The following is a 72089-nucleotide window of genomic DNA, read 5'->3' as shown; positions in this document are numbered from 1 at the left end:
TATGTGGACGGTCCACATAATCCGCTCATACACTTACGATTATATATTCCAATTGAGATTACGTGTGTTACAGGGGGAAAAAAAGACGTTAATACTCCTATTATGAATATATTCAATACATTTAAATAATTGTTTCAATAATTTAAAACCCTAATTTTTGTTTATAGTCAATAAAAAATAATGAAATGTGTATAAGATTATGTGGACGGTCCACATAATCCGCTCGTACACTTACGATTATATATTCCAATTGAGATTACGTGTGTTACAGAAAAAAAGACGTTTATACTCCTATTATGAATATATTCAATACATTCAATACAAATGCTTTAAACAGATCTACGAGTTCGGTAAATACAGGATATAAAACAGACCCATATTTGGCGGGTTGATTCCTTACTGAATCTGTCAATATTTGGTGCGGGGTCCTTCCTTTGAACACAGTTATTTTGAAATAATGTAGTTGATAAATTTGTAACCCTAATTTTGGTTTATAATCAATAAACAATACAATGAAATGTGTATAAGATTATGTGGACGGTCCACATAATCCGCTCATACACTTTCGATTATATATTCCAATTGAGATTACGTGTGTTACAGAAAAAAAGATGTTAATACTACTGTATGAATATATTCAATACATTCAATACACATGATTTAAACAGATCTACGAGTTCGGTAAATACAGGATATAAAACAGACCCATATTTGACGGGTTGATTCCTTCCTGAATCTATCGATATTTGGCGCGGGGTCTTTCCTAAGAACATAGTTATTTTGAATTAATAGAGTTCATCAATTTTCAACCCTAATTTTGGTTTATAATCAATAAACAATACAATGAAATGTGTATAAGATTGTGTGGACGGTCCACATAATCCGCTCGTACACTTTCGATTATATATTCCAATTGAGATTACGTGTGTTACAGAAAAAAAAATGTTAATACTTCTATATGAATATATTAAATACATTCAATACACATGATTTAAACAGATCTACGAGTTCGGTAAATACAGGATATAAAACAGACCCATATTTGACGGGTTGATTCCTTCCTGAATCTGTCGATATTTGGCGCGGGGTCTTTCCTAAGAACATAGTTATTTTGAATTAATAGAGTTCATCAATTTTCAACCCTAATTTTGGTTTATAATCAATAAACAATACAATGAAATGTGTATAAGATTGTGTGGACGGTCCACATAATCCGCTCGTACACTAACGATTATATATTCCAATTGAGATTACGTGTGTTACAGGAAAAAAAAATGTTAATACTTCTATATGAATATATTAAATACATTCAATACACATGATTCAAACAGATCTACGAGTTCGGTAAATACAGGATATAAAACAGACCCATATTTGACGGGTTGATTCCTTACTGAATCTGTCGATATTTGGCGCGGGGTTCTTCCTTAGAACACAGTTATTTTGAATTAATATAGTTGATTAATTTTCAACCCTAATTTTTGTTTATAGTCAATAAAAAATAATGAAATGTGTATAAGATTATGTGGACGGTCCACATAATCCGCTCGTACACTTACGATTATATATTCCAATTGAGATTACGTGTGTTACAGAAAAAAAGACGTTTATACTCCTATTATGAATATATTAAATACATTCAATACACATGATTCAAACAGATCTACGAGTTCTGTAAATACAGGATATAAAACAGACCCATATTTGACGGGTTGATTCCTTACTGAATCTGTCGAGATTTGAGGGTGTGTAGCCCTTATTCAGAAGACCGTTATTGTGAATTAATGTACTTGATTAATTTTTAATATTTTCAATTATACGGTTTTGGTTTAGAATCAATAAACAATACTACATCATACGTATAATATAATGTGGACGATCCACATAAACCGATTATACAATTACGATTATATATTTCAATTGAGATGACGTGGGTTATTAAACAAAAACGTCAATACTACTGTTGCATTCCGGGGGCCCATTAGCATAGCAGAGAATACTGTCAAAAGTTCCTTTATGGAAATGTCGTGGTTAGCTTGTGTATCAATTAATCGTAGTAAAAGAGACCGGGCCATATTACAATTACAAGAAAATAAAAAATCTCTGCGTACAAGAATTTAGTATATGTGAATGCAAGTTTACAATGTAGATTAATTTTCAAAACCTGTGCAAATGGTGACACTCTGGTACATATACTAAGCAATAAAACAATACAACATGTGACGTAAAATCTCTTTAACTATTTCATGAACAACAACAACATTATCCCCCTCAACATATGCAGATATGTCGTAGACATTAAACTCACTGGTAATACCGATTTACTTAACCCATAACTCTCTTAATTAGACTATAAAACACATCAATAAGCATTTAACCCTCCTAAATTACATACCACTTGACTATAAATATTCATGACATGGCTGGCTATGTAGTTCAATGCACAGCTTACTACGGATGAGTATGAAAACCATTCACGTTACACTACTATCCTAATACACACTATTGTCTTAACAGCTTCGTTTTAAACAATTAATATTTGAATGGTTATGAGTATTATCTTACAGGACAAGGGTAATAGTAAGTTTTATTTTCACTTTTCTTTTTAAGTCGGGGGTAAGGGTGCGGGGGGGGGGGGCACCAATGCCAATCATAACCCGTGCACCGGTGGTCATTGAGGTCAGTTTACAGGAGTGGTTCATTTCCAATGTTCCCAATTAAAGTTGAGATCAAGTTTCATTACAATGTAGGTAAGCCGACTTTCATTTAATATGATATGGCTATCTATTTTTAATTTCAATTTTTCTACGTTCAATGACACATGATATAGACAGACCTACAACTTCGGAAAATAAAGGATATAAACAGACCCTTGTTTGACGGAGTGATGATTAACTGAAATATTTCGAGATTTGAGGGTTTGGCCCTTGTTCAGAAGGCTGTCAGTGTTAATTAGATTAGCTGATCATTTCTGAATATATTCAAGAGGAGCTTTGCTTAAGAATCAATATGTTATACAATATCATGTGTCTCAGATTATGTGGACGGTCCACATAATACGCTCATATACTTACGATTATATATTCCAATTGAGATTACGTGTGTTACTCAAAAAAAAACGTTAATACTACTATCCAAATACATTCTATAGACCAAAAGAAAATATTTAGGTTGTGATCTTTCTTAACAAGCTGCTTTTAAGACAATTATTATGTGAACGGTCAACAGTATTATCATACTAATATTAAGGGTTAAGGATTAGGGTTATTCTTTCGGGTTTCCTATAATAATCCTAACCCATGTAACGAGGATTGTTGATGCTTGCTTACACTTTTTTCTTCCCAATGTTCCCAAATAAAGTTTTGTTAAGACTATATTAGCCTAAAGGTAAACCGTATGACATGCAAAAATATATGTTTATTTGATAAAGTTATCTGTTTTTAATATAAATCTTTATATGCTCATTGATACGTGATTTCGACAGATCTATGAGTTCAGTAATGAAAGGAAATAAAACAGACCCATATTTGACGGGTTGATTCCTTCCTGAATCTATCGATATTTGGCGCGGGGTCTTTCCTAAGAACATAGTTATTTTGAATTAATAGAGTTCATCAATTTTCAACCCTAATTTTGGTTTATAATCAATAAACAATACAATGAAATGTGTATAAGATTGTGTGGACGGTCCACATAATCCGCTCGTACACTTACGATTATATATTCCAATTGAGATTACGTGTGTTACAGAAAAAAAAAATGTTAATACTTCTATATGAATATATTAAATACATTCAATACACATGATTTAAACAGATCTACGAGTTCTGTAAATACAGGATATAAAACAGACCCATATTTGACGGGTTGATTCCTTCCTGAATCTGTCTATATTTGGCGCGGGGTCTTTCCTAAGAACATAGTTATTTTGAATTAATAGAGTTCATCAATTTTCAACCCTAATTTTGGTTTATTATTAATAAACAATACAATGAAATGTGTATAAGATTGTGTGGACGGTCCACATAATCCGCTCGTACACTAACGATTATATATTCCAATTGAGATTACGTGTGTTACAGGGAAAAAAAATGTTAATACTTCTATATGAATATATTAAATACATTCAATACACATGATTCAAACAGATCTACGAGTTCGGTAAATACAGGATATAAAACAGACCCATATTTGACGGGTTGATTCCTTACTGAATCTGTCGATATTTGGCGCGGGGTCCTTCCTTAGAACACAGTTATTTTGAATTAATATAGTTGATTAATTTAAAACCCTAATTTTTGTTTATAGTCAATAAAAAATAATGAAATGTGTATAAGATTATGTGGACGGTCCACATAATCCGCTCGTACACTTACGATTATATATTCCAATTGAGATTACGTGTGTTACAGAAAAAAAGACGTTTATACTCCTATTATGAATATATTAAATACATTCAATACACATGATTCAAACAAATCTACGAGTTCTGTAAATACAGGATATAAAACAGACCCATATTTGACGGGTTGATTCCTTACTGAATCTGTCGAGATTTGAGGGTGTGTAGCCCTTATTCAGAAGACCGTTATTGTGAATTAATGTACTTGATTAATTTTTAATATTTTCAATTATACGGTTTTGGTTTAGAATCAATAAACAATACTACATCATACGTATAATATAATGTGGACGATCCACATAAACCGATTATACAATTACGATTATATATTTCAATTGAGATGACGTGGGTTATTAAACAAAAACGTCAATACTACTGTTGCATTCCGGGGGCCCATTAGCATAGCAGAGAATACTGTCAAAAGTTCCTTTATGGAAATGTCGTGGTTAGCTTGTGTATCAATTAATCGTAGTAAAAAGAGACCAGGCCATATTACAATTACAAGAAAATAAAAAATCTCTGCGTACAAGAATTTAGTATATGTGAATGCAAGTTTACAATGTAGATTAGTTTTCAAAACCTGTGCAAATGGTGACACTCTGGTACATATACTAAGCAATAAAACAATACAACATGTGACGTAAAATCTCTTTAACTATTTCATGAACAACAACAACATTATCCCCCTCAACATATGCAGATATGTCGTAGACATTAAACTCACTGGTAATACCGATTTACTTAACCCATAACTCTCTTAATTAGACTATAAAACACATCAATAAGCATTTAACCCTCCTAAATTACATACCACTTGACTATAAATATTCATGACATGGCTGGCTATGTAGTTCAATGCACAGCTTACTACGGATGAGTATGAAAACCATTCACGTTACACTACTATCCTAATACACACTATTGTCTTAACAGCTTCGTTTTAAACAATTAATATTTGAATGGTTATGAGTATTATCTTACAGGATAAGGGTAATAGTAAGTTTTATTTTCACTTTTCTTTTTAAGTCGGGGGTAAGGGTGCGGGGGGGGGGGCACCAATGCCAATCATAACCCGTGCACCGGTGGTCATTGAGGTCAGTTTACAGGAGTGGTTCATTTCCAATGTTCCCAATTAAAGTTGAGATCAAGTTTCATTACAATGTAGGTAAGCCGACTTTCATTTAATATGATATGGCTATCTATTTTTAATTTCAATTTTTCTATGCTCAATGACACATGATATAGACAGACCTACAACTTCGGAAAATAAAGGATATAAACAGACCCTTGTTTGACGGAGTGATGATTAACTGAAATATTTCGATATTTGAGGGTTTGGCCCTTGTTCAGAAGGCTGTCAGTGTTAATTAGATTAGCTGATCATTTCTGAATATATTCAAGAGGAGCTTTGCTTAAGAATCAATATGTTATACAATATCATGTGTCTCAGATTATGTGGACGGTCCACATAATACGCTCATATACTTACGATTATATATTCAAATTGAGATTACGTGTGTTACAAAAAAAAAACGTTAATACTACTATCCAAATACATTCTATAGACCAAAAGAAAATATTTAGGTTGTGATCTTTCTTAACAAGCTGCTTTTAAGACAATTATTATGTGAACGGTCAACAGTATTATCATACTAATATTAAGGGTTAAGGATTAGGGTTATTCTTTCGGGTTTCCTATAATAATCCTAACCCATGTAACGAGGATTGTTGATGCTTGCTTACACTTTTTTCTTTCCAATGTTCCCAAATAAAGTTTTGTTAAGACTATATTAGCCTAAAGGTAAACCGTATGACATGCAAAAATATATGTTTATTTGATAAAGTTATCTGTTTTTAATATAAATCTTTATATGCTCAATGATACGTGATTTCAACAGATCTATGAGTTCAGTAATTAAAGGAAATAAAACAGACCCATATTTGACGGGTTGATTCCTTCCTGAATCTGTCGATATTTGGTGCGGGGTCTTTCCTAAGAACATAGTTATTTTGAATTAATAGAGTTCATCAATTTTCAACCCTAATTTTGGTTTATAATCAATAAACAATACAATGAAATGTGTATAAGATTGTGTGGACGGTCCACATAATACGCTCATATACTTACGATTATATATTCCAATTGAGATTACGTGTGTTACAGAAAAAAAAATGTTAATACTTCTATATGAATATATTAAATACATTCAATACACATGATTTAAACAGATCTACGAGTTCGGTAAATACAGGATATAAAACAGACCCATATTTGACGGGTTGATTCCTTCCTGAATCTGTCTATATTTGGCGCGGGGTCTTTCCTAAGAACATAGTTATTTTGAATTAATAGAGTTCATCAATTTTCAACCCTAATTTTGGTTTATAATCAATAAACAATACAATGAAATGTGTATAAGATTGTGTGGACGGTCCATATAATCCGCTCGTACACTAACGATTATATATTCCAATTGAGATTACGTGTGTTACAGGGAAAAAAACATGTTAATACTTCTATATGAATATATTAAATACATTCAATACACATGATTTAAACAGATCTACGAGTTCGGTAAATACAGGATATAAAACAGACCCATATTTGACGGGTTGATTCCTTACTGAATCTGTCGATATTTGGCGCGGGGTCCTTCCTTAGAACACAGTTATTTTGAATTAATATAGTTGATTAATTTAAAACCCTAATTTTTGTTTATAGTCAATAAAAAATAATGAAATGTGTATAAGATTATGTGGACGGTCCACATAATCCGCTCGTACACTTACGATTATATATTCCAATTGAGATTACGTGTGTTACAGAAAAAAAGACGTTTATACTCCTATTATGAATATATTAAATACATTCAATACACATGATTCAAACAGATCTACGAGTTCTGTAAATACAGGATATAAAACAGACCCATATTTGACGGGTTGATTCCTTACTGAATCTGTCGAGATTTGAGGGTGTGTGGCCCTTATTCAGAAGACCGTTATTGTGTATTAATGTACTTGATTAATTTTTAATATTTTCAATTATACGGTTTTGTTTTAGAATCAATAAACAATACAACATCATACGTATAATATAATGTGGACGATCCACATAAACCGATTATACAATTACGATTATATATTTCAATTGAGATGACGTGGGTTATTAAACAAAAACGTCAATACTACTGTTGCATTCCGGGGGCCCATTAGCATAGCAGAGAATACTGTCAAAAGTTCCTTTATGGAAATGTCGTGGTTAGCTTGTGTATCAATTAATCGTAGTAAAAAGAGACCGGGCCATATTACAATTACAAGAAAATAAAAAATCTATGCGTACAAGAATTTAGTATATGTGAATGCAAGTTTACAATGTAGATTAATTTTCAAAATTTTTGCAAATGGTGACACTCTGGTACATATACTAAGCAATAAAACAATACAACATGTGACGTAAAATCTCTTTAACTATTTCATGAACAACAACAACATTATCCCCCTCAACATATGCAGATATGTCGTAGACATTAAACTCACTGGTAATACCGATTTACTTAACCCATAACTCTCTTAATTAGACTATAAAACACATCAATAAGCATTTAACCCTCCTAAATTACATACCACTTGACTATAAATATTCATGACATGGCTGGCTATGTAGTTCAATGCACAGCTTACTACGGATGAGTATAAAAACCATTCACGTTACACTACTATCCTAATACACACTATTGTCTTAACAGCTTCGTTTTAAACAATTAATATTTGAATGGTTATGAGTATTATCTTACAGGATAAGGGTAATAGTAAGTTTTATTTTCACTGTTCTTTTTAAGTCGGGGGTAAGGGTGCGGGGGGGGGGGCACCAATGCCAATCATAACCCGTGCACCGGTGGTCATTGAGGTCAGTTTACAGGAGTGGTTCATTTCCAATGTTCCCAATTAAAGTTGAGATCAAGTTTCATTACAATGTAGGTAAGCCGACTTTCATTTAATATGATATGGCTATCTATTTTTAATTTCAATTTTTCTATGCTCAATGACACATGATATAGACAGACCTACAACTTCGGAAAATAAAGGATATAAACAGACCCTTGTTTGACGGAGTGATGATTAACTGAAATATTTCGATATTTGAGGGTTTGGCCCTTGTTCAGAAGGCTGTCAGTGTTAATTAGATTAGCTGATCATTTCTGAATATATTCAAGAGGAGCTTTGCTTAAGAATCAATATGTTATACAATATCATGTGTCTCAGATTATGTGGACGGTCCACATAATACGCTCATATACTTACGATTATATATTCAAATTGAGATTACGTGTGTTACAAAAAAAAACGTTAATACTACTATCCAAATACATTCTATAGACCAAAAGAAAATATTTAGGTTGTGATCTTTCTTAACAAGCTGCTTTTAAGACAATTATTATGTGAACGGTCAACAGTATTATCATACTAATATTAAGGGTTAAGGATTAGGGTTATTCTTTCGGGTTTCCTATAATAATCCTAACCCATGTAACGAGGATTGTTGATGCTTGCTTACACTTTTTTCTTTCCAATGTTCCCAAATAAAGTTTTGTTAAGACTATATTAGCCTAAAGGTAAACCGTATGACATGCAAAAATATATGTTTATTTGATAAAGTTATCTGTTTTTAATATAAATCTTTATATGCTCAATGATACGTGATTTCAACAGATCTATGAGTTCAGTAATTAAAGGAAATAAAACAGACCCATATTTGACGGGTTGATTCCTTCCTGAATCTGTCGATATTTGGTGCGGGGTCTTTCCTAAGAACATAGTTATTTTGAATTAATAGAGTTCATCAATTTTCAACCCTAATTTTGGTTTATAATCAATAAACAATACAATGAAATGTGTATAAGATTGTGTGGACGGTCCACATAATACGCTCATATACTTACGATTATATATTCCAATTGAGATTACGTGTGTTACAGAAAAAAAAATGTTAATACTTCTATATGAATATATTAAATACATTCAATACACATGATTTAAACAGATCTACGAGTTCGGTAAATACAGGATATAAAACAGACCCATATTTGACGGGTTGATTCCTTCCTGAATCTGTCTATATTTGGCGCGGGGTCTTTCCTAAGAACATAGTTATTTTGAATTAATAGAGTTCATCAATTTTCAACCCTAATTTTGGTTTATAATCAATAAACAATACAATGAAATGTGTATAAGATTGTGTGGACGGTCCATATAATCCGCTCGTACACTAACGATTATATATTCCAATTGAGATTACGTGTGTTACAGGGAAAAAAACATGTTAATACTTCTATATGAATATATTAAATACATTCAATACACATGATTTAAACAGATCTACGAGTTCGGTAAATACAGGATATAAAACAGACCCATATTTGACGGGTTGATTCCTTACTGAATCTGTCGATATTTGGCGCGGGGTCCTTCCTTAGAACACAGTTATTTTGAATTAATATAGTTGATTAATTTAAAACCCTAATTTTTGTTTATAGTCAATAAAAAATAATGAAATGTGTATAAGATTATGTGGACGGTCCACATAATCCGCTCGTACACTTACGATTATATATTCCAATTGAGATTACGTGTGTTACAGAAAAAAAGACGTTTATACTCCTATTATGAATATATTAAATACATTCAATACACATGATTCAAACAGATCTACGAGTTCTGTAAATACAGGATATAAAACAGACCCATATTTGACGGGTTGATTCCTTACTGAATCTGTCGAGATTTGAGGGTGTGTGGCCCTTATTCAGAAGACCGTTATTGTGTATTAATGTACTTGATTAATTTTTAATATTTTCAATTATACGGTTTTGTTTTAGAATCAATAAACAATACAACATCATACGTATAATATAATGTGGACGATCCACATAAACCGATTATACAATTACGATTATATATTTCAATTGAGATGACGTGGGTTATTAAACAAAAACGTCAATACTACTGTTGCATTCCGGGGGCCCATTAGCATAGCAGAGAATACTGTCAAAAGTTCCTTTATGGAAATGTCGTGGTTAGCTTGTGTATCAATTAATCGTAGTAAAAAGAGACCGGGCCATATTACAATTACAAGAAAATAAAAAATCTATGCGTACAAGAATTTAGTATATGTGAATGCAAGTTTACAATGTAGATTAATTTTCAAAACCTTTGCAAATGGTGACACTCTGGTACATATACTAAGCAATAAAACAATACAACATGTGACGTAAAATCTCTTTAACTATTTCATGAACAACAACAACATTATCCCCCTCAACATATGCAGATATGTTGTAGACATTAAACTCACTGGTAATACCGATTTACTTAACCCATAACTCTCTTAATTAGACTATAAAACACATCAATAAGCATTTAACCCTCCTAAATTACATACCACTTGACTATAAATATTCATGACATGGCTGGCTATGTAGTTCAATGCACAGCTTACTACGGATGAGTATAAAAACCATTCACGTTACACTACTATCCTAATACACACTATTGTCTTAACAGCTTCGTTTTAAACAATTAATATTTGAATGGTTATGAGTATTATCTTACAGGATAAGGGTAATAGTAAGTTTTATTTTCACTGTTCTTTTTAAGTCGGGGGTAAGGGTGCGGGGGGGGGGGGGGGGCACCAATGCCAATCATAACCCGTGCACCGGTGGTCATTGAGGTCAGTTTACAGGAGTGGTTCATTTCCAATGTTCCCAATTAAAGTTGAGATCAAGTTTCATTACAATGTAGGTAAGCCGACTTTCATTTAATATGATATGGCTATCTATTTTTAATTTCAATTTTTCTATGCTCAATGACACATGATATAGACAGACCTACAACTTCAGAAAATAAAGGATATAAACAGACCCTTGTTTGACGGAGTGATGATTAACTGAAATATTTCGAGATTTGAGGGTTTGGCCCTTGTTCAGAAGGCTGTCAGTGTTAATTAGATTAGCTGATCATTTCTGAATATATTCAAGAGGAGCTTTGCTTAAGAATCAATATGTTATACAATATCATGTGTCTCAGATTATGTGGACGGTCCACATAATACGCTCATATACTTACGATTATATATTCCGATTGAGATTACGTGTGTTACTAAAAAAAAAACGTTAATACTACTATCCAAATACATTCTATAGACCAAAAGAAAATATTTAGGTTGTGATCTTTCTTAACAAGCTGCTTTTAAGACAATTATTATGTGAACGGTCAACAGTATTATCATACTAATATTAAGGGTTAAGGATTAGGGTTATTCTTTCGGGTTTCATATAATAATCCTAACCCATGTAACGAGGATTGTTGATGCTTGCTTACACTTTTTTCTTCCCAATGTTCCCAAATAAAGTTTTATTAAGACTATATTAGCCTAAAGGTAAACCGTATGACATGCAAAAATATATGTTTATTTGATAAAGTTATCTGTTTTTAATATAAATCTTTATATGCTCAATGGTACGTGATTTCAACAGATCTACGAGTTCAGTAATTAAAGGAAATAAAACAGACCCATATTTGACGGGTTGATTCCTTCCTGGATCTGTCGATATTTGGTGCGGGGTCTTTCCTAAGAACATAGTTATTTTGAATTAATAGAGTTCATCAATTTTCAACCCTAATTTTGGTTTATAATCAATTAACAATACAATGAAATGTGTATAAGATTGTGTGGACGGTCCACATAATCCGCTCGTACACTAACGATTATATATTCCAATTGAGATTACGTGTGTTACAGGAAAAAAAATGTTAATACTTCTATATGAATATATTAAATACATTCAATACACATGATTTAAACAGATCTACGAGTTCGGTAAATACAGGATATAAAACAGACCCATATTTGACGGGTTGATTCCTTACTGAATCTGTCGATATTTGGCGCGGGGTCCTTCCTTAGAACACAGTTATTTTGAATTAATATAGTTGATAAATTTAAAACCCTAATTTTTGTTTATAGTCAATAAAAAATAATGAAATGTGTATAAGATTATGTGGACGGTCCACATAATCCGCTCGTACACTTACGATTATATATTCCAATTGAGATTACGTGTGTTACAGAAAAAAAGACGTTTATACTTCTATTATGAATATATTAAATACATTCAATACACATGATTTAAACAGATCTTCGAGTTCTGTAAATACAGGATATAAAACAGACCCATATTTGACGGGTTGATTCCTTACTGAATCTGTCGAGATTTGAGGGTGTGTAGCCCTTATTCAGAAGACCGTTATTGTGAATTAATGTACTTGATTAATTTTTAATATTTTCAATTATACGGTTTTGGTTTAGAATCAATAAACAATACAACATCGTACGTATAATATAATGTGGACGATCCACATAAACCGATTATACAATTACGATTATATATTTCAATTGAGATGACGTGGGTTATTAAACAAAAACGTCAATACTACTGTTGCATTCCGGGGGCCCATTAGCATAGCAGAGAATACTGTCAAAAGTTCCTTTATGGAAATGTCGTGGTTAGCTTGTGTATCAATTAATCGTAGTAAAAAGAGACCGGGCCATATTACAATTACAAGAAAATAAAAAATCTATGCGTACAAGAATTTAGTATATGTGAATGCAAGTTTACAATGTAGATTAATTTTCAAAACCGTTGCAAACGGTGACACTCTGGTACATATACTAAGCAATAAAACAATACAACATGTGACGTAAAATCTCTTTAACTATTTCATGAACAACAACAACATTACCCCCCTCAACATATGCAGATATGTCGTAGACATTAAACTCACCGGTAATACCGATTTACTTAACCCATAACTCTCTTAATTAGACTATAAAACACATCAATAAGCATTTAACCCTCCTAAATTACATACCACTTGACTATAAATATTCATGACATGGCTGGCTATGTAGTTCAATGCACAGCTTACTACGGATGAGTATAAAAACCATTCACGTTACACTACTATCCTAATACACACTATTGTCTTAACAGCTTCGTTTTAAACAATTAATATTTGAATGGTTATGAGTATTATCTTACAGGATAAGGGTAATAGTAAGTTTTATTTTCACTGTTCTTTTTAAGTCGGGGGTAAGGGTGCGGGGGGGGGGGGCACCAATGCCAATCATAACCCGTGCACCGGTGGTCATTGAGGTCAGTTTACAGGAGTGGTTCATTTCCAATGTTCCCAATTAAAGTTGAGATCAAGTTTCATTACAATGTAGGTAAGCCGACTTTCATTTAATATGATATGGCTATCTATTTTTAATTTCAATTTTTCTATGCTCAATGACACATGATATAGACAGACCTACAACTTCAGAAAATAAAGGATATAAACAGACCCTTGTTTGACGGAGTGATGATTAACTGAAATATTTCGAGATTTGAGGGTTTGGCCCTTGTTCAGAAGGCTGTCAGTGTTAATTAGATTAGCTGATCATTTCTGAATATATTCAAGAGGAGCTTTGCTTAAGAATCAATATGTTATACAATATCATGTGTCTCAGATTATGTGGACGGTCCACATAATACGCTCATATACTTACGATTATATATTCCAATTGAGATTACGTGTGTTACAAAAAAAAAAACGTTAATACTACTATCCAAATACATTCTATAGACCAAAAGAAAATATTTAGGTTGTGATCTTTCTTAACAAGCTGCTTTTAAGACAATTATTATGTGAACGGTCAACAGTATTATCATACTAATATTAAGGGTTAAGGATTAGGGTTATTCTTTCGGGTTTCCTATAATAATCCTAACCCATGTAACGAGGATTGTTGATGCTTGCTTACACTTTTTTCTTTCCAATGTTCCCAAATAAAGTTTTGTTAAGACTATATTAGCCTAAAGGTAAACCGTATGACATGCAAAAATATATGTTTATTTGATAAAGTTATCTGTTTTTAATATAAATCTTTATATGCTCAATGATACATGATTTCAACAGATCTATGAGTTCAGTAATTAAAGGATATAAACAGACCCATATTTGACGGGTTGATTCCTTCCTGAATCTGTCGATTATTTGGTGCGGGGTCTTTCCTATGAACGGTTATTTTGAATTAATAGAGTTCATCAATTTTCAACCCTAATTTTGGTTTATAATCAATAAACAATACAATGAAATGTGTATAAGATTGTGTGGACGGTCCACATAATCCGCTCGTACACTTACGATTATATATTCCAATTGAGATTACGTGTGTTACAGAAAAAAAAATGTTAATACTTCTATATGAATATATTAAATACATTCAATACACATGATTTAAACAGATCTACGAGTTCGGTAAATACAGGATATAAAACAGACCCATATTTGACGGGTTGATTCCTTCCTGAATCTATTGATATTTGGAGCGGGGTCTTTCCTAAGAACATAGTTATTTTGAATTAATAGAGTTCATCAATTTTCAACCCTAATTTTGGTTTATAATCAATAAACAATACAATGAAATGTGTATAAGATTGTGTGGACGGTCCACATAATCCGCTCGTACACTTACGATTATATATTCCAATTGAGATTACGTGTGTTACAGAAAAAAAAAATGTTAATACTTCTATATGAATATATTAAATACATACAATACACATGATTTAAACAGATCTACGAGTTCTGTAAATACAGGATATAAAACGGACCCATATTTGACGGGTTGATTCCTTACTGAATCTGTCGATATTTGGCGCGGGGTCTTTCCTAAGAACATAGTTATTTTGAATTAATAGAGTTCATCAATTTTCAACCCTAATTTTGGTTTATAATCAATAAACAATACAATGAAATGTGTATAAGATTGTGTGGACGGTCCACATAATCCGCTCGTACACTTACGATTATATATTCCAATTGAGATTACGTGTGTTACAGGAAAAAAAAATGTTAATACTTCTATATGAATATATTAAATACATTCAATACACATGATTTAAACAGATCTACGAGTTCGGTAAATACAGGATATAAAACAGACCCATATTTGACGGGTTGATTCCTTACTGAATCTGTCGATATTTGGCGCGGGGTCCTTCCTTAGAACACAGTTATTTTGAATTAATATAGTTGATAAATTTAAATCCCTAATTTTTGTTTATAGTCAATAAAAAATAATGAAATGTGTATAAGATTATGTGGACGGTCCACATAATCCGCTCGTACACTTACGATTATATATTCCAATTGAGATTACGTGTGTTACAGAAAAAAAGACGTTTATACTTCTATTATGAATATATTAAATACATTCAATACACATGATTTAAACAGATCACGAGTTCTGTAAATACAGGATATAAAACAGACCCATATTTGACGGGTTGATTCCTTACTGAATCTGTCGAGATTTGAGGGTGTGTAGCCCTTATTCAGAAGACCGTTATTGTGAATTAATGTACTTGATTAATTTTTAATATTTTCAATTATACGGTTTTGGTTTAGAATCAATAAACAATACAACATCATACGTATAATATAATGTGGACGATCCACATAAACCGATTATACAATTACGATTATATATTTCAATTGAGATGACGTGGGTTATTAAACAAAAACGTCAATACTACTGTTGCATTCCGGGGGCCCATTAGCATAGCAGAGAATACTGTCAAAAGTTCCTTTATGGAAATGTCGTGGTTAGCTTGTGTATCAATTAATCGTAGTAAAAAGAGACCGGGCCATATTACAATTACAAGAAAATAAAAAATCTATGCGTACAAGAATTTAGTATATGTGAATGCAAGTTTACAATGTAGATTAATTTTCAAAACCTGTGCAAATGGTGACACTCTGGTACATATACTAAGCAATAAAACAATACAACATGTGACGTAAAATCTCTTTAACTATTTCATGAACAACAACAACAACATTATCCCCCTCAACATATGCAGATATGTCGTAGACATTAAACTCACTGGTAATACCGATTTACTTAACCCATAACTCTCTTAATTAGACTATAAAACACATCAATAAGCATTTAACCCTCCTAAATTACATACCACTTGACTATAAATATTCATGACATGGCTGGCTATGTAGTTCAATGCACAGCTTACTACGGATGAGTATAAAAACCATTCACGTTACACTACTATCCTAATACACACTATTGTCTTAACAGCTTCGTTTTAAACAATTAATATTTGAATGGTTATGAGTATTATCTTACAGGATAAGGGTAATAGTAAGTTTTATTTTCACTGTTCTTTTTATGTCGGGGGTAAGGGTGCGGGGGGGGGGGGGGCACCAATGCCAATCATAACCCGTGCACCGGTGGTCATTGAGGTCAGTTTACAGGAGTGGTTCATTTCCAATGTTCCCAATTAAAGTTGAGATCAAGTTTCATTACAATGTAGGTAAGCCGACTTTCATTTAATATGATATGGCTATCTATTTTTAATTCCAATTTTTCTATGCTCAATGACACATGATATAGACAGACCTACAACTTCAGAAAATAAAGGATATAAACAGACCCTTGTTTGACGGAGTGATGATTAACTGAAATATTTCGAGATTTGAGGGTTTGGCCCTTGTTCAGAAGGCTGTCAGTGTTAATTAGATTAGCTGATCATTTCTGAATATATTCAAGAGGAGCTTTGCTTAAGAATCAATATGTTATACAATATCATGTGTCTCAGATTATGTGGACGGTCCACATAATACGCTCATATACTTACGATTATATATTCCAATTGAGATTACGTGTGTTACTAAAAAAAAAAACGTTAATACTACTATCCAAATACATTCTATAGACCAAAAGAAAATATTTAGGTTGTGATCTTTCTTAACAAGCTGCTTTTAAGACAATTATTATGTGAACGGTCAACAGTATTATCATACTAATATTAAGGGTTAAGGATAAGGGTTATTCTTTCGGGTTTCCTATAATAATCCTAACCCATGTAACGAGGATTGTTGATGCTTGCTTTCATTTTTTCTCCCCAATGTTCCTAAATAAAGTTTTGTTAAGAATATATTAACCTAAAGGTAAACCGTATGACATGCCAAAAAATATATATTTGATAAAGTTATCTGTTTTTAAAATTAATCTTTCTATGCTCAATGATACATGATTTAAACAGATCTACGAATTAGTAATCAGTAATTAAAGGATATAAAACAGAACTATATTTGACGGGTTGATTCCTTCCTGAATCTGCCGATATTTGGTGCGGGGTCCTTCCTTAGAACACAGTTTTTTTGAATTAATAGAGTTCATCAATTTTCAACCCTAATTTTGGTTTATAATCAATAAATAATACAATGAAATGTGTATAAGATTATGTGGACGGTCCACAGAATCCGCTCATACACTTACGATTATATATTCCAATTGAAATTACTGTGTTACAACAACAAAAAAGACGTTAATACGATGTGATTACTTTCAATGCATTCAATACACAGATCTACAACTTCGGAAAATAAAGGATATAAACAGACGCTGACCCTTGTTTAACGGAGTGATGATTAAGTGAAACATTTATATATCTATATTGAATTTGAGTTTTTCTACGCTCAATGACACATGATATAGACAGATCTACAACTTCGGAAAATAAACGATATAAACAGACCCTTGTTTGACGGAGTGATGATTCCATGAAATCAGGGACGTAGCTAAGGCCTGATCATTAGGCGGGGGGGGGGGGGGGAGTGGCTGAAATTCCAACTGGATAGGTTTTGGAGCCATAAAATTCCGGCTGTTGTTTGTTCTCCTACCCCCCCCCCCCCCCCTGCTCTACTCGCCAACATTCACATATTGAATACCACTGGCCCTCACTTCACAAACTTACATAAACACTCTGGTTAAGCAAAGCAGGTAAGCAACTAAGTAAAGTTATCTGCTTGAAGGCTTTATAGACTACTGACTACAAAAGGTATGTTAATGTAACAAAGGGGAAAACTTTTTATTTTCAACAAATTATATTCGATGACAAAGTGAGTTACCAAAAATACAGAGCTTTTATTGGCACGCTTAATATTTTTTCTTTGGGGGGGGGGGGTGGGTGGGGGAAATTTATTACTCACATGAAATGTTTTAATTGTTCACTTCATTCCAACTGATCATTCGGAATGAAGTGAACAATTAAACATTTTGCAGAAAAATGTTGAGTTGACGAGTTACGATAAGTTGGCAATTAAACACATTGAACATTTTGCAGAAAATGTTTCAATTGCTCAGATGGAATGAAGTGAACGATCGGAAATTTTGCAGAAAATTGTCAAACTGACGAGATAATGATAAGTTATCAATTAAACATTTTTCAGAAAATTGTTCAATTGATCAGTTAAAGCAACTGAGCAATCCAACATTTTCTGATTTTTGATAACATTTTATCTTGTTACTGAAAAATGTCAAATTATGGGCCAAAGTTTTTGTTATGTTGATGGCACTTTTAAGCTTCCGTAGATTAGCATCAGCGTTTTTTGTATACATAGAGACAATGTATATCTTGAACTTACTTGAAGCTAGCGAAGTGGGAGTATTCAAAATCATACGAAGTTTTGTATGGTGGAGTATAAAGATCGCGTGATAGAATTTCTCAATGTGACAAGGAAAACGTGGTAAAATTGACTGATTGAAGGTCAATCTTGACCGAAAATTTTAGTTCACTCACAAATTACAAGAATATGTGAAAATTAGAGTGCGACAGTCGGAAAAATGAGAGTGCGACAGTCGGAAATTCAGACTGTCGCACTCAAATTTTCCAAGTATCGTCAGTTTGACCAAGATTTGGGGGGGGGGGGGAGGGTTATCTATTTTTAATTTGAATCTATTTATGCTCAATGATACATGAATTAAACAGATCTACCAGTTCGGTTAATAAAGGATATTAACAGTCCCATATTTGACCGGTTTAAGTCTTCCTGTAGAATATCGAGATTTTATGGGTGGGCGTCCCTCCCAGATTCTTCTTGTTGTGAATTATAGTAGTTGATAAATGTGTAATATTTTCAATTACGGGTTTGGTTATCTGGAAATGGTATTTATAGTAAGCAGTATACTTTTCTGTATCCTACATTATATTGCGATGGGTATTTTTCGACTTTTAACGTGCGATTCATCGCTATACGTGCATGATATAGCCTGGGCCATTAGTATACTTTCTTCGAATATCACTTGACGGCTTCATCAAAGAAATCGGCAGTGCAAAAAACGGACTGTTTAAATCTATCTCTGACTAATCTATGAAAAAGGAAATGGACAATGGGAATCGTAAGAGAGAACATCTGAAGCGGGGAGGGGGGGGGGGCGGGGGGTTGTAGGTGGTTGGAAAAGGTTTTGCCCAAATTTAAGCAGTAAATATACTGAAAAGGTATCAATCCCCTCCCCCAGAAAGTGTTACTTCATTCTTTATTTTCGATGCGAACAATGAAGATTGAGTGTGCCTGTTATATAACTATATGAAGGTACAAACATAAGCTTTTAGAAAAAACACCAAGTAAACATCGATTTTCATGTTGACAACATCATTTGAATTTCAAGACATCTTTTATATCTACTCGAAATTCGAAGTATTGTTGATTGTTTGTTTATTTATATAGGCCTTTATGTTTAGATGGGGCAAGAAAAAAAAGAAGGTTAAAGGTATGCTTTACTTAGAATGTCTGAAAACAATTTGGAGAGTCCAGACCTCCAGGAATTAGTACTTTTTTGAAATCTTTACGAAACTTCCCTAACGATAGCGTGCTTTAAGGGGCCAATGCAGCAGACCTGCCACGAACACGTTAATGCACATGCATATTTGGTTGGTTGCAAACTTTCAGGCACATTTTGAAGCAATAAATACTAAAAAAGGTGTAACGAAAAAATATACAAACAATGATCACTGTATTTATCATCAACATTTAGGAAAACATTGCATGCATTCCATTTCTGTCATTTTGCAAGCTTATTATTGATCAAAGACTGTCAAAAAATAAAAAAAATTGTACATCATAAATTTCAAGATTGAACATTTGCAGTACTATATATACTTATATGCGGCTGTGCAATGTCGTTTGTGTTGGTTGTTAGCGATACTGCTGTCATGGTGGTTGAATAACTATCCTCTTCGACATTGTCACGTGTTATGTTTGCTACCTTTTTAAATATAGGAATAAGTTATGTTGTAACTCTCTAACAGCGTAGAGCAGGAAGCAGAGAACAATGTGAAATTTACAGAACCTTTATAAAAGACATTTTACATGGAATTTTTTTTTCGTGTCGATAGCAGCGCCATTTTGACTTCCTCCCTCGCATGATAAATTTCTGACACCTTCAAATAGTTTTGGTTAGGCTTATTTAATAATTCAAGATCACGTGTATAAGATTTGTGGACGGTCCACACAATGCTCTCGTATACTCACGATAATATATTCGAAGCGAATTGCTTAGCAAAGATGTTAATATAAAAGGAGTTGTATAAAGGTTTACGACACATAAACCATGTTTGTGCCTTCAAATTCTTCTTGAGCAAAGCAAAAGAAAAACCAAGAAAAAGATCATACACAACAAATATTTCAGGTTGCTTTACGTTGGTTTATCTCTTCCAAATAGTTTACAAAGGTTAAATAGAATGAAAGAAGTACAGTGTTACACATGAACACAGGACATTGGTCTTGTTTTAATTAACATTGAATAAAAAAAGGACTACCATTTCAAAATATCAAAATCTAAACTGATATGAACATCAAAACATTTAATGGAAAAAAGCACTACATCTCAAAATATAAACTGATATGAACATTAAAACATTTAATAACAAAAGCACATCTCAAATATAAACTGATATTGAACATTAAAACATTTAATAAAATAAAGTACTACATCTCAAAATATAAACTGATATGAACAACAACAAAGAATGGGCAAGACTACACCAATGGTGTTGTCATCTACAGCAAAATATATAGTGAAAACCTGCACTCAATTTAATCCCCTGCCTGTCCCCAAAGCCCCTCCCTGCTCACCTCAATACCCAATATTTACTAGTCTTACTAACACAGTTATAGCAATCAAACTTTCAGCTTTGCATTCATTCAACTGTATGATGTTGACTAAGCTCTGCCCACTAGTTTAATAATATGCATAATCCTACTGACATATAATTTGTTCAAAAGTTCCTTTGCACCACATAATACATGCTGTAGGAAAAGGACCATATACATTAGGCAAAAATATAACTATGTCATGTGACGATCTTTCAATATGTTATCATCGGACATTAATCACTCATTAATATGAATGACATATATATGCAAAAATGACAGGGGATAAAGGTTATGGTCCAATTGAAATATTTGTACCACAATGAGAGACATATGTCTATATAAAAAATATCAATTTTAAATTTTGGCACAAAACAACTTCATTTGCACCATCTTCCATAGTTTACTAATACCTCAGTTTATTAGTAATGCTATAGATTGAGAAATAATAAGCAGTTTTCCCCAATCCCTTCACCTTTAATTCATTAATTTATTCAGTCCTGAGAGACCTGCAATAGGTTATCGATATGCCACCATCTGCATCTCTTCTCTTCCAACATGAAGAGTCTCTTCCAATATCATCTGTATCAGTTTGTACAATAATGGGTCAAATATCTTTTCCAACAGATACATTGTCCTGATTCCCAATAAATTAATTGGGGGATTTTTTTTGGTTAGGACGGGATGAGCTATGAGTTTATATTGGACGGGGTAGATCTAATATGTGTGAGGTGAACTTAGTTTCCATAGAGTAAATTTATCTTTGATGAAGAAAATTTCTTTTTGAAGAGTACAGTAAGTTTTGATGTGATTTAGTAAATTTATATTTGATGGAGTAAATTTATTTTTGATATCCACGTAATTGTTTTTATGAAGAAATTTTCTTTTCTATGGAGAAAATTTCTGTAATGTGTAATGTAATGTAATTTACTTTTTGTTCTTGTTTTTGTGGTAATGGCCGTCCATAGCCACTCTCATCCAGCTCAAATAAATGACTTTGTAACTGTTCCAAGTAGTTATTTTTGCCCATATATGGTGGCTAAGTCATATGGATGATTTTCAGCTACACATGCCTACAATGCCTCATGCTTCTTTAAACCAGTCAAACAGCTTCCATGGAGCAAAATAAATTTCCATCTTTTTGGGAATGGCTTCCACCAGGGAGCTGCTTCCATTATTGAGCTCCAAGCAACAGATGACCAGCTCAATGTATTCAGTTGGAAGGTCTTTATTGCTGTTCAGTTCATTGTGTCCTGTACATAGATGGAGGATCAAAAGAAACAAAAGCAATGTATTTACACAACAAGTTTGGTATAGTAGATATAGTTATTACCTAAATTAATGCTCCTGAAACAGCAATCAAGTTTTATGATGAATGAATTAGCAGTTCAGAACAGTTTTTATCAAAATAGAAATAAAAATTATCATTGGGAGAGAAGGCTATTGGTTTGAACCCCAATTGTCATTGCGTCTTCACATTTCAGTAAAGAAATAATCCAGATATGGAGCATATTGTTTGATATTAAGACATGTGCAGGTACTTAAAAGTTAGGAATTTAAGCCAAGTCAGTATTAAGTGATATACTCCTATCAAAAGCAGATCTTACCTTTTTGTCTGGTAAGACTATTTACTGGGACACTATAGTGGCCATAGTAGCTATAGTGGCCAGCATGTGTGTTATGCAGATCTTACTTTTTGTCTGGAAAGACTATTTACTGGGACACTATAGTGGCCATAGTGGCTATAGTGGCCAGCATGTGCTTGCAAAAAAGCAAAAAGCAAAAAGCAAAAAGAGGGACACTGTAATGGTTAACATTGAAAATTGGGGTGTCTACAAAGACCTAAGACCTGCAAAAAAGGTGACATCCCTATGTTCCGACGTCTCTATGTTCCGAAGTCTCTATGTTCAGAGGAATACGTTCCGATAATTTTTTTGGACTAATTTTTTTTACCAACATTTTTTCGTACCCAATTTTTCGGACCCAATTTTTTGGGGGGACTTAATTTTTTGGGACTCAATTTTTTTGGGGTACTCATGTTTTTTGGGACCAACATTTTTTCTGACGTGACTTGTTAGGACCCACCAATTTTGTTTTCACCAAAAAAAAGGGCCCAAAGTTTGTTATGACCCAAATAGTGCTTGTCCGAAAAAAAATTTGGTCATGAAAAATTTTAGAGTGAAAAAAAATGTTGGGTCATAAAAATATTTTGGTCCGAAAAAACTTGGTCCGAAAACATGTTGGTCAAGAATTTTGGTCAAAAAAAATTGTCGGAACATAGAGATGTTGCAACATAGAGACGTCAGAACATAGAGATGTAACCCCTACAAAGCTAAGACCCTATCATCTGCAAAATGAGGACCCTTTTACAAACTAAGACCCCACCTACTGCAATGGCTAGGACTATATTGCTACAAGTCCTCCTCATCTCAAAGTTCAACGAACGTGTCATAATGATCAGCCCAATGCAAGCTGTGTGAGAGTTTGACCAATACAGTTATTAAAGCAGCATTTTGCGTTGGGTCGCTTTTTTCCACCTTTTTAACATGTGCATCGATTTTTTTAGATGTATCAATCATAAAACAGCAAACTAAGATACCATCCAAGTGTCACCCTGCCAAGAGCGTTAATTAGCGAGTAATTAACGATTTATGTCGATAACGAGTAAAAGTGTCCTCGACAAAGTTTTCATATCTCCAAATCCACTAGTTTGAATTCCACCAATCAGTGAATAGTATGTTTATTCATGAGCGTTTTGCGTTTGGTCGCCGTTTTCTACTTTTTTGACATGTCCATCGAGTTTTTTACATACATCAAATCACAAAACATCAAATTAAGATATTAGCCAAGTTTTTCCCTGCCAAAAACGTTAATTGGCGAGTATTCCACATACAAAATTAATCGCATTCAGTTCCCAAACCCACTAGTTTGAATTCAACCAATCAGAGATGCAGGTTTAGTTATGAGCCGTTGCTAAAAATAGATTCAAGACTTTGCGTTGGTACAACCAGGGAGTTGTTATGCAACTCTCTGGTACAACTGCCATATAGACTGTACACAAATCAAGCGTGGTGTTATATTACGTATCTGTCAATGACGTTCGTAGTGTTTAAATATTCATATTATGGGCGAGGTTTATTGGGTTCCCAACGGAAAATATCTTGGAGAACAACAAAGTTGAAAGTTGCAATTTTTTCGACTTTCATGCCACCATTTGAAGTAAAATATAAATTGATAAGCTAGTTATGTATGTCGTTATGGCATAGTGGAGTCAGTGAGGTTGAGAAAAATCATAGAAAAGGACGCAAAATGCTGCTTTAACCCTGAAATTAATCTTTTCAAAGTGGTCTATGTATGGGGATGGCGAGACACTTTACCTCACAATAAATTAAGCTGTTTTGTCAATGGCTAGGCTAAAATTTAAATAAGATTTAAGATAAACAGGTCAGTACAATTTGGTATAGATTTCAGAAGTGATGACAATAATGACACAATGTCCTTGTGATGATACATAATGGGATCATAGGGTTCACTGAGGGGAAGCAATGGAAACTAATAACTCTCAGATAATTCTTACATGAAATGAAGGGAGACTTGATCACAAGCTTGTGTGGCAATAAATAACTAAGTGGTGTTAGAGGTTGGAATATTTAACAGTGAAATACTGATGGTGTAAATTGTAAAATATATCCCTGAAATGCAGGCTACGGAAGGTCTTTGTTATGGGAATTAAGTAACAAAGAGACAATATGCAACACATGCAAAGACTGGACCATACAACGAAAGGTAGTTTTCATGTCGATTGAACTGACAGACAGTTTTCCAATCTTGAAACTCAAAGTTTTTTCGTTCTTGATTGAACCATATTTGAAGTCAGATAGCAGTGCATAGTGTGTGAATGGGGAGGGGAGAGTGGGAGGAGGAGGGGCGTTTTCCTTGATTTAATGGTTATTAATTACATATCATGTATGTATTAAGTAAAGCTATTATCCTTCATTTGAGCTGGGCAATGATTACAAATGATTTATTACAAAAACTAATAAGGATTTTCAGTAATGAAAACCACGTTCACCACTGTGCTGCATGGTGGGCATGTGCACGTATAGAACCCACTTTGATTTGAGGAGAGGGGGGGAGGGGGTTTAAAGATTTGCCCGAAAATTTAACCAATAGAAAGAGCAAACTGGTGACGTTGCAAATTTGTATGCAATCGGACCTCTGCTGCATGATATAACCATTGACTTTCATGAAAATATAGAGAGATCAGTTACTCACCAACAGCAGCCTACTGTATATATAGTGTGCTGTTCTAGCTATTCTGCGGGATGCCCTTCTAACCCAACAAGTGGGATGGTTCTCCCACCACACCTGCCTGATCAGATTTGGTATGATAAAGCTTTCTGCTCTGCCAAAGCAAAACTGTTCATTACACTTTTCAAAGAATATCGATACAGGGGTGATGTTTTGTTTATTTTTAAAATGTCCTCCTTTGTGACATTACAAATATATTATGATGTGGTTAAATGCAACAAATTCTTAAAAATTAAACCCTATTAGAAAGATCTGCTGTATGAGCACCATGCCGTAGCTACAAGTTTCATACAATCTAGCTGCTGTCATTGTGAACTGTAGTCTGACTGAAAAGTAGCCTGCACTGCTGAAAGCTTTTCTTCTTGTTATGTGTTAACCAAATTCAGTAGCATGTGTCCTTGCTGTGAGCTTACACTCTAAACTGTAGATTGTGTATACATTTTGAAAAAGGATAGAATTTGTTCAGTATGACAGATACAAGCAGGTAATTTTCAGTGTTAGTTAGTTTAGTGTAGGCATGCTAACTTTAAGTGCAAAACAGCAGGTATTTCAATTTGACACAATTTCTTTTAGCATTTATTTTGTAACATGCCTAAGAATTGACTCTTGTGCAATTTGCTTGAACCAATTTAAAGTTTTCATAAAGTATGTACTTTGAATCCAACATATAGTGACCAATAAAGTAACTGATAGGGACCGCTCATATTTTCCCTCCAATTTATATGAATTATGCCTGACACACCTACAGAATGTACATACCACATTGAATACTGCACCAGTTCTTGGATACAAGAAGGAGGGGGGGGGGTGGTTGTATTTACTTGACTTTCACACTTTTTCCAAGTCAATATACAATACCAACAAAATTGCAATTGAGTCTAAGCTCTATGATCATATTTGGAATAGCGCTACTGTATATCAAGCATTGTATTTATTTATTATTATATAAGTTGAATGACTGGAGTCTGCAAGACAGGACACTGACAAAATATATCCTAGAGACTAGTGTGAAACAAATTTGACCAATGAACCTAACTGTTTCAAACAAAACTTATCCAAAATCAAAGTTGGTATAAATGAAAACCGCGAGATAATACTTCAATTCTAATTTTGTGCCTGTTCAACACTTTTGAGGTAAACAGTACTGCAAGACCATTCAAAACTTTTTCAGCAAAGGAGCAACCTTTCCTCTGCTATTAGTATTATATTTCCATGTGTACTGTGAATCTGTGACTGTGAAACAAGCCATAAGCCTCCAAAATGTTAGCAGCTTTCAGTTCATTGAACAATAAACAAGAGACAGACAGAACTGTGGGCACACTGTCCTTTTTGTTACACCTATGACCTTGATGAGGGCTCTTATCAGGGAGTTGTTAATGGAACAACTCACTGGTATTATCAAGCTGTGCAATGCATACCTGAGAGATATCAATGGCATCTCACTGCATGTATACTCCACTGTTGAATCAGGGAGTTGTTGTTCCATAACAACTCCCTGGTTGAATGTACATGCGCTACATTTGTACACAGGTATTGTATGTACAGTACAGCTACCTGCAGTGTAGGGATGAACTATATACTGTATAAACAGTTTCAAGTCTGGGCTACTCTTATATACACAAACAATAGGCTCAATAGCAATTGTTACCTTGTTGCTAGCATAGTGGTCAAGAACAGAACACAATGTACAGAAAAAATATAATTACTAGACAAAAAGTAATTTGAATGGGAATATTAAAAAAACCCAATGAAGTATGATTTACCTAAGTTTAATACATTTGTCTATTTGGTTCCTGGGAAACGCATTCCCAAAAGTGTGATAGAATTATTGGAACACGACATCTACATGCTACCAAATAGCCGTTACAGGCCATGAGACCGAAGGGCAGCAAGACTGAAGGTCTACATGATTATCACATACCAGGACTACAACATGAAATCGGTACCCAACACACTATACTATATACTGTACTGTATGTACTGTATGTACTGTACTGTATATACTCAGAATAGGCCTAATGTAAGGTCTGCTGTTTTTTTCTGTGAAAAATGAAGTGAAAATTTGAAAATTTGAATTCAAAGACTTGCTTTCAATACAAAACACATGTATATTTAAACTCAGACAAAGACATTAACTTGAGTTGTCACTTGAAATTATCACATACCATGACTTCAAAATGAAATCAGTACCCAACACACTATACTATATACTATATATACTGTATGTACTGTACTGTATATACTAAGAATAGGCCTAATGTAAGGTCTGCTGTTTTTTTCTGTGAAAAATGAAGTGAAAATTTGAAAATTTGAATTCAAAGACTTGCTTTCAATACAAAACACATGTATATTTAAACTCAGACAAAGACATTAACTTGAGTTGTCACTTGAAATTATCACATACCATGACTTCAAAATGAAATCAGTACCCAACACACTATACTATATACTATATATACTGTATGTACTGTACTGTATATACTAAGAATAGGCCTAATGTAAGGTCTGCTGTTTTTTTCTGTGAAAAATGAAGTGAAAATTTGAAAATTTGAATTCAAAGACTTGCTTTCAATACAAAACACATGTATATTTAAGCCCAGACATAGACATTAACTTGAGTTGTCACTTGAAATTATCACATACCCAGGACTACAACATGAAATCGGTACCCAACACACATACTGAACTGTAGGTAGTGTACTGTATATACTCACAATAAGCCTAATGTAAGGTCTGCTAGTTTTTTCTGTGAAATATGAATTATAAATTGGAAAATTTTAATTGAAAGACTTGCTTTCAATACATAACACATGTATATTTAAGCTCAGACAAAGACATTAACTTGAGTTGTCACTTGAAATTATCACATACCATGACTTCAAAATGAAATCAGTACCCAACAGACTATACTGTATATACTGTACTGTATGTACTGTACTGTATATACTAAGAATAGGCCTTATGTAGGGTGTGCTATTTTTTCGTGTGAAATATGAAATAAAAAGTTGGAAAATTTGAATTCAAAGACTTGCTTTCAATACAAAACACATGTATATTTGGGGTACACCCCTCAGTCCGACAAGTTTTCAGTCCGACAAGTTTTCAATCCGAAAATAAAACACACGTTTTCAGTCCGAAAAAGAAATACACGTTTTCAGTCCGAAAATGAAATACACGTTTTCAGTCCGAAAATAAAATACACGTTTTCAGTCCGAAAATGTTTTCAGTTGGGGAGTGAAAGCAGTTTTAATGCCATAATATCACAAATAAAATGTGAAATCCCGAACTGATAGTAAAGATATCGATTGAATCTTTCGTATTTACTCATAATTGACAAATAAGGAGTTAAGTTTTAAAAAATATATTGGAATTTTCGGTCCCCCTGGGACCTTCGTCAGCAATATTGGTAGTTGAATGAAAAGTACAAAATGAAACACAATGAAAGTATGACGCTAGGTTTAAAGTGTAAATTGCATTGATGGAATTAGAACCAAACAAACCATGACTATACAGAAAGCTGATTAAGGAGCGAAGAACGGATTATATATGTTTGTAGAACTGATAGTTGTTAAGGGGTCCCAAGTCTTTGTTGAGGCTGGTGATGTGAGACTTAATACAAAAGATTCAATCGATTTTTTTACTATCAGTTCGTTTATTGGTGATAGTATGGCATTAAAACTGCTTTCATTCCCTAACTGAAAACGTGTTTCTCATTTTCGGACTGAAAACGTGTATTTCATTTTCGGACTGAAAACGTGAATTTTATTTTCGGACTGAAAACGTGAATTTTATTTTCGGACTGAAAACGTGTCGGACTGAAAACTCGTTTTTTCCGGACTGAGAACGTGTATTTTATTTTCGGACTGAAAACTTGTCGGACTGAAAACTCGTTTTTTCGGACTGAAAACGTGTATTATATTTTCGGACTGAAAACGTGTCGGACTGACAACGTGTACCCGTATATTTAAGCCCAGACATAGACATTAACTTGAGTTGTCACTTCAAATTAACACATACCATGACTTCAAAATGAAATCAGTACCCAACACACTATACTATATACTGTATATACTGTACTGTATGTACTGTACTGTATATACTAAGAATAGGCCTAATGTAAGGTCTGCTAGTTTTTTCTGTGAAATATGAAGTGAAATATTGGAAAATTTGAATTCAAAGACTTGCTTTCAATACAAAACACATGTATATTTAAGCCCAGACATAGACATTAACTTGAGTTGTCACTTCAAATTAACACATACCATGACTTCAAAATGAAATCAGTACCCAACACACTATACTATATACTGTATATACTGTACTGTATGTACTGTATATACTAAGAATAGGCCTAATGTAAGGTCTGCTAGTTTTTTCTGTGAAATATGAAGTGAAAATTTGAAAATTTGAATTCAAAGACTTGCTTTCAATACAAAACACATGTATATTTAAGCTCAGACAAAGACATTAACTTGAGTTGTCACTTGAAATTAACACATACCATGACTTCAAAATGAAATCAGTACCCAACACACTATACTATATACTGTATATACTGTACTGTATGTACTGTAAGTGTATATACTAAGAATAGGCCTAATGTAAGGTCAGCTAGTTTTTTTCTGTGAAATATGAAGTGAAAATTGGAAAATTTTAATTCAAAGACTTGCTTTCAATACAAAACACATGTATATTTAAGCCCAGACAAAGACATTAACTTGAGTTGTCACTTGAAATTAACACATACCATGACTTCAAAATGAAATCAGTACCCAACACACTATACTATATACTGTATATACTGTACTGTATGTACTGTACTGTATATACTAAGAATAGGCCTAATGTAAGGTCTGCTATTTTTTTGTGTAAAATATGAAGTAAAATATTGGAAAATTTTAATTCAAAGACTTGCTTTCAATACAAAACACATGTATATTTAAGCCCAGACATAAACATTAACTTGAGTTGTCACTTGAAATTAACACATACCATGACTTCAAAATGAAATCAGTACCCAACACACTATACTATATACTGTATATACTGTACTGTATGTACTGTACTGTACTGTACTGTATATACTAAGAATAGGCCTTATGTAAGGTCTGCTAGTTTTTTTCTGTGAAATATGAAGTGAAAATTTGAAAATTTTAATTCAAAGACTTGCTTTCAATACAAAAGACATGTATATTTAAGCCCAGACATAGACATTAACTTGAGTTGTCACTTCAAATTAACACATACCATGACTTCAAAATGAAATCAGTACCCAACACACTATACTATATACTGTATATACTGTACTGTATGTACTGTACTGTATATACTATGAATAGGCCTTATGTAAGGTGTGCTATTTTTTCGTGTGAAATATGAAATAAAATATTGGAAAATTTTAATTCAAAGACTTGCTTTCAATACAAAACACATGTATATTTAAGCCCAGACATAAACATTAACTTGAGTTGTCACTTCAAATTAACACATACCATGACTTCAAAATGAAATCAGTACCCAACACACTATACTATATACTGTATATACTGTACTGTATGTACTGTACTGTATATACTAAGAATAGGCCTAATGTAAGGTCAGCTAGTCTTTTTTTGTGAAATATGAAGTGAAAATTGGAAAATTTGAATTCAAAGACTTGCTTTCAATACAAAACACATGTATATTTAAGCTCAGACAAAGACATTAACTTGAGTTGTCACTTGAAATTATCACATACCATGACTTCAAAATGAAATCAGTACCCAACACACTATACTATATACTGTATATACTGTACTGTATGTACTGTACTGTACTGTATATACTAAGAATAGGCCTTATGTAAGGTCTGCTAGTTTTTTTCTGTGAAATATGAAGTGAAAATTTGAAAATTTTAATTCAAAGACTTGCTTTCAATACAAAAGACATGTATATTTAAGCCCAGACATAGACATTAACTTGAGTTGTCACTTCAAATTAACACATACCATGACTTCAAAATGAAATCAGTACCCAACACACTATACTATATACTGTATATACTGTACTGTATGTACTGTACTGTATATACTAAGAATAGGCCTTATGTAAGGTGTGCTATTTTTTCGTGTGAAATATGAAATAAAATATTGGAAAATTTTAATTCAAAGACTTGCTTTCAATACAAAAGACATGTATATTTAAGCCCAGACAAAGACATTAACTTGAGTTGTCACTTGAAATTAACACATACCATGACTTCAAAATGAAATCAGTACCCAACACACTATACTATATACTGTATATACTGTACTGTATGTACTGTACTGTATATACTAAGAATAGGCCTAATGTAAGGTCTGCTAGTTTTTTCTGTGAAATATGAAGTGAAATATTGGAAAATTTTAATTCAAAGACTTGCTTTCAAAACAAAACACATGTATATTTAAGCTCAGACAAAGACATTAACTTGAGTTGTCACTTGAAATTATCACATACCATGACTTCAAAATGAAATCAGTACCCAACACACTATACTATATACTGTATATACTGTACTGTATGTACTGTACTGTACTGTATATACTAAGAATAGGCCTTATGTAAGGTCTGCTAGTTTTTTTCTGTGAAATATGAAGTGAAAATTTTAATTCAAAGACTTGCTTTCAATACAAAACACATAATGTAAGCCCAGACATAGACATTAACTTGAGTTGTCACTTCAAATTAACACATACCATGACTTCAAAATGAAATCAGTACCCAACACACTATACTATATACTGTATATACTGTACTGTATGTACTGTACTGTATATACTAAGAATAGGCCTTATGTAAGGTCTGCTATTTTTTTGTGTAAAATATGAAGTAAAATATTGGAAAATTTTAATTCAAAGACTTGCTTTCAATACAAAACACATGTATATTTAAGCCCAGACATAAACATTAACTTGAGTTGTCACTTCAAATTAACACATACCATGACTTCAAAATGAAATCAGTACCCAACACACTATACTATATACTGTATATACTGTACTGTATGTACTGTACTGTACTGTATATACTAAGAATAGGCCTTATGTAAGGTCTGCTAGTTTTTTCTGTGAAATATGAAGTGAAAATTTGAAAATTTTAATTCAAAGACTTGCTTTCAATACAAAAGACATGTATATTTAAGCCCAGACATAGACATTAACTTGAGTTGTCACTTCAAATTAACACATACCATGACTTCAAAATGAAATCAGTACCCAACACACTATACTATATACTGTATATACTGTACTGTATGTACTGTACTGTATATACTAAGAATAGGCCTTATGTAAGGTGTGCTATTTTTTCGTGTGAAATATGAAATAAAATATTGGAAAATTTTAATTCAAAGACTTGCTTTCAATACAAAAGACATGTATATTTAAGCCCAGACATAAACATTAACTTGAGTTGTCACTTCAAATTAACACATACCATGACTTCAAAATGAAATCAGTACCCAACACACTATACTATATACTGTATATACTGTACTGTATGTACTGTACTGTATATACTAAGAATAGGCCTAATGTAAGGTCAGCTAGTCTTTTTTTGTGAAATATGAAGTGAAAATTGGAAAATTTGAATTCAAAGACTTGCTTTCAATACAAAACACATGTATATTTAAGCTCAGACAAAGACATTAACTTGAGTTGTCACTTGAAATTATCACATACCATGACTTCAAAATGAAATCAGTACCCAACACACTATACTATATACTGTATATACTGTACTGTATGTACTGTACTGTACTGTATATACTAAGAATAGGCCTTATGTAAGGTCTGCTAGTTTTTTTCTGTGAAATATGAAGTGAAAATTTTAATTCAAAGACTTGCTTTCAATACAAAACACATGTATATTTAAGCCCAGACATAGACATTAACTTGAGTTGTCACTTCAAATTAACACATACCATGACTTCAAAATGAAATCAGTACCCAACACACTATACTATATACTGTATATACTGTACTGTATGTACTGTACTGTATATACTAAGAATAGGCCTTATGTAAGGTGTGCTATTTTTTCGTGTGAAATATGAAATAAAATATTGGAAAATTTTAATTCAAAGACTTGCTTTCAATACAAAACACATGTATATTTAAGCCCAGACATAGACATTAACTTGAGTTGTCACTTCAAATTAACACATACCATGACTTCAAAATGAAATCAGTACCCAACACACTATACTATATACTGTATATACTGTACTGTATGTACTGTACTGTATATACTAAGAATAGGCCTAATGTAAGGTCTGCTATTTTTTTGTGTAAAATATGAAGTAAAAATTGGGAAATTTGAATTCAAAGACTTGCTTTCAATACAAAACACATGTATATTCAAGCTCAGACATAGACATTAACTTGAGTTGTCACTTGAAATTATCACATACCCAGGACTACAACATGAAATCAGTACCCAACACACATACTGTACTGTATGTAGTGTACTGTATACTGTATGTACGGTTACATCTCTATGTTCTGACGTCTCTGTTCCGACATCTCTATGTTCCGACTTCTCTATGTTCCGACAATTTTTCGGGCTCAATTTTCATTGGTCCAAAATTATTTTAGACCAAATTTTTTTATGACCATATTTTTTTTGAACCAACTTTTTTCGGACCAAAATTTTTTTTGACCAAACTAATTTTGGTCCCAAAAAATTTGAGTACAAACAATTAAATTTCGGGTCACAAGCAATTTTCGGTCACAAGCACTTTTTGGGTCATAACAAACTTTGGGCCCTTTCTTTTTTGGAGCATCCAAAAAGATTGAGTCTCCCCCAAAAAATTGGGTCCGTAAAAATTTTGGTCAAAAAAAATTATAAAGTCCAAACAAATTGTCGGAACAAAGAGACGTCGGAACAAAGAGACGTCGGAACATAGAGACGTCGGAACATAGGGATGTCACCGTATGTACTGTACTGTACAACATGAAATCAGTACCCAACACACTATATTGTACTGTATATGTTCTGTATGAACTGTATGTACCTGTACTGTATATACTAAGAATAATGTCAGGTCTGCTAGTTTTTTGTGTGAAATATAAAGTAAAGGTTGGAAAATTTTAATTCAAAGACTTGCTTTCAATACAAAACACATATATGCAAGCTCAGACATAGACATTAACTTGAGTTGTCACTTGAAATTATCACATACCATGACTTCAAAATGAAATCAGTACCCAACACACTATACTATATACTCTGTACTGTATGTACTGTACTGTACTGTATATACTAAGAATAGGCCTTATGTAAGGTGTGCTATTTTTTCGTGTGAAATATGAAATAAAATATTGGAAAATTTTAATTCAAAGACTTGCTTTCAATACAAAACACATGTATATTTAAGCCCAGACATAGACATTAACTTGAGTTGTCACTTCAAATTAACACATACCATGACTTCAAAATGAAATCAGTACCCAACACACTATACTATATACTGTATATACTGTACTGTATGTACTGTACTGTATATACTAAGAATAGGCCTTATGTAAGGTGTGCTATTTTTTCGTGTGAAATATGAAATAAAATATTGGAAAATTTTAATTCAAAGACTTGCTTTCAATACAAAACACATGTATATTTAAGCCCAGACATAGACATTAACTTGAGTTGTCACTTCAAATTAACACATACCATGACTTCAAAATGAAATCAGTACCCAACACACTATACTATATACTGTATATACTGTACTGTATGTACTGTACTGTACTGTATATACTAAGAATAGGCCTTATGTAAGGTCTGCTAGTTTTTTTCTGTGAAATATGAAGTGAAAATTTGAAAATTTTAATTCAAAGACTTGCTTTCAATACAAAACACATGTATATTTAAGCTCAGACAAAGACATTAACTTGAGTTGTCACTTGAAATTATCACATACCATGACTTCAAAATGAAATCAGTACCCAACACACTATACTATATACTCTGTACTGTATGTACTGTACTGTACTGTATATACTAAGAATAGGCCTTATGTAAGGTGTGCTATTTTTTCGTGTGAAATATGAAGTGAAAATTTGAAAATTTTAATTCAAAGACTTGCTTTCAATACAAAAGACATGTATATTTAAGCCCAGACATAGACATTAACTTGAGTTGTCACTTCAAATTAACACATACCATGACTTCAAAATGAAATCAGTACCCAACACACTATACTATATACTGTATATACTGTACTGTATGTACTGTACTGTATATACTAAGAATAGGCCTTATGTAAGGTGTGCTATTTTTTCGTGTGAAATATGAAATAAAATATTGGAAAATTTGAATTCAAAGACTTGCTTTCAATACAAAACACATGTATATTTAAGCCCAGACATAAACATTAACTTGAGTTGTCACTTCAAATTAACACATACCATGACTTCAAAATGAAATCAGTACCCAACACACTATACTATATACTGTATATACTGTACTGTATGTACTGTACTGTATATACTAAGAATAGGCCTAATGTAAGGTCAGCTAGTCTTTTTTTGTGAAATATGAAGTGAAAATTTGAATTCAAAGACTTGCTTTCAATACAAAACACATGTATATTTAAGCCCAGACATAGACATTAACTTGAGTTGTCACTTCAAATTAACACATACCATGACTTCAAAATGAAATCAGTACCCAACACACTATACTATATACTGTATATACTGTACTGTATGTACTGTACTGTATATACTAAGAATAGGCCTTATGTAAGGTCTGCTAGTTTTTTTCTGTGAAATATGAAGTGAAAATTTGAATTCAAAGACTTGCTTTCAATACAAAAGACATGTATATTTAAGCCCAGACATAGACATTAACTTGAGTTGTCACTTCAAATTAACACATACCATGACTTCAAAATGAAATCAGTACCCAACACACTATACTATATACTGTATATACTGTACTGTATGTACTGTACTGTATATACTAAGAATAGGCCTTATGTAAGGTCTGCTATTTTTTTGTGTAAAATATGAAGTAAAAATTGGGAAATTTGAATTCAAAGACTTGCTTTCAATACAAAACACATGTATATTCAAGCTCAGACATAGACATTAACTTGAGTTGTCACTTGAAATTATCACATACCCAGGACTACAACATGAAATCGGTACCCAACACACATACTGTACTGTATGTAGTGTACTGTATACTGTACGTACGGTTACATCTCTATGTTCTGACGTCTCTGTTCCGACATCTCTATGTTCCGACTTCTCTATGTTCCGACAATTTTTCGGGCTTAATTTTCATCGGTCCAAAATTATTTTAGACCAAATTTTTTTATGACCATATTTTTTTTGAACCAACTTTTTTCGGACCAAATTTTTTTTTGACCAAACTAATTTTGGTCCCAAAAAATTTGAGTACAAACAATTAAATTTCGGGTCACAAGCAATTTTCGGTCACAAGCACTTTTTGGGTCATAACAAACTTTGGGCCCTTTCTTTTTTGGAGCATCCAAAAAGATTGAGTCTCCCCCAAAAAATTGGGTCCGTAAAAATTTTGGTCAAAAAAAATTATAAAGTCCAAACAAATTGTCGGAACAAAGAGACGTCGGAACAAAGAGACGTCGGAACAAAGAGACGTCGGAACATAGAGACGTCGGAACATAGGGATGTCACCGTATGTACTGTACTGTACAACATGAAATCAGTACCCAACACACTATATTGTACTGTATATGTTCTGTATGAACTGTATGTACCTGTACTGTATATACTAAGAATAATGTCAGGTCTGCTAGTTTTTTGTGTGAAATATAAAGTAAAGGTTGGAAAATTTTAATTCAAAGACTTGCTTTCAATACAAAACACATATATGCAAGCTCAGACATAGACATTAACTTGAGTTGTCACTTCAAACTATCATATACCAGGACTACAACATAAAATAGTACCCAACACACTGTACTGTTCACTAAGAATAATTTTAGGTGTGCTAGTTTTTTGTCTGAAATATGATTTCCAAGTTGCAAAATTTGAATTCAAAGACTTGCTTTCAATACAAAACACATATTCAAGCTCAGACATAGGCATTAACTTGAGTTGCCACTTCAAATTATCACACACCAGGACCACAACATGAAATCAGTTCCCGTATACCAAGAATAATGTAAGGTGTGCTTGGTTTTTGTCTAAAATATGAAGTCAAATTTGGAAATTTTTAATTCAAAGACTAGTTTTCAATATTAAACACATATTTGAGCTTAGACATAATTAGTTGATAACCCATATTGATTTTTGTGCTCATATAATGAATATTAATGAGGTCACAGGGTCAAATGTGAAAATAGTCAAAATTGTAATACCTAGACAATCATAAATCACAGTTTCATCAAATGTGAGTTTGTGATTGGTAGGTAGCCTACACACAGTGATGTGTGTAACAATGAAAAGTTGTGAATTCATGATGTGGGGCTTGCATTGTTTAGGTTACAAGTTTGTATGACCAATAACTTCACATGGCAATTATTGATCTTGCTTCATGATCATTATATACTCGGAGTGTTCCGTGTTAATCAAATCAACATGAAATGTTTTCATTCTGGTTAGCCCATATTGGTATGAGGTAAAGTCGTGGGTGCTTTTCAGTACCTTGACACCAGCCTTTCTCTTTTTGAACTTGCAACCTCAAAATAATGCTAGCAATGCATTTTTATATTCTTCTACAGCTCTTGTACCTATCCTGGTCTTCCAAAAGCCATCTCTTCTAAAATGAGTTAGACATATATCAATTTGCCTAGTATGAGCTTATGGACCATTGATACACTTGTTAAGATATGGATATTGAACACTGGATTATAGCCTAGATTAAACTAACACTGACACACACATAGACATCTTTTGACCGCTACCTCAGTCATGTACTACCAGTCACTTTTGAGTACCCCACCATGGGCGTCCCTTTGTGTGACTTAAGTTCAAACCCTCAGTCCCCAAAATATAGAATCACCTTCTTTATTATATTATAATATTTAATAATTGATTGATATTAATCTGCAATACAGAATGGATAGGTTATATTGTCCACAATATCCAAACCTGTGCACAATGAAGAAGGTACATTAAGAAATGTGGAGTTACTACGCCATATCTGACTGCACTAGAAAATCGATCATATTTAGGAAAATGTACAGGTTCTATATTCTACACAATCCAAACATGTGTGTACTTTAGCAACAGTTGCAGTGGGTATTTTTGAGACAAAAACCTAAGATTAATTGTGCTTTAACCTATATCATGTTCTGTAGTTCCTGGTAATAGCTGAATGTAAGAACTGGATTACTTTCTAAAAGTGCAAAATAGAGTGCACAGTTAGCATTGTCCACACAATCTGAAACTGTATAAGAGTACAATGTTAGGAGTACAAGTGACTACATATATGGCTTGATTGTGCTTGAACTTAAGTTCAATTGATTCATTTGGACAAATATTGTCTGCAAAGACTGAAAGAGGAGTCACAGTATTTATATTTTTATGTTCATGCCTATTTTGTTTAGGTCAGTTACAAGGTAAAATACACATTAAGCATTATCCACACAATCTGAAGCTGTACAAGAGTACAATGTTAGGAGTACAAGTGACTACATACATGGCTTGATTGTGCTTGAACCTAAGTTCAATTGATTCACTTACAAGACTATTGTAAGCATTGTCCACACAATCTGAAATTGTATAAGAGTACAATATTAGGAGCTCAAGTAAATACTAACATGGATTGATTGTGCTTGAACTTAAGTTCAATTGATTCATTTGGACAAATATTGTCTGCAAAGACTGAAAGAGGAGTCACAGTATTTAATTTTTTTCGATCATGCCTATTTTGATTAGACCAGTTACAAGGTAAAATACACATTAAGCATTGTCCACACAGTCTGAAACTGTACAAGAGTACAATGTTAGGAGTACAAGTGACTACATACATGGCTTGATTGTGCTTGAACCTAAGTTCAATTGATTCATTTGGACAAATATTGTCTGCAAAGACTGAAAGAGGAGTCACAGTATTTATATTTTTATGTTCATGCCTATTTTGTTTAGGCCAGTTACAAGGTAAAATACACATTAAGCATTGTCCACACAATCTGAAACTGTACAAGAGTACAAGTGACTACATACATGGCTTGATTGTGCTTGAACCTAAGTTCAATTGATTCACTTACAAGACTATTGGCCCCAGAGACTGGAAAATGAGATATTAATGTTGAAGGTTAAGGCTGATTCAGATCAGGTAACTTACACAATGAAAATCATAACTGAAGCAGTCTTTAATCTTCTAATCTGTTTATTATACAATTAACTTCGAGTCATTGCCCTCTGTTAACCTACCAGTGATATTAACGTCCATCTTTAGGAAAAGGAATGGTTGGAAAACTTCAAGAGCCTTTTCCATTGCCTGTTGAAAAAGCATATATAAAGTCATTAACTACATTGCCTTGACACAGCTGGTTAATGGAAAATAAAATCACATGCTTTATTATATTATAATATTTAATAATTGATATTCATCTGCAATATAGAATGAATAGGTTATATTGTCCACAATATCCAAACCTGTGTACAATGAAGAGGTCCAGGAAAAAATGTGGAGTTGCCATATCTGACTGCACTAGAAAATCTATCATATTTAGGAAAATGTACAGGTTCTATATTCTACACAATCCAAACATGTGTGCACTTTAGCAACAGTTGCAGTGGGTATTATTGAGACAAAAACCTAAGATTAATTGTGCTTAACCTATATCATGATCTGCAGGTCCTGGCAATAGCTGAATGTAAGAACTGGATTACTTTCTAAAAGTGCAAAATAGAGTGCACAGTTAGCATTGTCCACACAATCTGAAACTGTATAAGAGTACAATGTTAGGAGTACAAGTGACTACATACATGGCTTGATTGTGCTTGAACTTAAGTTCAATTGATTCATTTGGACAAATATTGTCTGCAAAGACTGAAAGAGGAGTCACAGTATTTATATTTTTATGTTCATGCCTATTTTGATTAGACCAGTTACAAGGTAAAATACACATTAAGCATTATCCACACAATCTGAAACTGTACAAGAGTACAATGTTAGGAGTACAAGTGATAAACATACATGGCTTGATTGTGCTTGAACCGAAGTTCAATTGATTCACTTAAAAGACTATTGGCCCCAGAGAATGGAAAATGAGATATTAATGTTGAAGGTTAAGGCTGATTCAGATCGGGTAACTTACACAATGAAAATCATAACTGAAGCAGTCATTAAGGTTCTAATCTGTTTATTACACAATTAACTTCGAGTCATTGCCCTCAGTTAACCTACCAGTGATATTAACGTCAATCTTTAAGAAAAGGAATGGTTGGAACACTTCAAGAGCCCTTTCCATTGCCTGTTGAAAAAGCATATATAAAGTCAATAACTACATTGACTTGATACAGCTGGTTAATGGAAAATAGAATCACATGCTTTATTATATTATAATATTTAATAATTGATATTAATCTGCAATATAGAATAAATAGGTTATATTGTCAACATTATACAAACCTGTGTACAATGAAGAAGGTACATTAAGAAATGTGGAGTTACTACGCCATATTTGACAGCACTAGAAAATCTATAATATTTAGGAAAATGTACAGGTTCTATATTCTACACAATCCAAACATGTGTGTACTTTAGCAACAGTTGCAGTGGGTATTTTTGAGACAAAAACCTAAGATTAATTGTGCTTTAACCTATATCATGTTCTGCAGTTCCTGGTAATAACTGAATGTAAGAACTGGATTAATTTCTAAAAGTACAAAATAGAGTGCACAGTAAGCATTGTCCACACAATCTGAAATTGTATAAGAGTACAATATTAGGAGCTCAAGTAAATACCAACATGGATTGATTGTGCTTGAACGTAAGGTCAATTATTCATTTGGACAAATATTGTCTTCAGAGACTGAAGGTGGAGTCATAGTGTTTAAAATTTTTTGTTCATGCCTATTTTGATTAGACCAGTTACAAGGTAAAGTACACATTAAGCATTATCCACACAATCTGAAACTGTACAAGAGTACAATGTTAGGAGTACAAGTGACTACAAACATGGCTTGATTGTGCTTGCACCGAAGTTCAATTGATTCACTTACAGGACTATTGGCCCCAGAGACTGGAAAATGAGATATTAATGTTGAAGGTTAAGGCTGATTCAGATCGGGTAACTTACAAAACGACAATCGTAACTGAAGCAGTCATTAATGTTCTAATATGTTTATAACACAATTAACTTAAAGTCATTGCCCTCTGTTAACCTACCAGTGATATTAACGTCCATCTTTAGGAAAAGGAATGGTTGGAAAACTTCAAGAGCCTTTTCCATTGCCTGTTGAAAAAGCATATATAAAGTCAATAACTACATTGACTTGATACAACTAGTTAATGGAAAATAGAATCACAATGCTTTATTATATTATAATATTTAATAATTGATATTCATCTGCAATATAGAATGAATAGGTTATATTGTCCACAATATCCAAACCTGTGTACAATGAAGAGGTCCAGGAAAAAATGTGGAGTTGCCATATCTGACTGCACTAGAAAATCTATCATATTTAGGAAAATGTACAGGTTCTATATTCTACACAATCCAAACATGTGTGCACTTTAGCAACAGTTGCAGTGGGTATTATTGAGACAAAAACCTAAGATTAATTGTGCTTAACCTATATCATGATCTGCAGGTCCTGGCAATAGCTGAATGTAAGAACTGGATTACTTTCTAAAAGTGCAAAATAGAGTGCACAGTTAGCATTGTCCACACAATCTGAAACTGTATAAGAGTACAATGTTAGGAGTACAAGTGACTACATACATGGCTTGATTGTGCTTGAACTTAAGTTCAATTGATTCATTTGGACAAATATTGTCTGCAAAGACTGAAAGAGGAGTCACAGTATTTATATTTTTATGTTTATGCCTATTTTGATTAGACCAGTTACAAGGTAAAATACACATTAAGCATTATCCACACAATCTGAAACTGTACAAGAGTACAATGTTAGGAGTACAAGTGACTACATACATGGCTTGATTGTGCTTGAACCGAAGTTCAATTGATTCACTTAAAAGACTATTGGCCCCAGAGAATGGAAAATGAGATATTAATGTTGAAGGTTAAGGCTGATTCAGATCGGGTAACTTACACAATGAAAATCATAACTGAAGCAGTCATTAAGGTTCTAATCTGTTTATTACACAATTAACTTCGAGTCATTGCCCTCAGTTAACCTACCAGTGATATTAACGTCAATCTTTAAGAAAAGGAATGGTTGGAACACTTCAAGAGCCCTTTCCATTGCCTGTTGAAAAAGCATATATAAAGTCAATAACTACATTGACTTGATACAGCTGGTTAATGGAAAATAGAATCACATGCTTTATTATATTATAATATTTAATAATTGATATTAATCTGCAATATAGAATAAATAGGTTATATTGTCAACATTATACAAACCTGTGTACAATGAAGAAGGTACATTAAGAAATGTGGAGTTACTACGCCATATTTGACAGCACTAGAAAATCTATAATATTTAGGAAAATGTACAGGTTCTATATTCTACACAATCCAAACATGTGTGTACTTTAGCAACAGTTGCAGTGGGTATTTTTGAGACAAAAACCTAAGATTAATTGTGCTTTAACCTATATCATGTTCTGCAGTTCCTGGTAATAACTGAATGTAAGAACTGGATTAATTTCTAAAAGTACAAAATAGAGTGCACAGTAAGCATTGTCCACACAATCTGAAATTGTATAAGAGTACAATATTAGGAGCTCAAGTAAATACTAACATGGATTGATTGTGCTTGAACGTAAGGTCAATTATTCATTTGGACAAATATTGTCTTCAAAGACTGAAGGTGGAGTCATAGTGTTTAAAATTTTTTGTTCATGCCTATTTTGATTAGACCAGTTACAAGGTAAAGTACACATTAAGCATTATCCACACAATCTGAAACTGTACAAGAGTACAATGTTAGGAGTACAAGTGACTACAAACATGGCTTGATTGTGCTTGCACCTAAGTTCAATTGATTCACTTACAGGACTATTGGCCCCAGAGACTGGAAAATGAGATATTAATGTTGAAGGTTAAGGCTGATTCAGATCGGGTAACTTACAAAACGACAATCGTAACTGAAGCAGTCATTAATGTTCTAATATGTTTATAACACAATTAACTTAAAGTCATTGCCCTCTGTTAACCTACCAGTGATATTAACGTCCATCTTTAGGAAAAGGAATGGTTGGAAAACTTCAAGAGCCTTTTCCATTGCCTGTTGAAAAAGCATATATAAAGTCAATAACTACATTGACTTGATACAACTAGTTAATGGAAAATAGAATCACATGCTTTATTATATTATAATATTTAATAATTGATATTCATCTGCAATATAGAATGAATAGGTTATATTGTCCACAATATCCAAACCTGTGTACAATGAAGAGGTCCAGGAAAAAATGTGGAGTTGCCATATCTGACTGCACTAGAAAATCTATCATATTTAGGAAAATGTACAGGTTCTATATTCTACACAATCCAAACATGTGTGCACTTTAGCAACAGTTGCAGTGGGTATTGTTGAGACAAAAACCTAAGATAAATTGTGCTTAACCTATATCATGATCTGCAGGTCCTGGCAATAGCTGAATGTAAGAACTGGATTACTTTCTAAAAGTGCAAAATAGAGTGCACAGTTAGCATTGTCCACACAATCTGAAACTGTATAAGAGTACAATGTTAGGAGTACAAGTGACTACATACATGGCTTGATTGTGCTTGAACTTAAGTTCAATTGATTCATTTGGACAAATATTGTCTGCAAAGACTGAAAGAGGAGTCACAGTATTTATATTTTTATGTTCATGCCTATTTTGATTAGACCAGTTACAAGGTAAAATACACATTAAGCATTATCCACACAATCTGAAACTGTACAAGAGTACAATGTTAGGAGTACAAGTGACTACATACATGGCTTGATTGTGCTTGAACCTAAGTTCAATTGATTCACTTAAAAGACTATTGGCCCCAGAGACTGGAAAATGAGATATTAATGTTGAAGGTTAAGGCTGATTCAGATCAGGTAACTTACACAATGACAATCATAACTGAAGCAGTCTTTAATCTTCTAATCTGTTTATTACACAATTAACTTCGAGTCATTGCCCTCTGTTAACCTACCAGTGATATTAAGGTCCATCTTTAGGAAAAGGAATGGTTGGAAAACTTCAAGAGCCCTTTCCATTGCCTGTTGAAAAAGCATATATAAAGTCATTAACTACATTGCCTTGACACAGCTGGTTAATGGAAAATAAAATCACATGCTTTATTATATTATAATATTTAATAATTGATATTCATCTGCAATATAGAATGAATAGGTTATATTGTCCACAATATCCAAACCTGTGTACAATGAAGAGGTCCAGGAAAAAATGTGGAGTTGCCATATCTGACTGCACTAGAAAATCTATCATATTTAGGAAAATGTACAGGTTCTATATTCTACACAATCCAAACATGTGTGCACTTTAGCAACAGTTGCAGTGGGTATTGTTGGGAAAAAATCCTAAGATTAATTGTGCTTTAACCTATATCATGATCTGCAGTTCCTGGCAATAGCTGAATGAAAGAACTGGATTAATTTCTAAAATAAAGATAAAGTGCACAGTAAGCATTGTCCACACAATCTGAGACTGTATAAGAGTACAATGTTAGGAGCTCAAGTAAATGCTAGCATGGTTTGATTGTGCTTGGACTTAAGTTCAATTGATTCATTTGGACAAATATTGTCTGCAAAGACTGAAAGAGGAGTCACAGTATTTAAATTTTTTGGTTCATGCCTATTTTAATTAGGCCAGCTACAAGGTAAAATACACATTAAGCATCATCCACACAATCTGAAACTGTACAAGAGTACAATGTTAGGAGTACAAGTGACTGCAAACATGGCTTGAGTGTGCTTGAACCTAAGTAAAATTGATTCACTTACAAAACGATTGTCCCCAGAGACTGGAAAAGGAGATATTAATGTTTAAGGTTAAGGCTGTTTCAGATCGGGTAACTTAGACAATGACAATCGTAACTGAAGCAATCATTAATCTTCTAATCTGTTTATTGCACAATTAACTTCAAGTCACTGCCGTCTGTGAACCTACCAGTAATATTCACGTCCATCTTTAGGCAAAGGAATGGTTGGAACACTTCCAGAGCCCTTTCCATTGCCTGTTGAAAAAGCATATATAAAATCATTAACTACATTGCCTTTATACAGCTGGTTAATGGAAAACAGAATCACATGCTTTATTATATTATAATATTAAATCATTGATATTCATCTGCAATATAGAATGAATAGGTAATATTGTCCACAATATCCAAACCTGTGTACAATGAAGAAGGTACAGTAAGAAATTTGGAGTTACTATGCCAGATTTGACTGCACTAGAAAATCTATAATATTTAGGAAAATATACAGGTTCCATATTCTACACAATCCTAACAAGTGTGCACTTTAGCAACAGTTGCAGTGGCTATTGTTGAGATAAAACCCTAAGATTAATTGTGCTTTAACCTATATCATGATCTGCAGTTCCTGGCAATAGCTGAATGAAAGAACTGGATTAATTTCTACAAGTACAACATAGCGTGCACAGTAAGCATTGTCCACACAATCTGAAATTGTATAAGAGTACAATGTTAGGAGCGCAAGTTAATACTAACATGGCTTGATTGTGCTTGAACTTAAGTTCAATTGATTTATTTGGACGAATATTGTCTGCAAAGACTGAAAGAGGAGTCACAGTATTTAAATTGTTTCATTCATGCCTATTTTGATTAGTCCAGTAATTAGGTAAAATACACATTAAGCATTGTCCACACAATCTGAAACTGTACAAGAGTACAATGTTAGTGAGTACAAGTGACTACAAACAGGCTTGAGTGTGCTTGAACCTAAGTTCAATTGATTCGATTACAAAACTATCTTCAGAGACTGGAAAAGGAGATATCAATGTTTACGGTTAAGGCTGTTTCAGATCGGGTAACTTACACAAAGACAATCGTAACTAAAGCAGTCATTAATCTAATCTGTTTATTACACAATTAACTTCAAGTCATTGCCCTCAGTTAACCTACCAGTGATATTAACATCCATCTTCAGGAAAAGGAATGGTTGGAACACTTCAAGAGCCCTTTCCATTGCCTGTTGAAAAAGCATATATAAAGTCATTAACTACATTGCCTTGATACAGCTGGTTAATGGAAAATAGAATCACTTGCTTTAATATATTATAATATTTAATAATTGATATTAATCTGCAATATAGCATGAATAGGTTATATTGTCCACAATATCCAAACCTGTGTACAATGCAGAAGGTACAGTAAGAAACATGGACTTACTATGCCAAATTTGACTGCACTAGAAAATCTGTAATATTTATGAAAATGTACAGGTTCTATATTCTACGCAATCCAAACATGGGTGCACTTTAGCAACAGTTGCAGTGGGTATTGTTGAGACAAAACTCTTAGATTAATTGTGCTTAAGCTATATCATGATCTGCAGTTATTGGCAATAGCTGAATGTAACAACTGGATTAATTTCTAAAAGTACAAAATAGAGTGCACAGTTAGCATTATCCACCCAATCTGAAACTGTACAAGAGAACAATGTTAGGAGCTCAAGTAAATACTAACATGGTTTGATTGTGCTTGAACTCTACTTCAATTGGTTCATTTGGACAAATATTGTCTGCAAAGACTGAAAGAGGAGTCACAGTATTTCTATTTATTGTTTATGCCTATTTTGATTAGGCCAGTTACAAGGTAAAATACACATTAGGCAAATGTCCATGTTTAGGAAAAGAAATGGTTGGAACACTTCAACAGCCCTTTCCATTGCCTGTTGAAAAGTATATAAAGTCATTAACTACATTGCTTTGATACAGTTGGTTAATGGAAAATAGAATCACATTCTTTATTGTATTCTAATATTTAATAATTGATATTCATCTGCAATATAGAATGAATAGGTTATATTGTCCACAATATCACAACCTGTGTACAATGAAGAAGGTACAGTAAGAAATGTGGAGTTACTATGCCAGATTTGACTGCACTAGAAAATCTATAATACTTAGGAAAATGTACAGGTTCTATATTCTACACAATCCAAACAAGTGTGCACTTTAGCAACAGTTGCAGTGGGTATTGTTGAGACAAAAACCTAAGATTAATTGTGCTTTAACCTATACCATGATCTGCAGTTCCTGGCATTAGCTGAATGTAAGAACTGGATTAATTTATAACAGTACAAAATAGAGTGCACAGTAAGCATTGTCCACACAATCTGAAATTGTATAAGAGTACAATGTTAGGAGCGCAAGTTAATACTAACATGGCTTGAATGTGCTTGAACTTAAGTTCAATTGATTTATTTGGACGAATATTGTCTGCAAAGACTGAAAGAGGAGTCACAGTATTTAAATTGTTTCATTCATGCCTATTTTGATTAGTCCAGTAATTAGGTAAAATACACATTAAGCATTGTCCACACAATCTGAAACTGTACAAGAGTACAATGTTAGTGAGTACAAGTGACTACAAACAGGCTTGAGTGTGCTTGAACCTAAGTTCAATTGATTCGATTACAAAACTATCTTCAGAGACTGGAAAAGGAGATATCAATGTTTAAGGTTAAGGCTGTTTTCAGATCGGGTAACTTATACAACGTCAATCGTAACTGAAGCAGTCATTAATCTTCTAATCTGTTTATTACACAATTAACTTCAACTCATTGCCCTCAGTTAACCTACCAGTGATATTAACATCCATCTTTAGGAAAAGGAATGGTTGGAACACTTCAAGAGCCCTTTCCATTGCCTGTTAAAAAAGCATATATAAAGTTATTAACTACATTGCCTTGCTACAGCTGGTTGGTTAATGGAAAATAGAATCACCTGCTTTAATATATTATAATATTTAATAATTGATATTAATCTGCAATATAGAATGAATAGGTTATATTGATTGTGCTTGAACTTTACTTCAATTCATTCATTTTGACAAATATTGTCTGCAAAGACTGAAGGAGGAGTCACAGTGTTTAAATCGTTTCGTTCATGCTTATTTCGATTAGACCAGTTACAAGGTAAAGCACACATTAAGCATTGTCCACACAATCTGAAACTGTACAAGAGTACAATGTTAGGTGTACAAGTGATTACAAACAGGCTTGAGTGTGCTTGAACCTAAGTTCAATTGATTCACTTACAAAACGATTGTCCCCAGAGACTGGAAAAGGAGATATTAATGTTGAAGTTTAAGGCTGTTTTCAGATCGGGTAACTTACACAACATCAATCGAAACTGAAGCAGTCATCAATCTTCTAATCTGTTTATTGCACAATTAACTTCAAGTCATTGCCCTCACTTAACCTACCAGTGATATTAACGTCCATCTTTAGGAAAAGGAATGGTTGGAACACTTCAAGAGCCCTTTCCATTGCCTGTTGAAAAAGCAAACAAAGCCATTAACTACATTGCCTTGATACAGCTGGTGAATGGAAATAGAATCACATGCTTTATTATATTATAATATTTAATAATTGATATTAATCTGCAATATAGAATGAATAGGTTATATTGTCCACAATTTCCAAAACCTGTGTACAATGAAGAAGGTACAGTAAGAAATGTGGAGTTACTTTGCCATATTTGACTGCACTAGAAAATCTATAATATTTAGGAAAATATACAGGTTCCATATTCTACACAATCCAAACACGCACTTTAGCAACAGTTGCAGTGGCTATTGTTGAGATAAAACCCTAAGATTAATTGTGCTTTAACCTATATCATGATCTGCAGTTCCTGGCAATGGCTGAATGAAAGAACTGGATTAATTTCTACAAGTACAACATAGCGTGCACAGTAAGCATTGTCCACACAATCTGAAATTGTATAAGAGTACAATGTTAGGAGCGCAAGTTAATACTAACATGGCTTGATTGTGCTTGAACTTAAGTTCAATTGATTTATTTGGACGAATATTGTCTGCAAAGACTGAAAGAGGAGTCACAGTATTTAAATTGTTTCATTCATGCCTATTTTGATTAGTCCAGTAATTAGGTAAAATACACATTAAGCATTGTCCACACAATCTGAAACTGTACAAGAGTACAATGTTAGTGAGTACAAGTGACTACAAACAGGCTTGAGTGTGCTTGAACCTAAGTTCAATTGATTCGATTACAAAACTATCTTCAGAGACTGGAAAAGGAGATATCAATGTTTAAGGTTAAGGCTGTTTCAGATCGGGTAACTTACACAACGACAATCGTAACTGAAGCAGTCATTAATCTAATCTGTTTACTACACAATTAACTTCAAGTCATTGCCCTCAGTTAACCTACCAGTGATATTAACATCCATCTTCAGGAAAAGGAATGGTTGGAACACTTCAAGAGCCCTTTCCATTGCCTGTTAAAAAAGCATATATAAAGTCATTAACTACATTGCCTTGCTACAGCTGGTTAATGGAAAATAGAATCACTTGCTTTAATATATTATAATATTTAATAATTGATATTAATCTGCAATATAGAATGAATAGGTTATATTGATTGTGCTTGAACTTTACTTCAAATCATTCATTTGGACAAATATTGTCTGCAAAGACTGAAGGAGGAGTCACAGTATTTAAATTTTTTGGTTCATGCCTATTTTAATTAGCCCAGCTACAAGGTAAAATACACATTAAGCTTCATCCACACAATCTGAAACTGTACAAGAGTACAATGTTAGGAGTACAAGTGTTTGCAAACATGGCTTGAGTGTGCTTGAACCTAAGTACAATTGATTCACTTACAAATCGATTGTCCCCAGAGACTGGAAAAGGAGATATTAATGTTGAAGGTTAAGGCTGTTTCAGATCGGGTAACTTACACAATGACAATCGTAACTGAAGCAATCATTAATCTTCTAATCTGTTTATTGCACAATTAACTTCAAGTCATTGCCCTCTGTGAACCTACCAGTAATATTCACGTCCATTTTTAGGCAAAGGAATGGTTGGAACACTTCCAGAACCCTTTCCATTGCCTGTTGAAAAAACATATATAAAATCATTAACTACATTGCCTTGATACAGCTGGTTAATGGAAAACAGAATCACATGCTTTATTATATTATAATATTAAATAATTGATATTAATCTGCAATATAGAATGAATAGGTAATATTGTCCAAAATATCCAAACCTGTGTACAATGAAGAAGGTACAGTAAGAAATTTGGAGTTACTATGCCAGATTTGACTGCACTAGAAAATCTATAATATTTAGGAAAATATACAGGTTCCATATTCTACACAATCCAAACACGCACTTTAGCAACAGTTACAGTGGCTATTGTTGAGATAAAACCCTAAGATTAATTGTGCTTTAACCTATATCATGATCTGCAGTTCCTGGCAATGGCTGAATGAAAGAACTGGATTAATTTCTACAAGTACAACATAGCGTGCACAGTAAGCATTGTCCACACAATCTGAAATTGTATAAGAGTACAATGTTAGGAGCGCAAGTTAATACTAACATGGCTTGATTGTGCTTGAACTTAAGTTCAATTGATTTATTTGGACGAATATTGTCTGCAAAGACTGAAAGAGGAGTCACAGTATTTAAATCGTTTCGTTCATGCCTATTTTGATTAGGCCAGTAACTAGGTAAAATACACATTAAGCATTGTCCACACAATCTGAAACTGTACAAGAGTACAATGTTAGTGAGTACAAGTGACTACAAACAGGCTTGAGTGTGCTTGAACCTAAGTTCAATTGATTCGATTACAAAACTATCTTCAGAGACTGGAAAAGGAGATATCAATGTTTAAGGTTAAGGCTGTTTCAGATCGGGTAACTTACACAACGACAATCGTAACTGAAGCAGTCATTAATCTTCTAATCTGTTTATTACACAATTAACTTCAAGTCATTGCCCTCAGTTAACCTACCAGTGATATTAACATCCATCTTCAGGAAAAGGAATGGTTGGAACACTTCAAGAGCCCTTTCCATTGCCTGTTGAAAAAGCATATATAAAGTCATTAACTACATTGCCTTGATACAGCTGGTTGGTTAATGGAAACTAGAATCACTTGCTTTAACATATTATCATATTTAATAATTGATATTAATCTGCAATATAGCATGAATAGGTTATATTGTCCACAATATCCAAACCTGTGTACAATGCAGAAGGTACAGTAAGAAACGTGGACTTACTATGCCAGATTTGACTGCACTAGAAAATCTATAATATTTAGGAAAATGTACAGGTTCTATATTCTACACAATCCAAACATCTGTGCACTTTAGCAACAGTTGCAGTGGGTATTGTTGAGACAAAACTCTTAGATTAATTGTGCTTAAGCTATATCATGATCTGAAGTTATTGGCAATAGCTGAATGTAACAACTGGATTAATTTCTAAAAGTACAAAATAGAGTGCACGGTTAGCATTGTCCACCCAATCTGAAACTGTACAAGAGAACAATGTTAGGAGCTCAAGTAAATACTAACATGGTTTGATTGTGCTTGAACTTAAGTTCAATTGGTTCATTTGGACAAATATTGTCTGCAAAGACTGAAAGAGGAGTCACAGTTTTTAAATTGTTTCGTTCATGCCTATTTTGTTTTTAGGCCAGTTACAAGGTAAAGTACACATTAAGCATTGTCCACACAATCTGAAACTGTACAACAGTATAATGTTAGGAGTACAAGTGACTTCAAACATGGCTTGATTGTGCTTGAATCTAAGTTCAATTGATTCACTTACAAAACTATTTTCCCAAGAGACTGGAAAATGAGATATTAATGTTTAAGGTTAAGACTGATTCAGATCAGGTAACTTACACAACGACAATTGAACTAAAGCAGTCATTAATCTTCTAATCTGTTTAACACACAATTAACTTCAAGTCATTGCCCTCAGTTAACCTACCAGTGATATTAACGTCCATCTCAAGGAAAAGGAATGGTTGGAACACTTCAGGAGCCCTTTCCATTGCCTGTTGAAAAGTATATAAAGTCATTAACTACATTGCTTTGATGCAGCTGATTAATGGAAAATAGAATCACCTTTTTTGTTATAATATGATATTTAATAATTGATATTAATCTACATTATAGAATGAATAGGTTATATTGTCCACAAGATCCAAACATGTGTACAATGAAGAAGGAACATGAAGAAATGTGGAGTTACTATGCCAGATTTGGGTGCACTAAAAATCTATAATATTTAGGAAAATGTACAGGTTCTATATTCTACACAATCCAAACATGTGTGTACTTTAGCAACAGTTGCAGTGGGTATTTTTGAGACAAAAACCTAAGATTAATTGTGCTTTAGCCTTTATCATGTTCTGCAGTTCCTGGCAATAACTGAATGTAAGAACTGGATTAATTTCTAAAAGAACAAAATAGAGTGCACAGTAAGCATTGTCCACACAATCTGAAATTGTACAAGAGTACAATGTTAGGAGCTCAAGTTAATACTAACATGGTTTGATTGTGCTTGAACTTTACTTCAATTGATTCATTTGGACAAATATTGTCTGCAAAGACTGAAGGAGGAGTCACAGTGTTTAAATTGTTTCATTCATGCCTATTTTGATTAGACCAGTTACAAGGTAAAGTACACATTAATCATTGTCCACACAATCTGAAACTGTACAAGAGTACAATGTTAGGAGTACAAGTGACTACAAACAGGCTTGAGTGTGCTTGAGCGTAATTTCAATTGATTCACTTACAAAACGATTGTCCCCAGAGACTGGAAAAGGAGATATTTATGTTGAAGGTTAAGGCTGATTCAGATCGGGTAACTTACACAACGACAATCGTAACTGAAGCAGTCTTTAATCTTCTAATCTGTTTATTACACATTAACTGCATGTCATTGCACTCAGTTAACCTACCAGTGATATTAACGTCCATCTTCAGGAAAAGAAATGGTTGGAACACTTCAAGAGCCCTTTCCATTGCCTGTTGAAAAAGCATATAAAGTCATTAACTACTTTGCCTTGATACAGCTGGTGAATGGAAAATAGAATCACCTTTTATTATTTTAATATGATATTTAATAATTGATATTAATCTGCAATTATAAAATGAATAGGTTATATTGTCCACAATATCCAAACTTGTGTAAAATGAAGAAGGTACAGTAAGAAATGTGGAGTTACTATGCCAGATTTGACTGCACTAGAAAATCTATAATATTTAGGAAAATGTACAGGTTCTATATTCTACACAATCCAAACAAGTGTGCACTTTAGCAAAAGTTGCAGTGGGTATTGTTTGGACAAATACCTAACATTAACTGTGCTTTAACCTATATCATGTTCTGCAGTTCCTGGCAATAACTGAATGTAACAACTGGATTAATTTCTTAAAGTACAAAATAGAGTGAAGTGCACAGTAAGCATTGTCCACACAATCTGAAACTGTATAAGAGTACAATGTTAGGAGCTCAAGTAAATACTAACATGGTTTGATTGTGCTTGAACTTAAGTTCAATTGATTCATTTGGACAAATATTGTCTGCAAAGACTGAAAGAGGAGTCACAGTGTTTAAGTTTTTTCGTTCATGCCTATTATGATTAGACTAGTTACAAGGTAAAGTACACATTAAGCATTGTCCACACAATCTGAAACTGTACAAGAGTACAATGTTAGGAGTACAAGTGACTACAAACATGGCCTGATTGTGCTTGAACCTAAGTTCAATTGATTCACTTACAAAACAATTGTCCCAGAGACTGGAAAAGGAGATATTAGTGTTGAAGGTTAAGGCTGATTCAGATCGGGTAACTCACACAATGACAATCGTAACTGAGCAGTCATTGATCTTCTAATCTGCTTATTACACAATTAACTTCAATTCATTGCCCTCAGTTAACCTACCAGTGATATTAACGTCCATCTTCAGGAAAAGAAATGGTTGGAACACTTCAAGAGCCCTTTCCATTGCCTGTTGAAAAAGCATATATAAAATCATTAACTACATTGCCTTGATACAGCTGGTAAATAGAAAATAGAATCACATGCTTTATTACATTATAATATTTAATAATTAATATTAATCTGCAATATAGAATGAATAGGTTATATTGTACACAATATCCAAACCTGTGTACAATGAAGAAGGTACATTAAGAAATGTGGAATTACTATGCCAGATTTGACTGCACTAGAAAATCTAAAATATTTAGGAAAATGTACAGGTTCTATATTCTACACAATCCAAACAAGTGCGCACTTTAGCAACAATTGCAGTGGGTATTGTTCAGAAAAAACTCTATAAGATTATTTACGCTTTAACCTATACAGTATCATATTCTGCACTTCTGGCGATAACTGAATGTAAGAACTGGATTAATTTCTAAAAGTACAAAATAGAGTGCACGGTAAGCATTGTCCACACAGTCTGAAACTGTATAAGAGTACAATGTTAGGAGCTCAAGTAAATACTAACATGGTTTGATTGTGCTTGAACTTAAGTTCAATTGATTCATTTGGACAAATATTGACTGCAAAGACTGAAAGAGGAGTCACAGTATTTTTTTTTTTTGTTCAAGCCTATTATGATTAGACTAGTTACAAGGTAAAGTACACATTAAGCATTATCCACACAATCTGAAACTGTACAAGAGTACAATGTTAGGAGTACAAGTGACTACAAACATGTCTTGATTGTGCTTGAATCTAAGTAAAATTGATTCACTTACAAAACTATTTTCCCCAGAGACTGGAAAATGAGATATTAATGTTTAAGGTTAAGACTGATTCAGATCGGGTAACTTACACAACGACAATTGAACTAAAGCAGTCATTAATCTTCTAATCTGTTTAATACACAATTAACTTAAAGTCATTGCCCTCAGTTAACCTACCAGTGATATTAACGTCCATCTCAAGGAAAAGGAATGGTTGGAGCACTTCAAGAGCCCTTTCCATTGCCTGTTGAAAAAGAATATATAAAGTCATTAACTACATTGCCTTGATACAGCTGGTTAATGGAAAATAGAATCACCTTTTTTATTATAATATGATATTTAATAATTGATATTAATCTGCGATATAGAATGAATAGGTTATATTGTCCACAATATCCAAACCTTTGTAAAATGAAGAAGGTACAGTAAGAAATGTGGAGTTACTATGCCAGATTTGACTGCACTAGAAAATCTATAATATTTAGGAAAATGTACAGGTTCTATATTCTACACAATCCAAACAAGTGTGCACTTTAGCAAAAGTTGCAGTGGGTATTGTTTGGACAAAAACCTAAGATTAATTGTGCTTTAACCTATATCATGTTCTGCAGTTCCTGGCAATAACTGAATGTAACAACTGGATTAATTTCTAAAAGTACAAAATAGAGTGAAGTGCACAGTAAGCATTGTCCACACAATCTGAAACTATAAGAGTACAATGTTAGGAGTACAAGTGACTACATACATGGCTTGATTGTGCTTGAACCTAAGTTCAATTGATTCACTTACAAGACTATTGTAAGCATTGTCCACACAATCTGAAATTGTATAAGAGTACAATGTTAGGAGCTCAAGTAAATACTAACATGGTTTGATTGTGCTTGAACTTAAGTTCAATTGATTCATTTGGACAAATATTGTCTGCAAAGACTGAAAGAGGAGTCACAGTATTTAAATTTTTTCGTTCATGCCTATTATGATTAGACTAGTTACAAGGTAAAGTACACATTAAGCATTGTCCACACAATCTGAAACTGTACAAGAGTACAATGTTAAGAGTACAGTACAAGGACTACAAACATGGCCTGATTGTGCTTGAACCTAAGTTCAATTGATTCACTTACAAAACAATTGTCCCAGAGACTGGAAAAGGAGATATTAGTGTTGAAGGTTAAGGCTGATTCAGATCGGGTAACTCACACAATGACAATCGTAACTGAAGCAGTCATTGATCTTCTAATCTGTTTATTACACAATTAACTTCAATTCATTGCCCTCATTTAACCTACCAGTGATATTAACGTCCATCTTCAGGAAAAGAAATGGTTGGAACACTTCAAGAGCCCTTTCCATTGCCTGTTGAAAAAGCATATATAAAGTCATTAACTACATTGCCTTGATACAGCTGGTTAATGGAAAATAGAATCACATGCAAATATATTATAATATGATATTTAATAATTGATATTCATCTGCAATATAGAATGAATAGGTTATATTGTCCACAATATCCAAACATGTGTAAAATGAAGAAGGTATACACAGTAAGAAATGTGGAGTTACTATGCCAGATTTGACAGCACTTGAAAATCTATAATATTTAGGAAAATGTACAGGTTCTATATTCTACGCAATCCAAACATGTGTGTACTTTAGCAACAGTTGCAGTGGGTATATTTGAGACAAAATCCTAAGATTAATTGTGCTTTAACCTATATCATGTTCTGCAGTTCCTGGCAATAACTGAATGTAACTGGATTAATTTCTAAAAGTAGAAAATAGAGTGCACAGTAAGCATTAAGCATTGTCCACACAATCTGAAACTGTACAAGAGTACAATGTTAGGAGTACAAGTCAAGAGTGCTACGAACATGGGTTGAAATTAAGTTCAATTGATTCACTCACAAAACTATTGTCCCTAGAGACTGGAAAAGGAGATATTAACAGTGTAGGATTTATACAGTCATCTGGGACGGCTAGAAAATCAAAACCGTACAAGAGTAGCCTACCTTATCTGTTTTATTATCTATAGATGAACAGTTGTTGGTTTGGGCCTAGTAAGTCTGATAGGGTACAGCTAGTGGCCAAACTAATATGGAGTAGCCTATGCATGATTTTGCACCGCACCAAGACCATCATGAAAACTATGACAGCTTTCGGGCGTCTATTTGCCACTCTGAGAAGCTGTCCATGAATAATGACTAAGGGTAACCTAGGGCCGGGAGTAAGGATAGGCCCACTTAAAAAGATAGTAACATAATCTCAGTGAATGTTCAACATTTACCCAATTAGTAAACCTTTTTTTGGTTAAGGCTTGTTTGTGCATGTAGGCACAACAACATTAAGTCCTTGGGGCAAACAGTGCATTTATTAGCACATTGTTTACATGACACAGTCTATAGTCTACATTTATTAGGACTGTCATTCCTCAAACTAAAGTAAACAAAACGCATTCACATGAAAGGCTGCAGTGTTTCCTTTCGAAAGATAACTACCACTATAAGCTACGAAAACAACCAAACTGACAATATATTTTTTCTCGCCAGTATGCATGCATGTAGGCCTAACCTTTTTTTAAGGTCAGCGTACCGTAATTTACAACTAGTGTAAGCCAACACTCCAACAGAGTAATTAAGTTAGCCGTAGTACAGCCTAACGTTAACGTTAATATTATCAATACTAGCCGATGTAACTACAGTGTAATTCATAGGCTCTACGTTATGAAAACTTCTCGCTTCTTTCGTAGGTCTCTATGCCAACTGCAGAATTAATTCCGGTACTCTTTTAGGACCGTACCTATAATAATATCCAGCATGAACTTCACGATAGTGTTATCCGACACCCTATCGTTAGAGTTATACCATTTAAACAACTGTACTAACCTTGAATAAAGTTGAGTAAACTTCGGCCGTAGACTGTATTACGCAAAAGTGACGAGTAAGGTCATAAGCAAACTTGAAGGCGTCGGCTTTCTCATTCAGATACTGTAGCGACGATGCTTGCTCACGCTCATTTAGATGTTAAGCTGCTGTACAAGATTATGTGGACCGGATTTTTGAGGGCGCTATGCGAATTTTGGAATGATTAAAATCACTTTCAACCGATTATGTGGACAAAAATAAAAGTTCGTAATTTCACTAGGAGCGTATGTTTTGTGGGGGGTAGAGCCTGTTTAGAGCAACTGCGTTACGTGGACATCGAATGTCCACATAATCGGTTGGTGTCCACATAGCGCGGTGGGATACTAACGAATGTCCACGTAATCCAGGTCGAGTGAGAGTGTATATATATATATATATATATATATATATATATATATATATATATAAAACCGTGCCAAATCAAGCAAGATGTAAAGGAAGGTACTTACAAGTACCGGTACTATATAAACTATGAAACGGGAATAATTATTTTCCATTTATTTTTGACGAGGGGGTACAATTTTGTGGGAAAAGGTCAGTTAAAAAACTTATTGGTAGGCTAACGAGTAAACTCTTATTTCACCGTTTTAGTCTGACCGTAGGTATAATTTATCCAGTTGTAAACCTCCTTAAAACATTTTTGGAGGGAAGGGGTGGGGAGGGGTGTGGTTGTCCATGCAAGTAATGATTTCAGCAATGAGTATATAGCGACATGATTTGTTCTTTATATAAACATAACATTACAGTTATAGTTATGAAACTTGATCTAAGGATGATTTCCATCTTTAAACTACATGTATTGAGTTTTCCAAAATATGAACTATAGGGCATAAAAAATTACCGTACGGTTCTCCTATTTCCCGTATGTGCCTAATTGGTTAATCGAAGAGTCCAATATGCTAATTTGGCTCTTGTGATGCTGAGTGCACACAGAGTTATAACCGTGATATCCATTGCATGCAAATTAGCGAATGTTTTGTAACATAATACAGCTTCTGGATCATACTTTCATTCGTTTCAACCGTTCACCAGAAAAGCAGGCATTCTTGCAGCGGGTTAAAATAGTAGAAGATCTCTTTCGAAAAATCGACAGCAAAACTGTAAGTATTATCTCATGTAATTGTTTTTGGGTGTTTCTTCGTTACATTTTTAACTACTGCCACGTTGCGTCAAAGAAGAGTCACGTTAAAGGAAGTCAGAGTATATTCTTGCAGACAAAATCACACATATAGGAGCCAGTTTGTTTTCTCATTGTGGTCTATATGACGAGATAACCATTCCCGTTTTCAGCCTGGTTAATATATTAACTAATAGTATGTACTATCCACCTGCAACATTAGATGAAATTATCATGTGAAGATTGCGGTAGGCGGTGTCAAGCTACTGTACGTGAGTGAACCCTTCGCACAATTATTAGGAAATTCCTGAAGTCGTCATAAATAACTTTTACCGAAGGGACTGTGTATACGTACGCCTGGTTGAACTGAATGTATTCTTGAAACAAATGGGCTTACTGAGACCGATGCTATCTCCTTTAGAGGATTCTCACTAAATGTCATTTGACTTGCATTAATGGGTATATCCACTGTACGGAAGAGTGGAAGGGAAATCCACAATGAAGACTTACACGCATTTGAAAACGTCAAAAAATCTGCAAATTACCTTTTGAACAATCATTACCGTTTTGGCAAAACGTCAAATAGCTGCACATTACCGTTATGGCGCGATAGTCTTGTTAGAAAATTAAAATCAAATAGTAATTAAAAAGTGACGTCGTCGTTTTGTTGTTGTTGCAATAAATAAAAAATCTAGGCTACTAGAATTTGTGGTACAGAATGTATCGATGTGGTTTGATGTTAAGGTGGATTTGCGTCTAATAATGTCTCACTTCCCTTGGTCGAGTACCCCCTCTCCGATGCAACACGTGTACGCAACGTGACATTGCACTATAGAAGTATATGGTCTTCCGCGCAGTTTATAACAACAATTGACGAATGAAGTAGCGCTTGCAATTATAAATTTCCAAATTGAGTTTGTTTGCTGAGCTATTTCTTATTAGTCAAAGTATTTTGATGAACTCGACTTGCATAAGAGTAGTAATAGGGGTGCATATATTTTAAGGACGTAAAGGACGTATTTAATGAACTTTTAGTAAGTATTGTAGGGTGTATCTTAGGACGCATATCAGGAAGCATTTTAGAACTATTGTTAGAAGCTTTTTTTAGGTAGCATTTAGAATAAATAATATTTTTAAGGACGCTACTACGAAAAGTGGTATAATTATATAATTATATAAAATCAAATGAAGAACTATAAGGATAACATAGGCCTACTGGTATTATTTCTTCTTTTTGTTCATGACATGACCTGTTTTTTTTTTATAAGAAGGGGTATATATATATATATATATATATATATATATATATAATATATATATATATGTATATATATATATATATTGTTACGAGGGCCCATTGTAGCCTAACGCTAGTTACTGCTAGTGAGGAACCTAATGTTATTATATAGGAAGTCTTTGAAATGGCCTACGTGACAATCATTATTTGAGAAATTAGGTCGGGTTACCGCGTCAGAATGTTATAATACACGATTGTTCTGGTATATTCCTTATGATGACGCGCTGGTATCGGGTTAACATCGGTTTACGTGAGATCGCGTGTAAGCTGTGCACATCTTCGTGGATTCTCTGGAATGTTCGCGAGATGTGCAAAGGACTTCCGCGAAACGTAGAAACCGGGTCGCGTTGTTACTCAGGTGTATCGAGAAAGATCTGGAGGATTCTTGACATGGCGAATCGTATATAAACCCACCCAGATCGGAGAGTTTCCCAGTTTCTGAACGAATACAAGCGACGACACATATTATACCATTCCACTATATATCGTCAGTGCTCAACTACCAGTAGTTTATGAGGGATTGAGATATCGATAACAAGATTGATTCTACACTTCCATTCAGAAGTTTGAAGAGGACTTTGCTGTGAAAGTACAGTGTGCCAGTCTTTATTTCGGAGAAGGTGAAGAATTTCTGTCTCCGTTGAGGAAGTTCGTTACGCCAGGAGTTGGTGGCTATAAAGCTGATTTTGGACTGACTCTGGTAATATTTAGTCGGCGAGAAGTTCGACTTGTGCTTCACTCGATTGTGGCTGGAAGTCCGTCTTCTATTTTGGAGCATCGCCGGAAAGAAGGTGACTGCTGTTTCTGGGATCGCGAGAAACTTCGTCGAGGACCAGTGAATTTCGCGGTACAGAGAATCGTCGTCATCAAGGTCGTGGCCGCTGAGGGATATCACCGTTGGAAGAGACCAGCGTGTTTTAAAGTGTATCCTATCTTGTTAAGTTTGTGAGTAATTTTCTATATATTTGTAATTACCACTTGTTGTTGTTGGTTCGAAATCCATTGTTCAATATTGTTTACGTTTCATTTAAAATCTCTAGACTCGTCAATTTGTCTGTGTTCCTTACGGAAACGAACCCAGGCTTGTGTCTCGTTAAAATTATTTATCGAGACCTCTCGCATTCCAACGTAACAATATATATATATATATATATATATATATATATATATATATATATATATATATATATATATATATATATATATATATATATATATATATATATATATATATATATATATATATATATATATATATATATATATATATATATATATATATATATAACATTACAGGTAATCATCGGTGAGAGAATGTCCTAACTGATCAGTCTGAATTTGAGCTATAATACCCTGCTAGGAAGAAGGGAGGGAATCTGCGCAAAATATACAGTCACATACATACACACATAAACCTTGTGGATGGTTCACTTATTCTAGTTAAAATCTGTGTCTTGGTGAAGACTAATGTTTAGTAAATGTATCACTTATTTATCATATCAAACTAAGTAAATTGAGTTTAAAGTTTGGTACATTATATTGACATGTCTACCTTGGTTTGTAGATCTGCTGAACTGTACGGTTGCAAGTACGGTTGGCTGTTGTTTAAAGAACAGTAAATGATCTTGAAGTGATATATGCTAGTAATGTAATTTTTATGTACTGGAGAATTGATATTATCAGGTTGAATTTAGTTTATATATATTTATGAGGTGCAAAAAGGAGTTTAAGAGATGCAGAAAGGAGTTTATCACATGCTATAAATGATTTTATTACAGGAAGAACACCATTTTTTTCAAAGAATTCTCAAAAACATGATTTCAAGAGCAACTTTGCTGACTAAGGGAAAACATCTTATGTGTAGCAATATTTTCCGCTCATTATTTTTGCACATATGTTTTGGGAAGTTTTTTCAAGTATGGGACAAAGCTATAGGCCAGTGGTACAATTACCGCACCGTAAAGTATGTTATTAGTGGGAGTAATATAACGATGGCGGAATTGTCCTTTGCCAGTCCACCACTGAGAGAGTCACCAACAATATTTACATCTGAAAACTCAAGACCACAAATGCATTTGTCCTGTCATGTGCACCTTTGTGCACCTCAGTACAAGATATATATATATATATATATATATATATATATATACATATATATTTATATATATATATATATATTTATATATATATATATATATATATATATATATATATACATATATATTTATATATATATATATATATTTATATATATATATATACACACACACACACATATTATGGCTTCCAGATTTAACTATTATTTAAAAACACTAATATTTAATATCAGTAAAGCTAAGAAAAATATGTGAAAAAAATCTATTGAAGACCTTCATCAAATGATAGGTCGGATGAAGCGAAAAGTGACTTTGCTATGAATAAAATGTTTAATACATGGTGAATAGATGTGCAACCTTCATAACTTAAGTGTTATCGAAATGCAATATTTATTGTAACGACTGAGGTCAAAACGCACGTGAAAGAACTAATGCTGTTTGAGATAGAAATTATCAAGTTTAGTGTAAGCAGAATGTAGATTGAAATTACAAAGGTGACATTTTCATTGGCCTATCTGGGTGAGAAACAATTATATTGGTCTTTCCCAAATCGCGCAGGTTTTTGGCCCCGCACTGTTGTCACCTATTGATAAATTCCTACGCCATGGATTAGTGTCATATAGATCCAATATAATCTTATTTGAATAGTGAATCTGTTTTAAGTTCGATATATTGAACGAGAAATTAAATACACTAATTGCTCATGAATAAGCATATTCTCTGTACTGGTTAAACCCTTATTTGGCAGAGATCATAGTATATTATATTGTTAATGTAACAAATTTTCTATTTGTTTACAGAATATTGATAATGACAACGTTTTGAAGCTGAGTCAAAGCGGTGTATTCACCGACCATCAATAAACGCCTATTCGAAGAGAAAAGAAGGGAAACACTTGATATGGAATATACATCAAACTTGGCACGAGGAGCAGCTGGATGGTTCGAAGGAAACTCCGGACAAAAGTCAGGGTCAGATAAGAAAGGTACAGTTTCGCAATAATTTACATATGATTATGTAAAATATATATAAGCATTCATTCACATCAAATACATCAGAAGCGCAAACAGTAGATATATTGCGAAATGTGTCCCAAAGTTTGGAATGTCCTATACGTAGTCAATAGCTCCTTGAAGCAAAATGATGGCGAAGATCGGAATATATCATAGTTTTGCTACTATATGGTTATAATGCATGTACATACATACAAGTAATTCAACTACTTCATTTCCAGTTAGTTCAATTCATGTCTACCAGTAGCTTATAGTGTGTCACCGGTCTAATATCGAAAGGTGACGATTCGAACTATCGAGCTCAGATAGATACCATTTTCAATTGGTGTAATGTAAACATCTTGCCGCTTAATGCTACGAAACAAAGAAATGACTATAGACTTTAGAAGAATTAAAACGCCCAGGCTTTCCCTCTCAATTAATGGCACTGTTGTTGAACAAGTCAGTATCTTCATTTAAGTTTCTCGAATACATACATTCCGGACGATCTTTCTTTGGCGGTAAATTCTATTGAAATTATGATAAAAGCCAAACAGCGCCTTTATTTCTTGCGAAAGTTAAAAACATTTGGAGTGAATCAGTTTCTTTTAATGAAATTGTATCGTGCAATAATTGCAAGTGTGCTCACTTCATCAATTATGTCTGGTTTGACCGTGTAAACCAATCTGATCTCGTTATAGTTTATAATTCGGTGTGCGGTTAACTTAGTACCAGCCTGCCGTCGCTGCACATGATCTACATAGAAAGGACCGCTAAGAGATTGGACAAAATTATGATTGATTCGAATCACTTTGGTGATGCCTATTATATATTTTTTACCTTCTAATTGATGTGTCCGTACTATTAGGGGAAATAAGCGTCTAACGGATAGTCTTTCCCCATCTGCTGTGAAATTATATAATTCGTTATAACGGTTATCTGTATTTTCTTTTAGTTTGTTATTGTTCCTATGTTTAGTTTCGCACATTTTGACACTTTTCAGCCTTTTCCTACATATTTTTTATAGTAATATGTTTTCACCTTTGATATTTCTTACATTGTTTTGCATATCTTAACATATTTGTCTAAATTCCGTACTCATATTTATTACAGAGCAGGAGGAACGTTTTGATTTTCGATATGTAATATTTTTATACATTGGCTGAATAAATGAAATGAAAATGTTTCCTTGCTTTGAACGAACAGAAATTGTGTGCAAATAACGTAGACTTTAATTGAGGGCATCTTACTTCTCTTTCAAGATTCAATTAGTAATGCTGTTCCCCTGTGCCTTCCAAACAACTACACTTGGGATTCCGTCACAAAAAAGATATCTGTTGACAAGACGAAGCCACGGAAAACACTAACAGTGTGTACGGAAGGGTTGCAGTTGCTAAAGAGTCTTAAAGATCAACTGCTTGTGGTGTTGTGCATTGCTGGTCCAGCAAGGTCCGGAAAATCATTTTTAGCATCTCTACTTCAAGAAGATGTTACCTTCGATGTAGGTCACGGCGCCGGGTCTCACACTACAGGGATATGGATTGGTGTTGGAGCAACCTCGATTCGTATAGAAAATGATGAAGCAAGAGTGGTTATACTAGATGCAGAAGGGTTGGGTGGGGTAAACACTGATGATAGTGATACCGATGCAAAATGGGAACATAAAATATTTTCTTTGTGTGTGCTACTCAGTTCGTACGTCATATACAATAGCAAGGGACCTCCAAGTTATGATGAATTAGACAAACTTGGATTTATTGCGGAGTTTAGTCGTTCCATTGTTCGTGATAGGCAAAAAGACGAACAGAAACAGCAAACACCAAGCGAGGGTTTGGGTCGGTTTGGACCAGATTTTCTTTGGTTATTTCGAGATGTTCTCTTTAAGCCAGATCTTAATGGAAATCCGTGCGATTGGACAGAGTTTGTCAAAACAAAAGTACTGGATCGTAAGCCAAACGAGCCAGAGAGGAATAATATTCGAACATCGATCTCATCTACATTTAAAACAATTCGAGCCGCTGATTTACCTCCCCCAACCACAGACTCAAATGCGATACAAAATTTATTAGCGAAGGAAAATCAAAACAAAATACGAGGAGATTTTTTTCCTAGAATTGAAGAGGTAGTGAAAACAATTCGGTCTTCTGTAAAAATTAAGAATATGAAAGGAAGTAAACTCACTGGACAAATGTTAATTGATATTTTATCACATGTTGTTGACACAGTAAACAGTGATTTCGACAAACTTGATGTCCCCAGTATGTGGAATGGTATTGTAATTACACAAATGCAGAATTACATAAAAAGTGCGCTAGATTTATATAAGGAGGAAATGGAACAAGTCAAACTTCCTAAGGAAGAGGAAGCATATTTAACGCTGCATAAGACTAAGAAAGCTTCTTCAAGGGCTCATTTTGGGAGATTTTCGACCCGCTTTGATAACAATATCTACTCAAGTCATGTTCAAATTTTGTGCGATAAAATTGAAATCGAATTTAATAATTCATTATTGAAAAAAAATGAGCAAGCTTCATTTAGTTTCAATAACAAATTAATATCAGATCTGGAGAATAAATATTTTAATAACCTTCCGACAAAACCTAGTTGTATGGAACTGAAAACTGCTGAAGGGAAAGTTAATGATTGTTACAATGAAACGGCTAAGGGTCCGAAAGCAGAACAAGTAAAAAGCGAAACACAGTTGCAGCGTGATCAGAAAATAGACATCATGAGAACGGAATCACTGATTTATGCCGAGCAGCAATCGTGTGAATTATTTGAGAAGTCTTTAAAAGAGGCTTTGGAAGGGGAACCCCTAACCTTAAGCGAGCTTAATGCTCTGAAGGAAACTTGTATCGATGGTTGCTTCAATAAGTTTAGAAAAACATCATGTAATGATATGGATTGCACACCTTGTATGAAATCTGGGCATAGTCTTGGCCAAAAAGTAGAAAGCATATATAAAACATATTCATCAGAATGCTACGATAAATCGGAAAAATCATGTCAATGTTTGATAAACAAATTAATAAAAACAATATTGCTACCGTTCGTGGAAAACGTTGATTTACATAACTATAGTGATTTTCCAAAAATAAAAGATGAAATACTGGCCCAGTACGACATAAAAGCTAAAGGACCAGCAAAGGGAGACTTAATGGGTTCCTGTAGTAAGACAATAGATATGCAAAAAGAAAGCATACAGCTTTTGATAATGCAAAGCGCATTGAAAATTGTGTATTGTGAGTACACGAAAACTTTGAATCAAACTGCAAAATCTGATCCATGTGAAGCTGAAAAACTGGACAAAATGCAAGCTTTAAAGCGCAGGGATATGACCTCTGCATTTAAGGTGAAGTGCGAAGGCATTGAAGAATCTAAATTAGAACCATATCAGTTAAACTTGGAAGACGTGATCAAAAACTTTACAACATTGATAGCAAATGAAAATAAAAGTAGGTCTATCAATCTATGCGAAAATCTGGTCACAAACCTATCAAGGGAATTCCATGACGGCATATTGCAAACACACATTCCTGAAATACTTCGCGAAACGGATTATAGTCAATGTAGCTATCACTTAAAAAAGGTGGAGGAATTTAAATATAAAATACTTAATGGTTACAAACAGAAAGCATGTGGTCCAGAAAAGGAACGTTTTCAGCCAAGCTTGAAGGAATATCTTGAAATTCACTTGATTATCGTTAAGGAAGCGTTAAATGAAATGATTTTGAAGACAGTCCTACAACATCATTTTTACCAGCTTGAAACAATTAAACAGAAGTATCCAATTAGTGAAACTGAGCTACAAAGCGCAGTCAGTGAAACTAATAAGAATACGGGAAAAGAGTTTATCGAAGCACAAAAACAAATATCTCTACCGTTTGTTAGTTCCAGCAAAGATATTTTGTCGATCATCTTATATTTCGACACAATACAAGTCGTAGAAGAAAATTACAAAGAGTCAATGAGGCAATTAGATAGCATTTACAAACATATTTTATTAGAAAGTCGAAAGAAATGTGAGGAGTTAGTTGGTGGTGAAGCGGATACTGCCAAGTTTGCTAAAATAAGAGATGATTGCACAAAAGAATTTGAAAAAAGTGCAATAGGTGTACTGAAGGATCATTATATGAACATTCTTCAGGGTAATATCGATCTGGAGATACGAATTGCTCACACTACCATTTCCGATACTAAAGTTAAACGCATATTTGCAGATTGCAGAACCGGCATAGAAAACTTGGTTCAAGGAAATCCACGTGAACAGGAAGACCTTGAATATGATATTGAGAGGCAAAAGGAAACTGCTAGAGAGAAGATTAAAACCTTACAAAATAAAGGTGCCGAGGCAAACAATACAGAAACAGAGGAAATGTTAACAATTGAATTGAAAGACACTATATCTTACGTGGGTGGTAAGAACTTAAATATTTCGTATGAAACATGTTCCGCCCAACTGCGTAAAGTATCGAACACTTTGACAAGTCGATGTAAGGTTTTTCTAGACAACGAAGAATCCACAGTTGAAGCCTTATGTAATATCAAAAGAGAATGCCTTCTTGAGTATGAAGACGGGGCAATCGGGCCAGCCAAAGCAACTGTGAAAGAAGCATTACAAAAAGAAATAGATAAAGAGATTCAAAGAACCTATGTACTGTTTGCAAAAATAAACTACCTAAAAATACTCCGCGTGCAAACCGAGGCATTTACGTTTGAAGACCAAGTCAATACTTCGGGAGAGGTTAACCTGCATGAATTGACCGAACACTTGGAGGAAGAATCTCAAGATATCTTAAATAGATACCCCGGATTAGAAGACGAGATTTCAAATAATCTTAGGAATGATTTACGTAAAGAACGTGAATTTTATCTGAAAGCGTTAAACCAAAAGATAACTCTCACGTTGGAAGTAGCAACTTATAGAAGTTCAATAGAAGCTTTGATAAAAGATGGTCCATGTGAGGGAGAACACCTTAAACAACAGATTGTCAGGAAAAGACAAGAAGCATGGGGAAGGATAGAAAACACCTTTGAAGAGGTTGAACAGACAAACTTTGCATTAACAGTCGAAATGCTAAAAAAGGCAATGGAAGATATTACACGTTGCATAGAAACCAAAAATTACATCCTATCCACTACTAAATGCAACAGTCTCCTTCTACAAGTACTGGAAGAGTTCAAATGTAGTTGTAAGAATTTTCTAGCATCAGACACATCTGAAATCAATAACTTACTTCATTTAAAAGTAACCTTCCTACGTAAATATGACGAAGTTGCAATAGGAACAGCAAAAGCAGATGAAAGAGACAAATTAGAAAAAGAAATTGATACAGAGATGCAAAGAACACAAAACCACAACCTCTCCACTATTAAATGCAAGAGTCTCCTTCTACAAGTATTGGAAGAGCTAAAAGGTTTTTGTAAGAATTTTCTAGCATCTGAAACATCTGTAATCGGTAACTTACGTCTTTTAAAAGATGAGTACCTACGTAAATATGACAAAGTTGCAATAGGACCAGCAAAAGCAAAAGAAAGAAAAACATTAGAAAAGAAAATCGTTGAAGAGGTTGATAGAACGTTTGTATTGCTTGCAAAAGCAAAGTACAGAAAAATACTCGGTGAAGAAATCCAAACATTTCAGTTTGTAGATCTATTGAATCATCCGAAACCAGAGAAAATAGAGCAATTGGTCCAACTCTTAATGACTAAAGTTCATGATATTCTAAAAAAATACCCCACATTGGGAAAAGCAACTAGAAGTAATCTTACTAGAGATTTAGAAGAAAGTATCAATCTCAGTTTGCTGAAAAAACTAATGTCTGCTTATGAAAATAAACTTACTAATTTGAGAAACCGTGGTATCCTCGAGGAAGAAGAACTTAGAAATGAAATAGACACAGCTCATAAAGGACTTTTCAAAACTCTTGGAACAAATTTCGACTTACCCAAAGAGTCGCTAACATTCATCATAAACGTAGAACAAAATTTCAAGCAGAAAAACTTCGAAAGTTCACGCAAAAAGTGCCAGGACACCATTAACATGCAGTTCCGGTATAAGGGTAATTATATCACGATAGAGTATTTTAAAAGAATGTATGATATGAAATGTAAAGGACCCGCAAGGCAAGAGATTTGGGAAACAAATAAAGCAAGAATTAATCAGTACTACAATTCGTCTGAGGGACGCTGGAGGCAGTGGATGTCACCTATCAGATACTATTTTCAAATATAAATCTAATGAGGATGTAAGAGACACTTATGCATAAACAATTTGGTTTGTCAGTACATCTTAATTTTACATGTTTCTTATCATTCGGCAGATAGTTATATCCAGCCAACTAACCATTACATATTCTATTATGTACATTTCGTTAACTTTTTGTAATTCTCAGCACCAGTACCTAATCCTGCAAATGGGTGCATGCGTGACGTCTAAATTAACGAATAATCATTGATAACTTATGACGACTATGTATGGTAATCTGATGTATTGTTTTTTAGTGGATCATGCGCATAACACGGTAAAACCCTTTACATTGTATAATTTTTCTACCTCGCTCAATCACATTGGTGTCATATTGCAAGAGGAAAAAATTATTAGAAATAATGACATCTGTATCAGCGTGATTAATGTTCACTACGCACTCTGTATTATAATAGGACGTAAAAGGACATTATCATTCACGTTTTTGCCTGGTTTGTACTAGGAGAACAGCTGAATGCAATTTTCATTACATATAGTTGCTGTTTGGTCGTTTGTTTTTCGTGCCCATGCTCTACCTTGGGTGACTTTCTTTACAATGTTTACATGACATGATCATACGGTTACATTCTCGATTCGAGGGGAATAGGGTTGATATTGAATCAAGTTGTGTGTGTTTTTGTATCCAGACTCTATCTTTGGTGGGTTTTTTTAATGCACAAGTTAACTCGGCCTTTAGGTAAGATCATGTTTATATCCGGTATGTTTCCGAGGGTCTCGTGGTACACATTTTAAGTAACATCGTCATGAGCACACGGTGACTGTCTCGATGGTATAGGACCGGGGTTAAGACTCAGTTAAGGCGTTTGGTGTTCTTGCCCAGGCTCTTTTTCGAGTGAAATATTTGTTGACTTAAAAATTGAGAGGATATAAATGATGCTCCTTATTGGTAATCTGTGGATAACACACGCTAGAAGGTAGTCCTACACCAATATTTGTAAATAAATGTTGCAAAAAATTGTATCGTAAAAAAAAATTGTACGAAATTTCTCACGTAACTCTAACTTAAGAAAATATATTTGTGTGCATTTATCCAGACCCACAAAAGGGTATACGTATATGTAAAGGACGCAAACTAATTATCTTATATACATATTATTCTTTTAAAGTTCTTGTCGCAGTATTTGCTTTATAATAGTGTTGAAACCAGTAGACAGTTGTTATTAGTATTGACACAGTGGTGATAAGTAGTTTATTACAACTGATATTATATTAATATTAAATTTTAAGACGCTTATTTTTCTGTTCCTTTGCAAATCAGAGAACATTTTAACCTAGACTAGCTGCGTTTCAATAGCAGAATTTTTTTCTTTAATAAAACAAAGAAAGAAATCGAGGTATAGCTTTGTTATTTTATTTAACGGTATAGACTTGCTCCTAATAATAGCAACTGTTTAGTATAACTATGTTAAATACGAAAAAAAAACTTTGCTCAAGTACTGTGGTAGAATTATTGTAAGGGGTTAGTGTGGTTTCCAAAGGCAGCCGGTTACTTTATATAGTTGACTGTGTATAGTTGATTGTATAATTTCTTTATATCCTTCCAACATTATATCTCACTATATTGACAAAAAAAGTACGATAAATAATTGTAGAGTGTAATCTTCAATTATATGTACAGTAGTTAATTAAATAATTATACGACTAATTATTGTTAGTTGACGTAATCAGTGTCTCTAGCTCACGAAACTCACCGTATTTTCTCTATATTCAGAAGTTCTTGAAATGATGGT

The 72089-nt window shown here is 33.6% G+C and overlaps 1 protein-coding gene across 50 annotated transcripts; it reads right to left on the bottom strand.

Annotated features, from left to right (window-relative positions):
- Positions 1 to 20993: 20993 nt before the first annotated feature.
- Positions 20994 to 58941, bottom strand: LOC139981306 (uncharacterized). 50 transcript variants are annotated; one of them, XM_071993578.1, is made up of 15 exons: positions 58551 to 58584; positions 56958 to 57024; positions 56458 to 56486; positions 55846 to 55912; positions 53781 to 53935; positions 52890 to 52956; positions 51901 to 51967; positions 50923 to 50989; positions 49329 to 49395; positions 45066 to 45132; positions 44088 to 44154; positions 42125 to 42191; positions 41141 to 41207; positions 40162 to 40228; positions 20994 to 22716 (listed from the first exon to the last, which is right to left on the bottom strand). In XM_071993578.1, exons 3-9 carry the CDS (start codon positions 56472 to 56474, stop codon positions 49350 to 49352), a joined length of 486 nt encoding a protein of 161 aa, XP_071849679.1. In that variant the 5' UTR covers positions 56475 to 56486; positions 56958 to 57024; positions 58551 to 58584; the 3' UTR covers positions 20994 to 22716; positions 40162 to 40228; positions 41141 to 41207; positions 42125 to 42191; positions 44088 to 44154; positions 45066 to 45132; positions 49329 to 49349. The 50 variants fall into 50 exon arrangements, with proteins under 50 accessions (XP_071849679.1, XP_071849678.1, XP_071849727.1 ...); XM_071993577.1 differs by lacking the exon at positions 49329 to 49395 and adding an exon at positions 46043 to 46109; XM_071993626.1 differs by lacking the exons at positions 45066 to 45132; positions 49329 to 49395; positions 51901 to 51967 and adding exons at positions 43104 to 43170; positions 53704 to 53723 and having other exon boundaries at positions 53869 to 53935; positions 56414 to 56486; positions 58465 to 58941.
- Positions 58942 to 72089: the final 13148 nt, after the last annotated feature.

Source organism: Apostichopus japonicus, chromosome 15, assembly GCF_037975245.1.
Source record: "Apostichopus japonicus isolate 1M-3 chromosome 15, ASM3797524v1, whole genome shotgun sequence".
NCBI classification, from domain to species: Eukaryota; Metazoa; Echinodermata; class Holothuroidea; order Aspidochirotida; family Stichopodidae; genus Apostichopus; species Apostichopus japonicus.
Note: the sequence above shows the minus strand (reverse complement) of the source record. Positions and strands in the feature narration are given on the sequence as shown.

What these genes read in the sequence shown, in the direction of transcription:
- LOC139981306 (XM_071993585.1), bottom strand. An exon ending in GATGGATGTTAATATCACTG is followed by an intron (nt 50,990 to 51,900) that starts GTAGGTTAACTG and finishes TTTTTTCAACAG; the next exon opens with GCAATGGAAAGGGTTCTGGA. An exon ending in AATGGACGTGAATATTACTG is followed by an intron (nt 50,369 to 50,922) that starts GTAGGTTCACAG and finishes CTTTTTTAACAG; the next exon opens with GCAATGGAAAGGGCTCTTGA.